This window comes from Podarcis tiliguerta (assembly GCF_965153285.1).
Source record: "Podarcis tiliguerta genome assembly, chromosome: 16".
NCBI lineage: Eukaryota > Metazoa > Chordata > Lepidosauria > Squamata > Lacertidae > Podarcis > Podarcis tiliguerta.
The window spans coordinates 10,368,843-10,439,599 of NC_139549.1; the positions used below are offsets into that span (position 1 = coordinate 10,368,843).

Here is a 70,757-nt window from a genome sequence, read left to right on the forward strand (position 1 = left end):
ACCAGGAATTGAACGGGGCGTTTTCTCTGCAACTGGTGTTGGATAGGTTGAACGCTCTCAGTTTCATCCAGAGAGCAGACCTGTTAATGCAGGGGTTAGCAATCTTTTTCAGCAGGGGGCCGGTCCACTGTCCATCAGACCTTATGGAGGGCCGGATTATACAGTGGTGCCTCGCAAGACGAAAAGAATCCGTTCCGCGAGTCTCTTCGTCTAGCAGTTTTTTCGTCTTGCGAAGCAACCCCATTAGCGGATTAGCGCTATTAGTGGTTTAGCGGCTATTAGCGGCTATTAAAGGCTTAAGGGATTAGCGGATTAGCTGCTAAAAGGCTATTAGCAGCTTAGTGCCTTAGAAAAAGGGGGTGGGGAGCGGAAAAACCCCCCCAGGAATCGCAAGACATTTTTGTCTTGCGAAGCAAGCCCATAGAGAAATTCGTCCTGTGAAGCACCTCCAAAACGAAAAACCCTTTCGTCTAGCGGGTTTTCCGTCTTGCGAGGCATTCGTCTTGCGGGGCACCACTGTATTTGGGGGGAGGGATGAATGAATTTCTGTGCCCCACAAATAACCCAGAGATGCATTTTAAATAAAAGGAATACATTCTACTCATGTAAAAACACGCCCGATTCCCGGACCGTCCGCGGGCCGATTTAGAAGGCTATTGGGTCGGATCCGGCCCCCGGGCCTTAGTTTGCCTACCCGTGTGTTAACGTTACTGGACCCAAGCTAGCCATGCCCATTACTTCCAGTGGGTCTACTCTGAGGAGGGCCAGCATCGGCTGCATAAAAATGCCATAAGATCTTTGACCCGGAAAATGTTCCCGAATGACCGCACCCATCCATGAGTGCGGCTGGTGGAAGGTAGATTTGAACCATGTTCCTGTCTCCCAGCTCCCAGCAGCCCCAGCAAGCATGCCCAAGGGATGGTGGGAGTTGTAGTTCAGCAACATCTCAAAACCCTGCACTGGCTATAAAACGCCGAGTTTTATAAGACACCTCTCCTTGCTATTTGAGTTGCCATTCATTCCATAGAGGGCTTTACCATGCCCACCTCACGGGGCTGATCGCTTCCTCCTATCTCAGATGTTTTCGTACAATAAACCAGTTTTTTTTCTTTTTCTAGAAACCCACCTGCTTCCTGGCTTTCTTTCATGGGCTCTCGGGCTGGGATGGGAGCGCAGAGGGGAAGGAGGAGGGCTGTGCTGGCGCTGCTTCCCATATTTTGTGAGCTCTTTCCCTGTCAGTGTTTCCCAATGTTATGGTAAAATCTGGGTGCGAGGCTGCTCTGCCACCCAGCTCGTCGGACTAAGTCCGCGGGTTCCTGCGGAGGAAAATGAGTTCAGCCGGAGACAGGAGCAAACTGCAGAAGATCCATGTTTATTGCGCAACAGGTTCAAGGCGAGACTGAACAGCGAGAAAGGGGTGACATGAACTTTTGAAACTTCCTCCATGTCCCAGAATACAGTGCAAAATACATCCCAGTTACATAATGAATACATTAAGAAGAGGTTGGGTTACACAGGATTAACATATGGAGGAGGGAGGTGGGAATATGCAGAGCTGGAGATATGCGCAGATAAGCACATCCTGAGTACCGGTGATGAGAAGACAATGGTCCATGTATGCATAGTCTGCCACCTGGCATTGCCCAGAGGAAAGACTTGGCAGAGTGATTTGACAGGATTAGGGTCTTGACACCTTGCTTGAGGGATTATGGAGGACAGGGAAGGTGTCATGGAGTCCTAGAGAAACTGAGCAAATTGGCACGTTGATTTTCTATGAATTTTATAGATTTTACTCCCTTTTGACATTGACAATTGGAAATAAATGGATATATTGTAGCGAAGAAGGAGGTAAAGAAGACACCCCCCCTTCCGTATCACTAAGAAGTGGAACGACAACTCCAGGGTTTCCCAAAGCCTGAGATGCCAAGAGCGGGAGGCTTGTGACATCGGGTGGGGTTTGGGCCTCTTGGTGCCACAGGCCTTTTATGTCTTAAACAAAGGGTTTAAGACAAAGGGAACCTGTGGCCTTTTGGGTGCTGCTGGGCTCCCAGCTCCCATCACCAGTCATGGTGGTTGGGGCTGCTGGGATCCAGGAATCCTACATCATCTCAACACTCCCCTTTAGCCTGGGGTTGTTATCAGGTTTAGCAGATCTCACTCCATCCATCTTGTGTGGCTCTGCTCAAATAAGGACCTTAAGGGGGGAGGAAATGTATTTTGGGTGAAATTAGTCTCCAAGGGGCAATACTCAAGAGGGAAAAGGAAGAAGAGGCAACCATTTGAATCAAATTCCGTCCCAAGTAGTTTCCAGCCAAAGGGCTGGAATATATACCGTATTTTTTGCTCTATAAGACTCACTTTTCCCCTCCTAAAAAGTAAGGGGAAATGTGTGTGCGCCTTATGGAGCGAATGCAGGCTGCGCAGCTATCCCAGAAGCCAGAACAGCAAGAGGGATTGCTGCTTTCACTGTGCAGCGATCCCTCTTGCTGTTCTGGCTTCTGAGATTCAGAATATTTTTTCCCTTGTTTTCCTCCTCCAAAAACTAGGTGCGTCTTGTGGTCTGGTGCGTCTTATAGAGCGAAAAATACGGTATTTTAAAAAACCACCTACAGAAATGTTCTTGGAGCTGAAATGTCAGTCCTATGGAAAGAGCTCTTGTATGTTCACTCTCCAACCAACCCCCCTGCAAAGCGAGTAAAACCTAGAATCCGTTTCCGCACTTTGTTGCCTAATGGAGTATATCTTCCTTTTTTTTTCTCGTGGTTGCATTTCGTGAAATCATTTGACGAGATTTTCATCTTAAAACTTTGCGCAAATAATCTTGGCTGGGTCTCTGGACATATGACTGTTTTTGTCAATTTCCACCCCCCTTTCATTTGGTTGGCCTGAGCAAGAGAAGAGCTGTTTGAAGCACAATAGTGCCTTCTGCAGCAATTGCCAAATAGCTGGCAGATTTCCTGTGAATAATTTTTTGGGAGGGGGTGGGGGGTTGTGTGTGGGGGTGCTAATTCTGTCCTGTAACTTGGGAGGTGGCGGAGGCAGCTGTGGTGATGGAGTTCAAGAGACTCCATCTGTCTTAGCGGCACCCAGGTGACCAAGAGCCAGTGTGGTGTAGTGGTTAAGAGTGGTAGACTCGTAGTCTGGTGAACCGGGTTCGATTCCCCGCTCCTCCACATGCAGCTGCTGGGCGACCTTGGGCTAGTCACACTTCTCTGAAGTCTCTCAGCCCCACTCACCTCATAGAGTGTTTGTTGTGGGGGAGGAAGAGAAAGGAGAATATTAGCCGCTTTGAGACTCCTTCGGGTAGTGATAAAGCGGGATATCAAATCCAAACTCTTCTTCTCTTCTTCTTGTAGGGGAAATACCACGTACACATTTTTAGCACTATGCAACAAACACTCTTTCTAAACCCAAAGACTAGCTCCTGTCTATCTCACCTGCCTACCTCATCTCTTCCGAAACACATGTAAAACTTTTAATGCCGTATTCTCTCGCTGTAACGCACCCTTAGGGAACCTCAGGGGTGAGAAGGGTGGGAAATAAGTAAATAATTCACTTCAAATGGGAGACTATTCCCAACCTCCTTTTCTGTTCTCTGGAAAACTCAAAATACCCAAGTTGATGGGAAAGGCTGCAGCTCAGGAATAGAGCACCAGCTTCGCATATTCCTAGTTCAATCTCTGGTGTCTCCAAGAAGGGATAGGAATGTCTCCTGCCTGAAATGATGGGGAGACGCTGCCAATCAGAGTTGCCAGTACTGAGCTGCATGGGCCAGTGGTTTGGCTCAGCTAAGGGGAAGTTTCCCTTGCGTCCGATGTTCTTTTGTTGTCCTTTATCCTAAGAACAAGCAATCTTCCATGCAAAACAAGGGGATTAATGCCTTCCTTTAAGATACAATATAGAAACATCATGATATGTAAAATAGCACAAGTACAAAAATTCTGAATACAGAAGGAGGGATGTCATGGAATTCTACTCAGTATTGATCCAGAGCAGATTCCAGCGTATAGATAGCAGAGTAAAAACTTAAACACGTTGCAGGATTCCCCAAATAATAGACCAGAGGCAATTGTTTTTCATCCAGCAGAGCTTTACTGCTACTGAAGGCAAATGAGCATAATGGTCACAAATCCAATACATTCAGGATTGGCACTGTCCGTAAGAAATCCAGTTGCAGCAGACTTAACTTAAAAATTCCAATAACTTATAATAAGACTGAACCTCAACACTATATACAGAATGCCACACCAGAAGGAAAAGAGATAGAATGAGAAAGTGAAACTGAGGCTCCTTCTGGCCTGTTTTTATAGTCAGCATGATCTTGACAGAAAGAGATAAGAGAACGAGTTTAAGCCAGCTGTACTCAGCTTCTCGGAAGGAATAACCCAAACATCAGGAACCTTCTACTTCTTTCTTTCACACAGAGAAGCTTCGAGAACCCTCTTGAATTAATTAGAATGAGAGAGATCTCTGCACATCAGATCAATACTTTCTGCAGTAAGAAATGCAAACTGCCACTCTCTACTTCAAGAATAAAGCCTCCAAGCTTTTAACCCAGCTATAAACTAAACCAATTCCTCCTCCCTCCCCTGGCACAAAACCCAAGAAGGACCACGCAAGTCCTGTCCTCGTTCTCTCTGCTTGGACCCCGTCAGCCAGACGAATGCAGAAAAACATATCTGCGTTAGGGAGGGTTCAAATCACATTTAAAAAGGTAAAGGTGCCCCTGCCCGTATGGGCCAGTCTTGACAGACTCTAGGGTTGTGCGCTCATCTCACTCTAGAGGCCGGGAGCCAGCGCTGTCCGCAGACACTTCCGGGTCACGTGGCCAGCATGACAAGCTGCATCTGGCGAGCCAGCGCAGCACACGGAACGCCGTTTACCTTCCCGCTGGTAAGCGGTCCCTATTTATCTACTTGCACCCAGGGGTGCTTTCGAACTGCTAGGTTGGCAGGCGCTGGGACCGAACGACGGGAGCGCACCCCGCTACGGGGATTCGTACCGCCGACCTTTCGATCGGCAAGTCCTAGGTGCTGAGGCTTTAACCCACAGCGCCACCCGCATTTAATGCTTGATAAATGAGTGTCTGATTATAGCCTTGGGAAAAAGGGAGAGAGTTTATGTATGCCTTTTGGTGGGGTGGCGGAAGGGATGCAGGAATCTGTAAGCAGGCATCTCCTAGCCTCCATTCTTCCTATTCCAGGTCTGGGCAGAGTCTCATCTCCTTTCCACATTGTCCCAACAATTGTCAGGGACTGGACTGAGGAGGATTGGTGGGAGCTGCTGCCCCCTTCTCCTGAAGCTTCCCAAGGGCAGGAGAACAGTATTGATTTAGAACAGTGGTTTGCAGAAGGGCATGGTCCAGAGCGGAAAAGCTGGGAAATACTGGATGAGGAACAGCTAGAAGAGGAAACACCAGGAGCGAGACAGCTGGCAGATTCAGTGTCCTTGGACAGCATTCCTGATGCCCCCCCCTTCCCCTAAGACTAGACGGGTTCCAAGAGTGATAAAACAGAGAGTGCAGCGGCAACAAGCTCAGCTTACCCAACGTAGGAGTGACGCAGATTAATGGGGACAGAGGAGGGGTGAACCTTTACTGGGAGCACCGCCATTTCTAGAGAAAGATGCATTCCTTTGTCTCTCGCTGTGATTATTAAAGAACTAACTGGTAAGAACACTCCTTTCGTTTGATCTGATTATTTACTGCCACCGGGGGAGGGATCTGATTCCCCAAAGCCTGACAATGTAGCCTTATGAGGCTTTGCCCTCGGGTGGGAAAAATATTGCGCCCGGGAAAGGGAAGTGGGAGTCAGCAGACACTCAAGGAATAGTTTCAGAGAAAAAGCTTTATTTCTACCATCCATGAACTGGTAGAAGGAGCAAGTGTGATAACTCACAAAAAGCATGCACGAGTTCACAGTCATGTGCACAAGCATATATACCCCTTTCTAGTTCCCTCCCCCTTTTCTCCTCCCTCAGGAGTCCTGCCCATGAGTTCCTCTGAGCATGAACAGAAAGCTGTCTTGGGAAAGGGGGGGTGAGAAGCCAAGGGGGTTCAGAGTGTTCAGATATGCTTCAATCTCTTGTTCTGGCATAGGTCCCGGAATGAAAGTTGCAAGTCAAATGTCCTGTTTGGCAAGGTCAACTATAGCCTGAGAAGCGACCTTTGTTACAGCAGAGTGAAATGTTTCTGATGCTTAGCTAATGCCTTTTAGCTGCTGAGAAAAATGATTTTGAAAAGCTTTGGGAAGCTTTGAGCCTGCTTTTGGGGGGGGGGTGACTTCGGGCCTAGGTGGGATCACCTGTCCTCACCTCCTACAACAACAATCAGGCTCTATCCATGATCTTGAGGTTTGCAGGGTGAGGCAGGGGGAAGATTGAGGCTGCTTCCATGCATCCGGGTCACCTTGTGGAGAGAAGGCATTTCCCTAGCCCCTTTCCTCCGAGGCAGGTAGTGGAAGTCTTCCACAGGTAAGTCTGGATGGAGTTGGCCGGAGCCACATCCTCAACGTAGCCATGCTGACCATCTGAGATGCTGAAAGGCACATTCCAGATACACCTGAGGGACAGAGGAAAGGTCTGGATCAGGGGTTGGGATGGCGCGGGGCACAGAACCACCCCTATCCCCACCAGAGTTGCCAGGAAAAGGTAGGGGCGCCCTTGAAATACTTCATATATTTTTTAATAATTTCTTTATTTATAACCCACCCATCTGGCTGGGTTGCCTCAGGCTTCCTGGTGGATTTTTGCACTACTGGGAAGTGGGCAGATTGGGCATGCAAGGGGTGCCCTAATTTAATCCCTGGCATCTCCATCTTTGAATGCCCTAGAAAGCCACTGCCAGTCCCTGCAGACAGTTCTGAGCTAGGTGAACCCATGGTCTATGCGCCAGGTGATGAGCGCAGGCAGGAAAAAAAAGTACCGTATTTTTCGCTCCATAAGACACACTTTTTTCCTCCTAAAAAGTTTGGGGAAATGTCTGTGCATCTTATGGAGCAAATGTGTGGTCGATCGCTGGCTCCCTTTCTGGCCCTGCTCCCTTGCCCAGGCCTCCATTGTTGAATGTTCTGCAGACAGAGGCTGTTTGTTTCCCCAGCCACATGTGACTGGCTGATTAGATTATCTGTCTGGAAACTGTAGAAACAGCTCCCTTTCCTAAAGAAGCTGCAGAACTGTGAGTTGAACCCCATAAAAACAGGATTTCCTCCCATTGCAAAGTAAGCTCAACAACTTTGAGCTGATCCTCAAAAAATGGGGTTTTTCCACTTTGCAAAAGAAGCTGCACAACTGTGAGCGGATCCCCCCCAAAAAACGGGGCTTTGCCCCTTTCCTCTAAAAACTAGGCGCGTCTTATGGAGCGAAAGATACGGTATATCTGAGTCCTAACAAGCCAGCAGTCAAAAGGGAGGCAGCTGATGGGGAGATGCAAACAAGAGGTAGGGTTGCCAGATCTCCAGGGCGGAACTGAAGCCTTCAAGTTTGTCTGCCCCGTTCTAGAGAACTGGGGCGAAGCTTGAGTCTCCATCTGGGTATGAGCGCCTTTAATATTTGTTTATCACTATTCAGAAGACTGTGCATGCAGCTTGAAAGCCGCAGCCCAGCAGCAGCTAGCCTCAAGCTGTAGAATGGGTTCCCCGGGTCTCCTAGGTCATAGATCACCATTGTAGAATTGTAGAGCGGGAAGGAACCACAAAGGTCATCCATCTCAACCCCCTACAATGCAGGAATCTTTTGCCCAACATGGGGCTCTGTGGGATGTATCATCCCTGTGGCAGTCAAATACAACATTTCCTGTTTCCTAGAGTGGACGCACAGGGGAATGTTGCTCCAGACAGGGAGGACTTCCTGTCATACCTGTTCTGGAGCCTCCTCCCCCTGTGTGTGACCAGGTAGACGGGCGTGACTCTGGGAGACCCTATAAAAGGGCTAATCACGCAGCCATCTTCCTCTTTTCTCCTTTTCCCATTTCCTCTTTTGCCATCTTCCTCTCTGCTGGCTCTTAGCTAGCAGCACAAGGCTCATCCTTACAGAGGATGGAAGACACAAGGTAGAAACGTAACTGGAACCACAAGATTAAAGCCTGCCTTCAGGACACTACTGTGAACTGAATGTAAGTAAACTTTACCATTACTTTTAAAGAAGACTGCCGTGTTGCGATTATTTTTAAGAAAGGGGAATTTACCAAGAACAATCCAATCTGGACAAGCCAGACTGCATTGCTCCACTTACCTCCTTACCGCTCTTGCCCTGACCTAGCCACTGTGATCCACGCGACGGTCACCTCCAGACTGGATTATTGTAACTCGCTCTACGTGGGGCTGCCCTTGAGACTGACCCGGAAACTCCAGCGGGTGCAGAATGCCGCGGTGAGACTCCTTACGGGGTCCTCACTGCGGGATCACATTCACCCGGTGCTATACCAGCTGCACTGGCTCCCGGTGGAGTACAGGATCAGGTTTAAGGTGCTGGTTTTAACCTTTAAAGCCCTATACGGCCTAGGACCCTCGTACCTACGGGACCGCCTCTCCTGGTATGTCCCACGGAGGACCTTACGGTCTTCAAACAAAAACATCCTGGAGGTCCCAGGCCACAGGGAGGTTAGGCTGACCTCAACCAGAGCCAGGGCTTTTTCAGCTGTGGCTCCAATCTGGTGGAACGCTCTGTCACAAGACACTAGGGCCCTGCGGGGCTTGACATCTTTGCGCAGGGCCTGCAAGACAGAGCTGTTCCACCAGGCCTTTGGCCAGGGCACAGCCTGACCCCCCTCCTTTGGTCCTCACAGAACTCTATCCCAATGGTTGCCATTAATTTGATTTAAACTGATTTTATAATGAATTGATATTAGAATGCTGTATTATTTTACTGTTGTTAGCCGCTCTGAGCCAGGCTTCGGCTGGGGAGGGCGGGATATAAATAAAATGTATTATTATTATTTTTATTATTTTTATTTTTATTCTAACAAATCCATCAACTTGCTTCTAACAATGTGCAAGGGAATGTGTTCTGCTTCTTGCTCACTAGCCGGAGTGAGGAGGGATAATATTTAATCAATATATCCTCGCCTACGTCCCTCAACATTCCCACAGGCTCGAACCCAAGACCCTGAGATTATAAGAGTCTCATGCTCTACCGACTGAGCAGTTTTGCTGCAATGTGCTGCGTGCTCCAGCCCCGAAGTTCTCCCGGGCCCCCCAAATACATGCTGACAGCCAGGCACCCTACTCTCCCTTCCCCAAGGCTGCACACTCACTTGTTAAGCACAACCACCACTGCCACGCCATCCGGGCGTAAGAAGCCCTCGGTCTGTAGTTGGCAATTGCCCAGGAGACTGTTGCAAGCCAGGTAGACTCGGACGGAGCCTTCTGGGATGAACTTGCTGGGGAGAGAAAAGAGAAATTAGGAGGAGGGTGCAGTGGCGTAGCGTGGGTTGTCAGCACCCGGGGCAAGGCAAGTAATTTGCGCCCCCTAACCCGGGACGTGGGTGGCGCTGTGGGTTAAAGCCTCAGTGCCTAGGGCTTGCCGATCGAAAGGTCGGCGGTTCGAATCCCCGCGGCGGGGTGTGCTCCCGCTGTTCGATCCCAGCGCCTGCCAACCTAGCAGTTCGAAAGCACCCCTGGGTGCAAGTAGATAAATAGGGACCGCTTACTAGCGGGAAGGTAAACGGCGTTTCCGTGTGCAGCTCTGGCTCGCCAGAGCAGCGATGTCACGCTGGCCACGTGACCCGGAAGTGTCTTCGGACAGCGCTGGCCCTTGGCCTCTTTGAGTGAGATGGGCGCACAACCCTAGAGTCTGTCAAGACTGGCCCATACGGGCAGGGGTACCTTTACCTTTAACCCGGAATAAGGCAAGTAATTTGCGCCCCCCCCCCCCGCTGCACTGTCCCTCCCCCAGATAGTCCCTCGCTCTCTCTCCGCACCGCACCGCACGCCTGGCACCCTCCCTTCCACAGTGGGCGGCGACCCGGCGGCTCGGATCAGATTCGCACAGCCAGCACTGCAGTGAGAGAGAGTGAGTGAGCCAGGTAGGGGCAGAGAGCTGCGAGTGCGAGCGCCCCCCCCCCAGATGTTGCGCCCTGTGCGGCCGGCCCCCCCTGCACCCCCCACGCTACGCCACTGGGAGGGTGGTGGGGAAAGAGGATTGATGCCGTGCTCTATACGGCAACCACGTGTCATCGGTATATCTTCACATCTGCATAAAAAAGTACATTTGGAGTGTGTGGGGTAGGGGGAGTCAAGGGGGTGGGTGAGGGGTGAAGGGAGGGGGTTGGTCAGGGGTAGGAGAAGGGCCAAGGGGTAGGCAGTAGTGACCAGGAGAGGCAACCCCCCAGTATATCTTGTCTTTGAAATACTACTCAGTATTGACGTATAGTTAGCAGAGTAGCAACTTAAGCATGTTGCAGGATTCCCCCAAAATAGGCCAGAGCAACTAATATTTCATCCAGCAGAGCTTTGCTGCTACTGAAGGCAAATGAGCATAATGGTCACAAATCCACTACGTTCAGGATTGGCACTGTCCGTAAGAAATCCAGTTGCAGCAGACTTAGGTGGCTTAAATTTACAATAACTTATAATAAGTCTAAACCTTGACATTATAGCATACTATGAACAGAACACCACACCGGAAGGAAAAGAGATGGAAAGTCAAACCCAGGCTCCTTGCGGTCTATTTTTATAGTCAGCATGATCTTGACAGAAAGAGGTAAGAGAACGAGTTTAAGCCAGCTGTACTCAGCTTCTCGGAAGGAATAACCCAAACATCAGGAACCTTCTGCTTGTTTCTTTCACATGGAGAAGCTTCCAGAACCCTCTTGAATTAAGTAGAATAGGAAAGGTCTCTGCACATCAGATCAATGTATTCTGCACCATGAAATGCAAACTGACCTTTCTGTCTGCATGAATGTGTACAGTGGTGCCTCGCAAGACGAAAAGAATCCGTTCCGCGAGTCTCTTCGTCTTGCGGTTTTTTTCGTCTTGCGAAGCAAGCCCATTAGCGGATTAGTGCTATTAGCACTATTAGCGGTTTAGCGGCTATTAAAGGCTTAAGGGATTAGCGGCTATTAAGGGATTAGCAGCTATTAAGGGATTAGAGGCTATTAAGGGATTAGCAGATTAGCTGCTAAAAGGCTATTAGCGGCTTAGTGGATCAGCTGATAAGCGGCTTAGATCAGCTGATAAGCGCTTTAGAGAACAGTTGTTAAGCGGCTTAGGGGCTGGGGAAAAAGGGGGGGAGGGAAAAAAAACCCACAGAACTCGCAATACATTTTCGTCTTGCGAACCAAGCCCATAGCAAATTCGTTTTGCGGAGCACCTCCAAAACAGAAAACCCTTTCGTCTAGCGGGTTTTCCGTCTTGCGAGGCATTCGTCTTGCGGGGCACCACTGTATATTGTTCCACGCTACCCCATTCTCTAAGGAGAGCACACCCAGGGTTTGTGTTTCTTTTTGGGAATGAGGGAGGCTGATATATGGTTTGTTTACACATCTATAGTTACCTGAGCCTACTGCGGAGCCGCGCACAGTACTGACAGCCCAAGATAATCATGACAATTAGCATTTTTAATTAAGCTTTAATTGTCGTGATTACCAGATAGCTACGTGAAAAGGTACATTATGCCGGTGCCATGGAGCTTCTTTGATTACCCTCAGGGGCATCCTTCGTGGGCGGTTACAGCCAAAGCCACCCTCTGAAGCCTTACCTGAAATGAGCTAAGTGGTAGAACATGGGCTGCTTGTAGAACTCGTCTTTTGCAGCATTCACGATGATTGGGCTGTCCACAAAGTTATCAACGAAGTTGGGTCCCCCACGCATATCCAGGGCCAAGTTCCAGTCGATCCAACCCACAACATGGTTCCTGATGTTCTGCAAGGGCTCAAAGGGCATAGGTCAGCCAGGGAGGTGGGAGGGAGGAGGGGGTGGCCCACCAAGGGGAAGGGGCAGGGGGCTCCACAGCAGAGCCTGCAAGAGGTCCCAAGGGTCCCATCTCTGGGGAAAGACTTCTGCTAGATTCCCCCCCAAAACCACTTCTATCCAGGGCTGGATCTACACTGACCTGTTTAGTGTTATTTCCCGCTATTATAATTATATTAGATACAGTGGAACCTCGGTTTTCAAGTGTCTTGGAAGCGGAATGGCCCAAACCCGGAAGTGATTGCTTCCGTTTTTGAATTTCCGCTGCATGTTTTTCTTTTTTTCTCTCAATGGCTTTTGCCGACCACACATCGCTCCTTGGTTTTCAAACGTTTCGGAAGTCGAACGGTCTTCCAGAACGGATTACGTTTGAAAACCGAGGTTCCACTGTATGTCGTTCTAAAACATCACAGAGCACACGTGTTCATTAAAATGTTTTTTACCTTGGCTTTTTCCCATCAAGGTAAAGATGTAGGATGTCGTATGTCCATCTATGTTTCCAAAACCATTCATTAACCCTCCCTTAACGTTAAAGAAGGGACGCGGGTGGCGCTGTGGGTTAAACCACAGAGCCTAGGACTTGCCGATCAGAAGGTCAGCGATTCGAATCCCCGCGACGGGGTGAGCTCCCGTTGCTCGGTCCCTGCTCCTGCCCACCTAGCAGTTCAAAAGCACACCAGCGCAAGTAAATAAGTAGGTACCGCTCCGGCGGGAAGGTAAACGGCGTTTCCGTGCGCTGCTCTGGTTTGCCAGAAGAGGCTTAGTCATGCTGGCCACATGACCCGGATGCTGTACGCCGGCTCCCTCGGCCAATAAAGCGAGATGAGCGCTGCAACCCCAGAGTCGGCCATGACTGGACCTAATGGTCAGGGGTCCCTTTACCTTTAACGTTAAAGAACATGAGTGTAGATCCAGCCCTAACCTGCGTGGGCACCGCAGCGCGTTCGCTCACCCCCACCCCTCAGATGAAGATCTTCTCAAGTTTCTGCCACAGTGGGCCCATGGGTAGCAGTACCTTACCTCCAAGATATTCTGGCTATACTTGACGCCCCGGTCCCAGCTCCCGAGGTCCACTCTCACGACAGTCGGCGGATAACCGTTACAAGATTCCGTGTAGAGCAGGAAGTAATTGGGGAAGAGGGAGTGGGTGGGATCCAAAGTCAGGCTCGGAAGGGTTATGGGATCGTAGTACCAGTGGATTCCAATGCCTGAAATGTACCTGGCGGAACTGCTGTTTCCAAGGATCTGCAAAGGAGGTGGGGAGGGGGCAAAGCTTTCATTCTTATTTGCACCAGGGAGGAAGGAATTTGAGTGTCCTTTGCCTATCCCTTGTGCAGTGGGCGGGGGCAATTTAAAAATATTGTCTCCCACCCCTCCTTAAAGTTCGCAGAGGCTAGGCAGGGTCTCCAAGGTAAATGCTTGCTTTTTAATGTTAGGTTAGGAATAAAAGGGGAAGCGGGTGGCGCTGTGGGCTAAACCACAGAGCCTAGGACTTGCTCCCATTGCTCAGTCCCTGCTCCTGCCAACCTAGCAGTTCGAAACCACGTCAAAGTGCAGGTAGATAAATAGGTACCACTCCGGCGGGAAGGTAAACGGCGCTTCCGTGCACTGCTCTGGTTCGCCAGAAGCAGCTTAGTCATGCTGGCCACATGACCCGGAAGCTGTACGCCGGCTCCCTCGGCCAATAAAGTGATATGAACGCCGCAACCCCAGAGTTGGCCACAACTGGACCTAATGGTCAGGGGTCCCCTTTACCCTTTACCTAGGAATAAAAGAGGGGGGGAGGGGAAATGGTGGGTGGGGTGGGGTGGTTATGTTTCTGTTCTTCTACTTAGTGTATGTATGGAGTTTTGTGTGTTACTTGTATGGGTTTTCTTACTATTCACTCGCCGTGTATCCTTGGTGGTGAGAGTGGTTGGGGTGGCCCAGGGTGTGGTTGGTTGTCTTTGGTTGCCTGTAGTGAGATTTGTTTATGTGTGTGAGTGGGGTGTGTGTGTATTTGAATCAGGTCAGCCAGATTGATTCATATGCTATTGGTGATTTTTGTTGGACTATGTATGTGATGAAGGAGAGGTGTCCTCTTCTATTTGGCCCCCTGTCTGTTTCAGTTTATCAGTTAGTTTTTCTAATAAGGCTGTTTCTCATACTATTTGATACCATTGGTCCATGATTACTCCTGACAGGTCTCTCCAATGTCTGGCTATGTTGTTTGCAGCTGCTGAGAATAGGTGGGTTATGAGCTCTTCATGAAGTGAGTGGGCATTATTATCTTGCAACATGTTTAGTAGGGCCAGTTCTGAGGTGACCTCTAATACTTGCTTGGTTATTTTGCATATTTCTTGTATGATTGCTGTCCATAGCTGTCAACTTACAGATTTGAAAATAAGGGACCAGCAGCCTCGAAAATAAGGGATCAGCAGCCAAAATAAGGGATTTTAGTCAACCAGCAGCCAAACAAAGCATCAAGCGGTGGTTCCCACAGCACAGCAACCCGGCAAAGGGGATGCAGCAAGGAAAACTACCGTCACCTCTCCGCTGGGAAGCGCTGAGCAAAGGCGAGTCCCCAGGCAACGCGGCCGATTTGATCAGCACAAGGCATGCAAGCTCCACCCCCCAGTCGTTCTTAGACTCCTTATTGGGTGAGCAACGCAGCCAAGCAACACAGTGGGAGCCTCCCTCCTCCCTGGCCAGCAGGGAGGGAGGGAGAGGAGCTGCTTCCTTTGAAACCCGGGAAATTTAAAGGACATCATCAGTAAGGGACAGCAGTGGGACACGGCGCTGGGATAAGGGACTTTCCCACCAAATAAGGGACGGTTGACAGCTATGTTGCTGTCCAGACGAGTTGGATTTTGGGACATTCCCACCACACGTGGAGGTATGTGCCTGTGGAGGTGCATCCTCTTCAGCAATTTGGTGAGGTTCCTGGGTGTATTAGCGCTCGTTTCCTTGGTAACAGCTGTAAGTGAGTTTCAGGGTGAGTTCTTTCCTTTTCGCTGATAAGGGTTTAAAGGGAGGTTTAGACCACATTCTAGGCCATTGGGTGGGGTTAATCCAATAGCCTATGTCGTCCTCCCATAGTTTTTTTATTACAGTGGGTTTGTGGGATTTTGGAGCAGCAAGGTAAGTGCTTGTGGCCCGGTCCACATGGATCCTGCCTCTCAGCCCCTCACAATATAGTTGCCCGCTCCAGACTGGGCAACGCAGCCTGATGATGTCATTTGCCAGGGCTCCGCTGTGAACCAGAGGCAGAGAGACAGAGTGATACAGAAGGGCATGGGCTTAAAAGGGCCATGGTGCAGATTGGAGCCAGCGGCCGTGGTGGGTGAGAGGAGGGCAGGAGGACAGGGAAGGAGGGTTGCTCCCCAGCACTTAGAGTCCTACCAGGTAACGTGCGAGGGAATGAAGAGGTGGCAGTAGCCCCTCTGAACATGTACAGAGTATTTCTGTGACCTTCGCTTTCCCCCAGCCAGTAACACCTTGAATTCCTCAGATTAAAATGTGAGCCACATTGGTGGGGTCAGTTTGCATGGCAAACTGGCATTTCAGATCGCCATGCGGCCTGCCTGCTCATTGGGATCTGGTGGAGGCAGACACCAGGGAGCCAAACAGCAGGCAGACCCAGAGCCAATTTCAGACGGACTCAACAATTGCAAGGCCACACCCCCACCATTCATTTCAGGCACTAGGGCACCGCTTTGATCGAGCGCCGCTTTAATGGGAGATAGTGAACTGGGGACCTACCAGTTTGGCCCAGTTGAGGATTTCGGACCTCTGGTCATCATACATGATGAGCAGGACATCTTTGTAGGAGCTGGCGGCCAGTTCAGGGCCCAGGTCTAGGATGATGAAGTCTCGCGCCTCTTCGGCCGTCTGGCGGTTGACGGGGAAGTCGCCACTGGGCGAGAGGACAGCACTGTTGGGCTCGTTCTGGGGTGTCACCGCCCAGAAGGTGATGTTGTGTCTGGCGTATTCATCCAGAAACCTGGACCCCAACAGATGGAGGAAAGAGGGGATATTAGCCCCGGCACTCAGTACATGAAAAGGGCCAGAGCTATGCTTTGGGAGGGGGCTGCGAGGGTCTCTGGGATTTTCTACCCCATCCCCAAATGTTCAGCTTTAAATTTAGATTAAAGTTTCTATTCCTTTTGCTTACAGAGAGGCAGTGGAGCAGTCGAGTAATCCTGGACTTTGGGGTTAAAACTCCTAATGCAAGCCTTCATCCTTTAGAATTTAAAGTTTTGTTGGTAATGGGCATAGAACCTTCTTTACTGCAGATTATTATTATTATTAGTATTACAGTGGTACCTCAGGTTACATACGCTTCAGGTTACAGACTCCACTAACCCAGAAATAGTGCTTCAGGTTAAGAACTTTGCTTCAGGATAAGAACAGAAATCGTGCTCTGGCGGCACAGCGGCAGCAGGAGGCCCCATTAGCTAAAGTGGTGCTTCAGGTTAAGAACAGTTTCAAGTTAAGAACAGACCTCCGGAACGAATTAAGTACTTAACCCGATGTACCACTGTATTAGTATTATTATTAGTTGTTCTTGTTGTTGTTGCTGTTGCTGCTGCTACTACTTTGTCCTCCATGAAGGGGGTTCTGGTAAAAGTGTTGGCAGGACCTGAGAAATTTCTGTCTGTTGACAACGGAGCTCTTAATATATGTCTTACATTCTGGACTTTTAAGTACCGCATTGCATTAATTCCTATGAATGGAACTGAAGTTGCCTTCAGCTAGGTAAAGGTAAAGGGACGCCTGACCATTAGGTCCAGTCGTGACCGACTCTGGGGTTGCGGCGCTCATCTCACTTTATTGGCCGAGGGAGCCGGCGTACAGCTTCCGGGTCATGTGGCCAGCATGACTAAGCTGCTTCTGGCGAACCAGAGCAGCACACGGAAATGCCGTTTACCTTCCCGCCGGAGCGGTACCTATTTATCTACTTGCACTTTGACGTGCTTTCGAACTGCTAGGTTGGCAGGAGCAGGGACCGAGCAACGGGAGCTCACCCCGTCGCGGGGATTCGAACCGCCGACCTTCTGATCAGCCAGTCCTAGGCTCTGTGGCTTAACCCACAGCGCCACCCGCGTCCCATTGCCTTCAGCTACAATGGACCTATTCCCCCTGCTGCTAACGTTACATCTTCCACTTTCCCAGGCACTTTTACAGTGTGGAAGCTGCTGAAATCGGAAATATGTCTATTACTCTGGTTCATTTCTTTTAACCAGATCTTGCTGTGCACTGATGATGCAAATGCACAAGTTGAACTTTTTCAGTGTTATTTACTTGGAAACTAATAGATGATGCCACTAGATGTCGTGATGTACATTTAAAGTGCAGTTTATTTGTGTATGTTTTTCCACCAGGAGGCTGAATGTTGCACTGTAATATGACCACTTGAATATTTCACATCAGCTAATATATCCCATCATCAAATATACACCATATAGTGCATATAATAACAACATTTTACTATGTTTTTATATATGCTGTAAGCCACCCAGAGTGGCTGGAGAAACCCAGTCAGATGGGGAGGGTATATTATTATTATTATTATTATTATTATTATTATTTTAACTACCCTTTGCCCTAAGTTCCCAGGGTGGGTTACAACACAATATTAAAAACAGTTTGAAAAAACTTGAAAAAAGGTGGGTCCTAAAAAATACGGTATACAGCTCAGGTCTCAAAAGCCAGGGCAAAGAGATGTGTCTTCAGCATTTGACAGAAGCTGCATAATGAAGGTGCCAGTTGGATCTTTGTGGGCAGGAACTTCCACAATTTAGGGGCTGCCACAGAGAAGGCCCTCTCCCAGGCTGCCACCTGCGAGGGTTGCCATATTCCCAACAGTGAAAATCCGGCTCTCTTTTTTTGGCAAAGCTGTTGAGCTATTTTAAACGAAAATCGCCTCCCACGGCACTGCCTCCGACTGTGTTTGTTCAGGGCTTTAAACTGTGCGAACGGCGCATCCAAAATACTGCGCAAAGGGTTAATTCTGTAGCATAAGGATGTCTCGCCACAGAAGGCAGTTTTGTCAGTTAGCTCAGCTATCGATCGCTGAGTGAGTTTTAACTGTGAGAGCAGCAGGCGTGCGGTTTGCATGCGGCCGTGTGCCTCAGAGTCAGTCTGCAAATATTAGCCAGTCTCAGATACGAATTGAAGTAAACAGGTTTCAGACACAAGTTATTATCTACCTGCCTTGTACATTCAATCTGACAAGGACAAGTATGCCGAGTCAAAGCCGTGTGTTCTTTTAAACTCTAAACCAGTGGTTCCCAACCTTTTTTTTCTTCTTTTTTTTTTGGCCATGCCCCACCTAAGCAGATGTTAAGGAAATAAACAACTATCTAACCTTTATAAGGTATCTGAAGTCAGCCCAGTTTAGGGAAGTTTTTAATGTTTGATGTTTTATTGTGTTTTTAATATCCTGTTGGGAGCCACCCAGAGAGGCTGGGAAAACCTAGCTAGATGAGTGGTGTACTATTAATAATAATAATAATAATAATAATAATAATAATAATAATATCCTGACACACACACACCCGTGACATATAATTTTTATTATTAAAAAAGTGAACTATTCATGTGGAGGAAGCCTAAAACGCCATTCACTGTTAATAACTCATTCTCAAATTGCCCCCTCCCCAAATCAAATTGCCCTCCTGTGGGGCCTGTACCCCACGTTGGGAACCACGGCTCTAAGCCAAGTGCCTCGCACAGCCTTTTCCCCGAGAGAAAAACAGTACGACTAAACAGGGTCAAGCGAATTCCACACAACTCTGTAAAGTAGAATTACCACATAAACAAGAGCATGAGATGCTCAAATTGCAATAAGCCAGCCTTGTTATTCTGGGGGGACCTCTCCTTCTGCTGAGTGGAGCATTTGCCCTCCCGCCCCCCAACTTCTTGTTGGGGTAATTTGGGGTTGCATGTGAAATTGCATTAATCGCTTGGCCTGCGTCTCAGGTACCCCCACGTCTCAATTCAGGGTCAGGGCGCCAGCAGCGTTGGGCTGTTTGAGGCAGCTCCAAGCCACGGGTCTCTGTGGCACGACTCATCCCACCCTCCCTTTCTCCAAAGAACGTGTGTGCGCATGTGCGCTGGCGGACCAGCGGGTGTTACCTGACGAAGTAGCGGGCCCACGTTTTGTGGTACCTGTCTCCGGCTTTCCCCTTCAGCTTCGATTTGCCCTCCACCTTGCCGTTGACTCTCATCCAACTTGGGCTAGACCATGGACTGGCAATAAGGGAGAGGGGTCGCTTAGATAAGGCCAAGATGCGTTGAAGGAGAGGGATCTACGGGGAGAGGTGATGGGGATCCAGTGAGCAGATCCAGGAGCATCCCAGAGATATTGAAGCAAGAAAAGGGGGGCTACCCTTATGCTATTCATATCATCAGTTATCAGTAATCAATATATTCATATATGCCCACACATAACAGGGCTTACAGTGATTTTATAATCAGTGGCGTAGCGTGGGTTGTCAGCACCCGGGGCAAGGCAAGTAATTTGCGCCCCCTAACCCGGGGCAAGGCAAGTAATTTGCGCCCCCCCCCCCCGCTGCACTGTCTCTCCCCCAGATAGTCCCTCGCTCTCTCTCCGCACCGCACCGCACGCCTGGCACCCTCCCCTCCACAGTGGGCGACGACCCGGCGGCTCGGATCGGATTCGCACAGCCAGCACTGCAGTGAGAGAGAGTGAGTGAGCCAGGTAGGGGCAGAGAGCTGCGAGTGCGAGCGCCCCCCCAGATGTTGCGCCCGGTGTGGCCGGCCCCCCCTGCACCCCCCACGCTACGCCACTGTTTATAATCCATTTGAATCAAGAAAAGCTTTTGCCTAAGCTAACTGCAAACTGCTTGGGAACCGCAAGTCCAGAACCGACCTTTTACCTTGAAACATCCTTGCACCCTAGAGGAAAGGGGAAGCCATGAATCAGAAGACACTGGTACAAACTCCCCCTCAAATCCAGGCTAAAATAGTCCACAAAAACTACATGAGGCAGAATGCATAGGGGGAGGTAGCCCAGGAGATTCCCTCCCTGAGTCTCATTTCCCCGTACTGTCAGAACTAGGGAAAAGGTCAGACCGTGCATTATTGTGCAGACAATGGAAAGCAGAAGTTGGGAGTGAACTCTGTGCATGGCCAGGGGCATGGCAAGAGGCGCTAATTGGTTATTTTTCGCTGGCGTGCGTGACTGTCTCATGATTGTCTCATGATCTGTGATTTGCTCAGGTATATAACCTCAGGATTTGTATGCTTCAGGGTCCCAGTCTTTTGGAAAAGATTCCAACTGGGTCCATTACTGCCCAGCAATAAACCCTCACCTTCTTTTCCTCCAAAGCTGTGTCTGTCTGGTCCTTGTTCCGCCCTAAGTGGGTACCACTATATTTCCACGTGCTTCAATATTAGGGCCCATACCTGAGGCCTAGGGGGCCAGCCCCAGGGACGTCATCGAGCGGGGCAGGTTAAGCATGGAGCACAGTCCCTGGGGGCATGGCATTCAAATTTAAAACACAGTGTCTAACCCAGGCTTCCTCAACTTCGGCCCTCCAGATGTTTTGAGACTACAGTTCCCATCATCCCTGACCACCGGTCCTGCTAGCTAGGGATCATGGGAGTTGTAGGCCAGAAACATCTGGAGGGCCGAGGTTGAGGAAGCCTGGTCTAAACAAACGAGGAATTTACATTGCTGGATGGAAATGGAGGCAAACCTTTGCTAAAGGTCCAGCGAAGGGAGGGGATCCTTTCTTCTTAACCTGCTTAGGGAGGCCGGGTGGAGATTGTGCTCTCATCCACCGGGGAGGGGGAGCAGGAAAATCCCTATAGACTTCCAAGTTGGGTTTGGGGGTCTGGCGACATCCACAGCCCCACAAAAAGTCACCCCATTGGCCAGGCTCTCCTCTCCTGAGTAGCCTTTGGAGGAATTGCATAAGCACCTGGGGACTGAGGGGATTTGTAGTTTTAGGGTGTGGGTAGGGATGGAGGCGAAATCCAGTTTGGTTTTTGTCTTTCAGCGCAACACGCACTAATACGCATGGGCTGAGGAAGAGAAATATCCATCGGAATTGGCACCTCTATTAAATTTGCAATAAACCAAATAACGTTTATCAAAACGTGTCTATTAGGGGGAAATGTTGGGGTGGTAAATGCATATTGTATACATATGTATATACAGTGGGTGCTCGGGTTGTGAACATGATCTGTGCGGGATGCATGTTCGCAACCTGCATCTCTGCACGTGTGGGTTGTGATTTGGTGTTTCTGCGCATGTGCCAAAACCCAGAAGTAACCAGTTCCTGTACTTCCGGGTTTTGGAGGTCCGTAACCCGAAAAAACGCAGCCTGAAGCGGCTGTAACCTAAGGTACTGTATATACATATATATATATACAGTGGTGCCTCGCAAGACGAAATTAATTCGTTCTGCGAGTCTCTTCGTCTAGCGGTTTTTTCGTCTTGCGAAGCAACCCTATTAGCGGATTAGCGCTATTAGCGGTTTAGCGGCTATTAGCGGCTATTAAAGGCTTAAGGGATTAGCGGATTAGCTGCTAAAAGGCTATTAGCGGTTTAGCGGCTTAGAAAAAGGGGGTGGGGAGCGAAAAAAATCTCAAGACTCGCAAGACATTTTCGTCTTGCGAAGCAAGCCCATAGGAAATTCGTTTTGCGAAGCACCTCCAAAACGGAAAACCCTTTCGTCTAGCGGGTTTTCCTTCTTGCGAGGCATTCGTCTTGCGGGGCACCACTGTATATATATGTACATATGCATATGTATATTATATGAATACATTCATGAAAATAAGATACAGAAATGCATTATGTTAGGGAAATCTACTTGCAGAAATGTGTACAGTGGTACCTCGGAAGTCAAACAGATTCCATTCCGGAGGTACGTTCGACTTCCAAAACGTTTGGAAGCCGCGAAAGCCAAATCGGGCATTCGGCTTCCAAAAGAGCTTTCGCAAACCAAAACACTCACTTCCAGATGTGCGGCGTCTGGGAGCCGAAAACGTTCGACTCGCAAGGAGTTCAGGATCCAAGATACGACTGTACTTTAGGGGGAAAGTGCATCTTAAAACCCTGGTGAATTTTCACGAACTGTCCTGTGGCTACATTTCAGTTTTTAAAACAGAATTTCTTGTTGTAACTTTAGCTCTTCATTGTTGTAAAACAACCCTGAGCTGCAGTTTTGTTAAGGGTGCTGAGAGTCCTTAGGGGCAGACAGAAGCCTTTCATGGCTGTTGAAAGCATCAGCATAAAGCTTTCATTTTTGCGGTGTGAATGTGACCTCAGGTTGGCCCCTGGAGAAGGGAGTCTGCTATTGATATCTGGGAGAACCACAGGAGGGGAGCACTCACTTTTAACCTGGTGTCCTCCTGCACTAGGCTGAAACATTTCAGCTCAAAGTCGTAGGGGCAGTTGTCGTCGTAAGAGTACGGGCGAGTGGAGAAGTCCGAACAGCCAATGGGCAAGCGCAAAAGGTTGTACTCAATGCCTGGCAGCGAGATGGGGAGGGAAACAGGGGACTTTAAGTGAATCGATTTATGGATGAAATAAATACAAAATACAAACCTCTGGATTTGCTTACCGTCTTCGGAGAAGTAGGACCGGAGGAGGTGCTCTTGGGCTGGTGGAGACAACTGCAGGGTATTAATTGAGGATGAGTCTGTGTGGGAGCCACCGAAACCTTTAATACACTGGTAGTGAACGCAGGGATTGTAGGAATACAGGAGCCCTTCAGAGGAGGTAGAGATGGAGGACGTGAGTTAGGTCTGGGAGAAGAAGAGGTTACTAGAGCTGCTCACACTGTGAGCCAGTGTGGTGTAGTGGTTAAGAGCGGTGGACTCGTAATCTGGGGAACTGGGTTCGATTCCCCACTCCTCCACATGCAGCTGCTGGGAGACCTTGGGCCAGTCACACTTCTCTGAAGTCTCTCAGCCCCACTCACCTCACAGAGTGTCTGCTGTGGGGGAGGAAGGGAAAGGAGAATGTTAGCCGCTTTGAGACTCCTGAAGGGGAGTGAAAGGCGGGATATCAAATCCAAACTCCTCTTCTTCTTCTTCTTCTTCTTCTTCTTCTTCTTCTTCTTCTTCTTCTTCATAGCCTCCTTCCCAATCTCAGCCCCCAATTGCCTCTAGCCCAGCCCAGAATTACCCCGAGTCCATTGCGGTGGGGTGAGGTAAGAAAGAGATGCTACTTCTTTTTCCTCCGTCCTGACTGAGAGCAGGAGGGTTGACTCCCAGGGCCGTCTTTACCAGGGGGTGCAAGGGGTGCGGGGCATCTGGGCACCGAAATCTGGGGGGCGCCCAGCAGCAGCAGCAGTGGTGTCAGCTGCACCTTTGACACGACTGATCTCACACTGCCGAGATCAGTCGTGCCAAAAGTGCCGCTGACCCCGAGTGAAACATTGCAAACTGTGTTTTAATTTCATCACTTACAGTTCAAATTCGTTTACAGAATTCGTTAAAAAAATGATTATTTTCGCTAATTGTCAGCATTTTCTTTGACTAACTACTTAGTACTTAGGGCTCTACTTCACATGCGTTTCAGCAATCGATTTTAGTTTTCAATTTCTGCAAAAACGCACCTAGAGCACACACACACCATGAATTCCGCGAGCTGCATTTTTTCTTCATTTTGCAACAAATGCTAAGCGAGAAACACATTTTGGAGTAATTAGAAATTCATGGGGGCTAAACTAAATTTGGGGGCGCTGGGCAGATCTCTGCACCCCGGCGGCGCTTATGCTAAAGACGGCTCTGTTGACTCCTGCCAGGTTTTGTTTCGCCAGCATGTTAGGGATTGACATAGGAGGCCCGCCCTGACGCAGGTATTCTGGGATCAACGTGGAATCAATCGTCCTTGCCCCGCAAATTGGCCTGATGTGGCTCAGGATTTGGCCAAATGTGGCACACAGTCCTTTATTGTGCTATTAAAATTCTAAAGCGTCATGAATAAAATCAATGTTCCTCAGTGCACAAGGTAAACATGCATACTTATGCTCATAAACCGCATGTCTGAGGTATTGCAGGAGAGCAATCCCAAAGCAGGTGGCACTGTGGGTTAAACCACACAGCCTAGGACTTGCCAATTAGAAGGCCGGCGGTTCGAATCCCCACGACAGGGTGAGCTCCCGTTACTCAGTCCCAGCTCCTGCCAACCTGGCAGTTCAAAAGCACCTCAAAGTGCAAGTAGATAAATAGGTACCGCTCCGGCGGGAAGGTAAAGGGCATTTCTGTGTGCTGCTCTGGTTCGCCAGAAGCAGTTTAGTTATGCTGGCCACATGACCTGGAAGCTGTATGCCGGCTCCCTTGGCCAATAAAGCGAAATGAGCGCCGCAACCCCAGAATCGGTCACGACTAGACCTAATGGTCAGGGGTCCCTTTACCTTTTAATCCCAAAGCCATCTTGGCTCTCTTAAAAAATGACCCCAGATTATTTTCTTTGCAGTAGAAGGAAAAACATTTCCTAGTGGTTCTTTTCACTTGCAATATCCTTCCAAGTTCTTGAACGTGGATAGACTTCTCACATGAATATAGGAGCTCTGGGACAATTCAAGAACTAAGCTGTAGTTACCATTTCAAAACAGTGGCCCAAACTCACCAAGATGGGACAGTCAGAAAGAATTATCAGGTATCTTGACAAACAGGAAACAAGCCACATTCTCTCTGTTGTAGACGTGCTTGTAGGTGGTCTTTGGCTAAGGGGCTGGGCAATTTCTGAAGCCCTTAAAAATGGTCACACATCTTTGTTCTGGCTCCCCTCACCCTCTTGCAAGGTGGGGGCGACTCTGTTGCAACAGAAAAATAAGCATCTTCCTCGCTTTGACTGGTTCTTGCCTCCACTCATTCTCCTCTGACCAATAATGAACTTAAAGAGTTTGTCTGTCAAAGCCAACTCCAAATTCTTCTTATATCGATCTATATTTATTGAGAGCGTTTGTACCCTGCTCAAAAAAAAAAAGGCGTAAAGGTAAAGGGACCCCTGACCATTAGGTCCAGTTGTGGCCGACTCTGGGGTTGCGGCGCTCATCTCGCTTTACTGGCCGAGGGAGCCGGCGTACAGCTTCCGGGTCATGTGGCCAGCATGACTAAGCCGCTTCTGGCGAACCAGAGCAGCGCATGGAAACACTATTTACCTTCCTGCCAGAGCGGTACCTATTTATCTACTTGCACTGGCGTCCTTTCAAACTGCTAGGTTGGCAGGAGCAGGGACCGAGCAACTGGAGCTCACCCCATCGCAGGGATTCAAACCACAGGCGTTTTGATCGGCAAGCCTTAGGCTCTGTGGTTTAACCCACAGTGCCACCCGCGTCCCTATGCATGAAGAAATTGAATGCAATTTAAATAAAAACATGCAAGAAATTAAAGCATTGCAGTCCTTGTCTGCAGGGTTACAGTCTAAGAAAACATGACATGCAAGGGAGACGGGACAAGAAGGGAAGAAAGTAGGAAATTAAATCGGGCACCAGTTATTAGGCAGTTATAATGACCAGCTGGCACAGCTCAGGGACAAGAAGTACCGTATTTTTCGCTCTATAAGGCACCAGACCACAAGACGCACTTAGTTTTTGGAGGAGGAAAACAAGAAAAAAAATATTCTGAATCTCAGAAGCCAGAACAGCAAGAAGGATTGCTGTGCAGTGAAAGCAGCAATCCCTCTTGCTGTTCTGGCTTCTGGGATAACTGTGCAGCCTGCATTCGCTCCATAAGACGCACACACATTTCCCCTTACTTTTTAGGAGGGAAAAAGTGAGTCTTATAGAGCAAAAAATACAGTACCTGATGGAGCTGGGCTTTGGGGATGGCTGATGAGCCTCACTTCCCATCTCTCTCGCTGAGGCAGTCTGGTGGCACAGCTACTCCCAGGCAACAGCGGAGGAAGGGAAAGCCCGATGGAGCGGCATGTTTCTTCCTCCAACCCACCTGTTTAGAGAAGGCCCTGCTTACCTGAGCGTTTCCTGTTTGCCAAAAGCTTCCCTTCGCTTCGCTCCAGGCGCTTGCCAGCCTTGCTGCTCAGGTACTTGACGAAGGTGCCCTCGGGCGGGAGGGTGAGGGGGCCCATCATGTCGCAGTAAGTTGCGTTGCAGACGCACACCATGGCACCAGGGCCGACCTGCTTGGGCGCACAAGGAGAGCTCCCTAGGTGAGAGATGGAAAAGACACAAAGCTGAGCAGCAGGAGGAAAATGGCTCCTTTCAGAGGGGGTGCTCTGCACATGGACTGAGGTGGCCTTCCCTAATGTTGAATAGTGGGTAGACATGGCAGACGACACAGCGATTTCTCCAAAGCAGCTCTTTATTTTGTAAGCTGGAACAGAACTGAACAGCAAACAGCTCAGTCGGCCTGCTTTTATAGGCAGCCGGCTGTCAACATTGTAGCAACAACAACCCAGGATTTCCCGCCTAAATTAACTGACGTGGACCTGAGTGAAGACTACATACACAATACTCCTGGTGGCCAGGGCGAGAACTTCAGTACATAACACCTAACATATTTATTGTTGCTGTTGTTCAAATTTAACAACCAATAACTTTTTTCAGACCCTCCAAGTGTCCCTATTTTCCAGGGACAGACCTGTATGTACAGAAGCCGTCCAATTCTGTTTTGATCCCGGAATGTCCCCCTTTTCCTTAGGTAAAGAGACCCCTGACCATTAGGTCCAGTCGCGGACGACTCTGGGGTTGCGGCCCTCATCTCACTTTACTGGCCGAGGGAGCTGGCGTACAGCTTCCGGGTCATGTGGCCAGCATGACTAAGCCGCTTCTGGCAAACCAGAGCAGCGTACAGAAACGCCGTTTACCTTCCTGCCGGAGGGGTACCTATTTATCTACTTGCACTTTGACATGCTTTCGAACTGCTGGGTTGGCAGGAGCAGGGACCGAGGAACGGGAGCTCACCCCGTCGCGGGGATTCAAACCGCCGACCTTCTGATCAGCAAGCCAAAACCCGCGTCCCCTTGGACGTCCCTATTTTCATGGGAGAAATGTTGGAGGTTATGTGTTTAGCCAGGGCATTTGCTGACTGAAGGCTACTGTTCCAGGCAACTCAAGATACCTGGATGGAAGACTGCTTTTAGCTATAACTGCTTTTAGAATGTTTGTATTTTATTTTATTTTAACATAAATTGCTTTTGGGATGTTTTAACTGTTTTAAGATGCTTCTGTTGTGTTTAAATTGTTTGTGCTTTTAAATTGTGCCCTGGGCTCCCTTGGGGAGGAAAGGCGAGGTATTATTTCAACAAATTACAAAATAATAATTGCGGTTTCTCTTTTTTCCAATCTTAAGTTCAGCTCATCACATCTGGGTTTGGGAAGGGTGCAGCTAATCATAAATTAGTTAATTGCTATTGCAGTTAATTGCTGTAACTGCTGTAGGGACGCCCACAGAGCCCTCAACATTAGTATAAAAACAAAAAAAAAGGAGAAATTCTGGTTGTACACACTGGAAACATTAACACTACATGCCTCAACCTTGAGGACAGCACCAGTGTCCCTTAGCTTGCACCCCCTCCAACATTTCTCCGATGAAAATAGGGACATCGTTCAAAAACGACAAGCGTAACAGTCTGGGATCAAATCACTTACCTGTGGCATCTGCGACCACCTGAAGGAGGAAGAAGAGGAGGAAAAGGCTGGCCCCCACAGTCCTCATGATGCTTCCAGCAAATCTTGAGAGAAGTCGCACCTATGTGCAGAAAGGTTGAGACCTGCTTATCAGGAAATCACACACACACACGCTACACACACTTTGACGTAACCCAACAACTGCCTTGCAATGTGACAAGACCCAGCGCAAGATAGGGAGCGTTTCCCAACCTATGTGCCACATTGCCTTCTGCAAAACCTTCCAGGGGCCGTGTGCCAGTGGTGTGCGGTGCCAAAGGAAAAGTTGGCGGGATAATAATAATAATAATAATAATTTTTTTATATACCCCGCCCTCCCCAGCCAAGGCCGGGCTCAGAGTGGCTTACAAGCAATAATAAAAACAAGATGAATGATTACAACTTAAAAACAAAAGTAAAATACAACATTAAAATAATGGAACATTAAAATATTAAAATGTAGCCTCATCGCAGGAGGAGAAGGAAAAGAAAAAAGAAAGAGAGGGAGGGAGGGAATCAAATTGGCTCCAAGCCAAAGGCCAGGCTTATAATAATTACAATAATCTTTATTGTAATAATGCCAGTCTTACCTTAGTACAGTCATACCTCAGGTTGAAGACATATACGATATCCGATATCTTTATTGTCATTGTCCCATGCATGCAAAACAATGAAATTGAAAAAAAGATGCTTCAGGGTTGAGCGTTTTCGGGTTGCGCTCTGTGGCGACCCGGAAGTAACGGAACGTGTTAGCTCTGGGTTTCGCCACTTGCGCATGCGCAGATGCTCAAAATGGCACCACGCGCATGCGCAGAAGCGGCGAAAGACGACCTGCGCACATGCAGATGCTCAGACGCGGGTTGCGTTCTGCTCTGGATGCGAACGGGGCTCCGGAACGGATCCCGTTCGCATCCAGAGGTACCACTGTACAGTGGTACCTCAGGTTACAGATGCTTCAGGTTACAGACGCTTCAGGTTACAGACTCCACTAACCCAGAAATAGTACCTCAGGTTAAGAACTTTACCTCAGGATGAGAACAGAAATCGCGCAGCAGCAGTGGGAGGCACCATTAGCTAAAGTGGTACCTCAGGTTAAGAACAGTTTCAGGTTAAGAAGAGACCTCCAGAACGAATTAAGTTCTTAGCCAGAGGTACCACTGTATACTGAAGGGTAGTTTCGAGACGCACATTCAGACACCCGATTCTCTATCCCCTATCTGCGAGGCATCGTGAGAGGTCAACAGAACCGTAGAGTTGGAAGGGACCCTGAGGGTCATCTAGTCCAACCCCTTGAATGCAGGAATCTCAGCTAAAGCATCCATGACAGACGGCCATCTAACCTCCTCCAAGGGAGGAGAATCCACCACCTCCTAAGGAAGACCGTTCCACTGTTGAACAGCTCTTCCTGTCAGAAAGTTCTTCCTGATATTGAGTCGGAATCTCCTCTCTTGAAACTTGAAGTCATTGGTTTGAGTGCTACTCTTCTGAGCAGGAGAAAACAAGCCTCCTTAATCTTTCACGTGACAGCCCTTTTGATATTTGAAGATGGCTATCCGATCTACTCTCTGGACTCAGCTCCATTAGTCAAGAAACAATGCTTTGAATGTGTTATAAACATGCAACAGCAGATGGCACCAGAGAGCAAAAAAAATTCTATGTGATTTTTACATAGGGTTTTTCTTTTTCTTTTGTTATAACTACTTAATTTCTAATTTATTGATGGCATTCCCCCCCACATCCCTCGTGTGTACATCCACTCTCAGTCTCCTCTTTTCCAGGCTAAACATACGCAGTTCCCCCAACTGTTCCTCATAAGGCTTGGTTTCCAGACCCTCAATCATCTTGGTTGCCCTCCTCTGCACATGTTCTGGCTTGTCAACACCCTTCTTAAACTGTGGTGCCCAGAACGGGAGACAATATTCTGGGTCAAGGACATGTTCCGTCCAGGGAAAACAGGACTGGTTAGGGGTATATATGTTGTGATGAGAGGGGTCATGGCTAGTAGGGAGAGAGTCCTAGAGGATTGCATTTGGCCTCCCGGCCCGAGGTTCCCCATCCCTGTGCTGGACTATGATCTGGGAGAGCAGGGTTCGAATTCCCACTCAGCCACGAAGCTCACTGGGTGACCTTTGGCTCAGTCACCATCTGTTAGCCTAACCTACCTTGAGATGCTTGGAAGATACAGGTAGTATATACATGTAATATACAGATAAATAAATAATATATTGTTTTGATTTTTTTCCCCTGGTTTTTACATTTTTTGTTACCTCTATGTATTTTACAAGAAATTTTCAGGGGTTTTTTGTTTCTGGTGTGTGTGTGTGTGTGTGTGTGTGCGCGCGCGCACTAATGCAGTTGGGAGGCTCCTGATCCCCAGCTGAGCCAGCTACACACACACACACATACACTACACCAGTGTGGTGTAGTGGTTAAGAGCGGTAGACTCGTAATCTGGGGAACCGGGTTCGCGTCTCCGCTCCTCCACATGCAGCTGCTGGGTGACCTTGGGCCAGTCACACTTCTCTGAAGTCTCTCAGCCTCACTCACCTCACAGAGTGTTTGTTGTGGGGGAGGAAGGGAAAGGAAAGTGTTAGCTGCTTTGAGACTCCTTAGGGTAGTGATAAAGCGGGATATCAAATCCAAACTCTTCTCTTTTTTGCTCTTCTAAATATGGCAACCCTAAGTAACGGAGTGGAGGGGAGCTCTACTCTGTGCAACGTCAGATTGAGAGTAAGATGCTTTTTCTGAGTCTTATTGTACAGTGGTACCCCGCAGGACGAATGCCTCGCAAGACGAAAAACTCGCAAGACAAAAGAGTTTTTTGTTTTCTGAGTTGCTTCGCAAGACGGATTTCCCTATGGGCTTGCTTCGCAAGACGAAAACGTCTTGCGCCTTTTTCTTAAAACCGCCAATGCATTCCTATGGGAAACCGTCAATGCACAGTGGTGCTTCGCAAGACGAAAAAATTCACAAGACGAAAAAACTCGCAGAACGAATTAATTTCGTCTTGCGAGGCACCACTGTATTCCAGTTGAAATAAAAGAACTGAAAGGTGCTCTCTCTCTCTCTCTCTCTCTGCGTTTCTGATTTCCTGGGCCAGGAGCCATCGACAACATGACATGCTGCCATCCTCTGGGCCAAAGCTGCAGCTCAAACATCGACCTGGGATGAAGCTATTGTATTTGTACTTTGTACAATTTATTAAGTACAATCAAACCTCAGTTCCTGGATGGCTCCGTTTTGAAACATTTCGGCTCCCAAACGCCGAAAGCCCAGAAGTAAATGCTCTGGTTTTCGAACGTTTTTCAGAAGTCGAACGTCTGACGCGACTTCCACTTGAGTGCAGGAAGCTCTTGCAACCAAACGGAAGCTGTGCCTCGGTTGTCAAACATTTCGGAAGCCAAACTGGCTTCTGCAATGGATTACATTCAACAACCGAGGTTTGAAGTACAGTGGTGCCTCGCAAGACGAAAAGAATCCATTCCGCGAGTCTCTTCGTCTAGCGGTTTTTTTGTCTTGCGAAGCAACCCTATTAGCACATTAGCGCTATTAGCGGTTTAGCGGCTATTAGCGGCTATTAAAGGCTTAAGGGATTAGCAGATTAGCTGCTAAAAGGCTATTAGCAGCTTAGTGCCTTAGAAAAAGGGGGTGGGGAGCGAAAAAAATCGCAGGAACTCGCAAGACATTTTCGTCTTGCGAAGCAAGCCCATAGGAAATTTGTTTTGCGAAGCACCTCCAAAACGGAAAACCCTTTCGTCTAGCGGGTTTTCCATCTTGCGAGGCATTCGTCTTGCAGGGCACCACTGTAGAACACTTCTGGCAGGCAGAAATGATGGAATGGATTTCAAGCGCTTTAGGCAGTCCCCTTCTTCTTCTTCCCATTGTAATAGGAATTTTATGGTCTTAGATACCGGTATATAGTAATGTTCATAAGTGTACCAACCAAGCACATACATAGATCAGCACAGGAAGGCCAACCTGGAACCATTTTGATTCCTAAACTGACCAAATCTTTTCTCTGCAAGGTCAAAATGGAAAAGCCTCCCCATTGTCTTTTCCTTCACAAATCCTGTCTGTGTTTGAATAGGGTGTGAGCCTGTGACCTGGCCCAGGAACTAAGTATTTATCATTACAAAAGACTGGCCAGGCTACCCAGGCAATCCAATCAAGTAACCTGCCAGACAGGTGATAAACAAGGACAAGAGATAAACAACATTTAAATTTCTGCTTAGACCGCCTTTTCTGTGATGTAGGTATGATGTATCTGAGGGGTGGTCTTAGGTTACACCCCTTCTGTCATGTATGTATGATGTTTCTGGGGGTGGTCTTGATCTACAGGGTGGCAATTTCAAAAGTCTTTATAAGGCCTTGCACGCCATTTTTCTAGGTTCCTCCTCTCTCCTGCGGGTGAGGGGAGCACCCTGTTGCAATAGATCAATAAAGATCAAACTTACTAGCTGCTTTGCTTCTCAATATTCTCTGGTTGGCCTGTTATTCTCTCCTACCAATAGGGAATCTATGTAAGGACTCTATATGGGCTCTTGGATACCCCATAAGGGAAAAGGGCAATTTTTGTTTACAACACCATGATCGTTCAACTGCCTGGAATTTTAGAGGCCCAAACTAGCTTCCTTCCTGATTCCAGTGGCAACTCAGCCTGCCCTGCCTTTTGCACCAGACTTGGCTAGACCTTTGCATTAACTCTGTTTCTCATTTTCCCAGTTCCCCATATTTTTCATTTTTGGGATAAGAAAAGGCGAAGGGGTAAACCCTACACGAATCTGGAGTGGAGTCTCTAAGACCTGGTCAGACCTGGAGTCTCTAAGCTCCGGTCAGACCTCACCTGGAGTACTGTGTCCAGTTCTGGGCACCACAGTTCAAGAAGGACACTGACAAACTGGAACGTGTCTAGAGGAGGGCAACCAAAATGGTCAAAGGCCTGGAAATGATGCCTTATGAGGAACGGCTAAGGGAGCTGGGCATGTTTAGCCTGGAGAAGAGGAGGTTAAGGGGTGATACGATAGCCATGTTCAAATATATAAAAGGATGTCACATAGAGGAGGGAGAAAGGTTGTTTTCTGCTGTTCCAGAGAAGCGGACATGGAGCAATGGATCCAAACTACAAGAAAGAAGATTCCACCTAAACATTAGGAAGAACTTCCTGACAGTAAGAGCTGTTTGACAGTGGAATTTGCTGCCAAGGAGTGTGGTGGAGTCTCCTTCTTTGGAGGTCTTTAAGCAGAGGCTTGACAACCATATGTCAGGAGTGCTCTAATGGTGTTTCCTGCTTGGCAGGGGGTTGGACTCGATGGCCCTTGTGGTCTCTTCCAACTCTATGATTCTATGATTCTAATCCAGATGGTTGGATGGTGCCTTGTACGCCTCCTCCTGGCGACTCCTGCAGCCTAGCTGGTACCAAACTTATTGACTGCTTTCCTTTGGACCACATAAGCAAGGTCAAGAGGGGGATATTGCCATCTGGGCAGCCCAGGACCTCCATACACACTGGCCAGGACTGCTCCCTGGAGAGGTTATTTTGGTTCTGCTAACGCAGCAAAAACAGCACAGGAGGCAGCAGTTATGAGTTACCAGTCTCTGCAGCCGCAGCAGGCGCCGCGATTCTCCAGCAGTTTGACTTCACCCCCAAAGGCACATTCCATGATTTTTCGATACAGACAGATGCCAGCAACACACATTCTGCAGCCATTTGCAACTTTTATATTTAAAAAAATCCTCATGGAAATCTATCAGCATTTCGGAGCCTGTTGGATTGTGCCATCATGGTCCAACACATATTTAGCCATTCTCAATGTTAAACCTTCATTCCACTACACAGCCATTCAATTTCAGTGTCCATTAAACCAATTATACTTAACAATTCTGAAATTGTGTACACTGAAATGTGTACAGTGGTACCTCGGGTTACATATGCTTCAGGTTACAGACGCTTCAGGTTACAGACTCCGCTAACCCAGAAATAGTGCTTCAGGTTAAGAACTTTGCTTCAGGATGAGAACAGAAATTGTGCTCCGGCGGTGCGGCAGCAACAGGAGGACCCATTAACTAAAGTGGTGCTTCAGGTTAAGAACAGTTTCAGGTTAAGTACGGACCTCCGGAACGAATTAAGTACTTAACCCGAGGTACCACTGTATTGCTAACATGGGTTTTCCCCCCCTACACTAGTTTTCTCAGGGACTCTAAGCTCCTAAATGATTACCTGTTGATGGTTTCCTGTTACTCTAAACTGAATGTAACCTTTGATCATGTGACTAAGGCAAGGAGTTGCAAATCCTCATCTTGAAAGGGTGGTGGCTGTTTGTCATTCTCTGAAAGCCACAGAGAACAAAAGGATGTGATAATAATGGCTCTCCAAAAGGGACATAGCCTTAGGCAGCCTAAAGCAGATTGGAATGAGAGAAAGACTGTTTTGATTTCTGGAACGATCTTTTATTTCTAAGATGCTGAGCCTGTGCTGGAAATTGCACAAGACCTTATCATATTTGGGATGTACACTGTATTTTGCATTTGCTGCATTTACTGTTTTTTGAAGGGTTCTGCAAGTAGACTTTGAATAAAACTTTTATGGGTCTGGACAATGATGACTTCCAAAAGGAGCCAGTTCTTATGCACCACCCAGTCGCTTCAAACCATACAATATTAATATCCGCACTAGGCCTTCGGTCTGTCACTTCAGAGGTACACAGCCTTCAAACATGAAAGGTCCACTGAGCTATAGGTAAAGGGTAAAGGGACCCCTGACCATTAGGTCCAGTCATGAGCGACTCTGGGGTTGCAGTGCTCATCTCGCTTTATTGACTGAGGGAGTCGGCGTACAGCTTCCGGGTCATGCGGCCAGCATGACTAAGCCGCTTCTGGTGAACCAGAGCAGTGCACGGAAACGCTGGAGCGGTACCTATTTATCTACTTGCACTTTGACGTGGTTTCAAACTGCTAGGTTGGCAGGAGCAGGGACCAAGCAACGGGAGCTCACCCCGTCACAGGGACCTTCTGATTGGCAAGTCCTAGGCTCTGTGGTTTAACCCATAGCGCCACCCACGTCCCTTCCACTGAGCTATACCTCATGGCTACTACCTGTTGGTAGATTATCCTGCTGTTTAGTCATTTAGTTGTGTCCGACTCTTCGTGACCCCATGGACCAGAGCACGCCAGGCCTCACTCTACCTCCCGCAGTTTGGTCAAACTCATGTTTATAGCTTCGAGAACACTGTCCAACCATCTCGTTCTCTGTCGTCCCCTTCTTCTTGTGCCCTCCATCTTTCCCAACATCAGGGTCTTTTCCAGGGTGTCTTCTCTTCTCATGAGGTGGCCAAAGTACTGGAGCCTCAGCTTCACGATCTGTCCTTCCAGTGAGCACTCAGGGCTGATTTCCTTCAGAATGGATAGGTTTGATCTTCTTACAGTCCATGGGACTCTCAAGAGTCTCCTCCAGGTAGATTATTCCACCTCCACATTTTTGTCTCGTCCTCCGCCCCACACCCCTTAAACCCATCTACCTGAGGGGCTATCATAAGCATCTTGTGATCATCATGTTGACATTGGCCACAGGACAAAGCCACATATCTGAGACGAAAACAAGCAGGGAAGCTGCCCGTACGTGGTGAGAACAAGCCTTTCTAGACCTTCATATAGTTTTGATTCTGTTAAAGAGGCCTCTTCTTGAGGAATCTGCCGTCCCAGATAAGTTTCGATCTAAGAACACATACACTAAAAGTTACTATCCCTCATGAGTGCATGTGTGTGTGTGGAAATCTTTCAACCCTGTGCCATGCGTTGAAGAGTGAGACAGCTGCAATTATGGTTTTCTGGAAGCCCCACAACCATCTTGAGAGATACTTGGTGACAAGCTGTTCCCTGGGTATAGAAGAGTTCCACTGTTTCCTGTTGTGGGATCCTTCTGTCTCCGAGCTTGAGAGATAAGCTGCTGATTCACTTGATTCCTCTTGGCCTCAACCAGGAGGTTAGACTTCCTAAACTAGTTCTGTTTGGTGCCCGAGGCTTGTTTCTGTGCTGTTACTAATTTGTACATTATTCATAAGATTAGATATGAAGAGGGAACGCACAAGCTGGCCATGGAAGGGTGGGGTGTAATTTTAAAATGCGCTGTTGCGCATTAACCATAATTGCTGCCTTTGGAACTGCTCATGTGTGATGCTTCCCCCAAAGAAGCCTGGGAGGTGTAGTTTGTTGTTGTTGTTTAGACGTTTAGTTGTGTCCGACTCTTCATGACCCCATGGACCAGAGCACGCCAGGCACTCCTGTCTTCCACTGCCTCCTTTAAAGGTAAAGGTAAAGGACCCCTGACGGTTAAGTCCAGTCGCAAACGACTCTGGGGTTGAGGTGCTTGTCTCGCTTTACTGGCCAAGGGAGCCGACGTTTGCCCACAGACAGTTTTTCTGGGTCATGTAGCCAGCATGACTAAGCCGATTCTGGCGAAACCAGAGTAGCGCATGGAAACGCCGTTTACCTTCCCGCTGGAGCGGTACCTATTTATCAAATTGCACTGGCATCCTTTCCAACTGCTAGGTTGGCAGGAGCAGGGACCGAGCAACAGGAGCTCACACCATCACGGGGTATCGAACCGCTGAACTTCTGATTGGCAAGTCCAAGAGACTCAGTGGTTTAGACCACAGTGCCACGCGCATCCCTACTGCCTCCTTTAAGGTAAAGGTAAAGGGACCCTTGACCATTAGGTACAGTCATGACCGACTCTGGGGTTGCGGCGCTCATCTCGCTTTATTGGCCGAGGGAGCCGGCCTACAGCTTCCGGGTCATGTGGCCAGCATGACTAAGCCTCTTCTGGCGAACCAGAGCAGCGCACGGAAACGCCGTTTACCTTCCCACCGGAGCGGTACCTATTTATCTACTTGCACTTTGACGTGCTTTCGAACTGCTAGGTTGGCAGGAGCAGGGACCAAGCAATGGGAGCTCACCCCGTTGTGGGGATTCGAACCGCCGACCTTCTGATTGGCAAGTCCTAGGCTCTGTGGTTTAACCCACAGCGCCACCCGCGTCCCACCTACAATTCCTTCTTTGAGTACTCAGACCAGGTATGGGAGGTGCTTGGAGAAGGGAACTCTGCACGGAAGGGTGAGGCGAAGGAGCGATTATTATTATTATTATTCACCCCACCCATCCGACTGGGTAGCCCAGTCTGGGCGATTCCTGGGCTGCCTTACGCAAACCTGGCTGGCTGGCTGAGGGAAGGCAGAGCTGCTAGCATTATGATAGAGAGCCATCAAGGGTTGCCCACAACTTCTTATCCCAGGTGTGACCAAAGACTGGAGATTTGAAAGGTCAAGAGGCCCATTGGTTTAGACCACAGCGCCACCCGCGACAGACCCCAGGAGCGTGTCTGGAACCTCCCTGGACTTGCAGAGAGGGAGGGCAGAACATGACTTTTATAACAGTAGCATTGCAGAGTTGGAGATGACACACAGAGAAGATAACCTGCATTCCATTCTTCTGCCGTTCTTCTGGGCCCGAAACCAAAAATGTCGGGATCTCCGCTCGGCCAAGCTGATAAAGCTCATTTTCCTCCAGCCGAGTCCTTCGGAATCGCCTCCCGACGATAATTAATGACCTGAGCCTTTCATGATGCCTCAGGCACATTCCTGTTCAGATAAGTTTCCAGAGCCAGTGTGGTGTAGTGGTTAAGAGCGGTAGTGTCGTAATCTGGGGAACCGGGTTTGCATCTCTGCTCCTCCACATGCAGCTGCTGGGTGACCTTGGGCCAGTCACAGTCTCTCAGCCCCACTCACCTCACAGAGTGTTTGTTGTGGGGGAGGAAGGGAAAGGAGAATGTTAGCCGCTTTGAGACTCCTTAAAGGGAGTGAAAGGCGGGATATCAAATCCAAACTCTTCTTCTTCTCTTCTTCACAGGGAAGTGATGAAATTTATGGCTACATGGCTAAAGAGTTTTATTTCTCGGTACGCAGACAGCAAAGAAAAATACATCCTCTCTCTATGAAAGCAGAGAGCAACTGAACAACAAAGGAACAGGAAACCAGTACATCACATCCGTCTCCCGTGAGACTTCCAACAGTATGGAATATGTGGAATGTAAACAGAGCCTTGTGACTCAGCTCTTCAGTGGCAAAACAGAAACTAACAGACCCTGAGGGTCCAGGAGTTGCTCTTATGCTCAGATACTGCTTGCTGCCACCAGGCAGGCCACTGTGAGAGCAAGGTGCGTGACTAAGATGGACCATTTGACTGATCCAGCAGCCTTCGCTCATTTTCATCTCCATGATCTGCTCCTGATGCCGCATGGAATGGCTACATCACAACCACCACCACAACAACACACTAACACACCCAGAGGTTGTGCATCTCCTCATCTCTCCGTCTTCCCCTGTTCTAGCCATTGCCTGCCTGTGAGGCGTTCTCAAAGTAAAGGAAAGATTGAACTCTGATTACCGGTAATAAGAATACACACAGAGGCTTGAACCAGCAAGACTCTGGGAAGGGTGCGTATAATAATCTCTCTCTCTCTCTCTCTCTCTCTCTCTCTCTCTCTCTCTCCCCCCCCCCTCGGCCCAGGTCGTTTTATTCACAAAAGAACTTTTTACAGGGTGTTTGTAGGAACCAATCAGATTTCTTCTGAGCATTTCCACAAAACCCACGTGGGAACAAAGTTAAACTACCAAAACTAATTAAGCACGGGGTAAACAAAGAACAGAACTTCAAAGGAGAGCATTTGGTAACCCTGGAGGTGATAAACAAACAATATACATGATAAGAAGGGTGGCCAGGAGGACAGCGATCATTATCACCTTCATGTGAGATCTGTTTCCCCGCCCTAAGATTAACATCCTGGGATTAACGTATCAGAAAGCTACATCAAAGAAACTTGCCCACTATCTTTGATGACCCAGGAGCTTGCCTGGTGAAGCAACTGGGCTGTGTACGTGACTTATGAAGAGAGAGATGGGCAGTAGAGGAAATGGCCAGAGATGCAGAGGGTTGTGGGATTTGATCAGAAATTATTGTCAATGTATCAAACCCAGTCAACACAATGCATTCATCGTGGACACAATGGCTTGATGCATATTTTATAATTCCTCAGAGTAATCCCACCTGACCCCACACTCTGAATATTTGCACTCTCTACAGCCTGCCTTAGGGGGAGTTTGAGGACAGCCACTCCTTGCTTTTGGGGCCAGGGAGTCTGAATCAAACTTTGAAATGAGCCTGGGTCATGCTTTCCTCAGGCTTGCCTCGGCAATTCCTGTTCCTCCTTTCCTAGGTTCAAAAGGCAGGCTGCCTCCCACATGGAGCGTTTGGTGTGGGTGTGGAAATGGAACGGAGTATCTTGGGAAAGGGCATGGCCGGCTGGAATCCAGAACATGAGCTCGGCAGTCCATTAGGACTAATGGGGCTCTTGCTCCACCAACCCTTCTTGCTTGCAACCAGTTCAGAGGCACTGCCTCTCCTGCTGAACTCAGGAAGAAGAGGGCAAACGGGGACAAAACAATGGGTTATCTGCCTTCTGACTCAGCAGCCGCAACAGGCATTAACTAATCACCTCTCCACATTGCGATGTTTTGCAGCAGGCCAGATTGCTTAATTCAGTGATGGCCAAACTTGGCCCTCCAGCTGTTTTCGGACTACGACTCCCATCATCCCTAGCTAACAGGACCAGGGGTCAGGGATGATGGGAACTGTAGTCCCAAAACAGCTGGAGGGGTGAGTTTGGCCATCACTGGCTTAATTAATCACTTTGTTTGCACAGAAATGGGGGCTTTGCGGGGGCCGTGTGGTGCTTCCATTTACCCCAAGTGCCAGAGAGCAGGTGGGTGGCATAGAAGACCCAAAGGGGTCTCCATCAAGTACAGAGGGTCCCAAACTTATTTGGCCTACAGCCCCCTTTTCAGAAAAAAAATTACCCAGCCTCTGTCCGCCCCCCCCCCAGATATCTCCTTTCTTTAAGCAAACAAACAGAAAGATGCAGTGACAAATTTGCATTGTATTTTTGTCAGTAGCATTCTTAAGTCACCGCAATTAGCTATTTACAATCGGTGTACACACACACACACAGTGGTACCTCAGGTTACAGACGCTTCAGGTTGCAGACGCTTCAGGTTACAGACTCCGCTAACCCAGAAATAATACCTCGGGTTAAGAACTTTACCTCAGGATGAGAACAGAAATCATGTGGTGGCGGCGCAGTGGCAGGCCCCATTAGCTAAAGTGGTACCTCAGGTTAAGAACAGTTTCAGGTTAAGAACGGACCTCTGGAACGAATTAAATTCCTAACCCAAGGTACCACTGTGTGTGCCTGTACACACACACACACACATACACACACATAGTTAGCTTGCATTTTGAGTATCTATGTGGAAAATAATCACTACGACTTTGACTCCATGTTACATTGGGCGCCATTACGCAACACATCAAACACGTACAAACCCTTCTCAAATTATTCTTCCCTTCTTTCTCTATGCTTTTGCCACCCCCTTATTTTTATTTAATGCCCCCCCCCCATTGAACCCAAGGCTACTACCCCCCCCGATCATTTCAGTGCCCCCCAGGGGAGGTATATGCTTTTGGGAAAGCCCCATAAATAGAGCACAGGAGCCAACAGACCTTCACTCGCTTGTGTCCCTCAGCACCAGGCACTCAGAGGTAGGCTGCCACTGAGCATGGATGTTCTTTCTCTAAGAAGATCCCATTTTCCCCCCTCATGGCAGCCTGGTAAATGTCTGGTAGCCCGGCAATACACCCCACAAGCCTCCCACCCTCTACAACCAAGCATATATTTAAAAAGGAAAGAAACTTGGGATCTGAGGAATCAGAATATGCAGTCTGACTAGTGAACCGGCCACTATTAGTATTTCTGCTACCGGAAGATGTCTGGTTAAAGGCTTAAGATGCACTTCCAACTTGCCTGCCCCATAAGATTTATGTACCGTATTTTTCGCTCTATAAGACGCACCAGACCACAAGACGCACCTAGTTTTTGGAGGAGGAAAACAAGAAAAAAAATATTCTGAATCTCAGAGGCCAGAACAGCAAGAGGGATCTCTGCGCAGCGAAAGCAGCAATCCCTCTTGCTGTTCTGGCTTCTGGGATAGCTGCGCAGCCTGCATTCGCTCCATAAGACGCACACACATTTCCCCTTACTTTTTGGGAGGGAAAAAGTGAGTCTTATAGAGCAAAAAATACGGTATTCTCTGTCCTGGAAGTATGCCAACTTCAGAGAAAACTGAACCCACAAAATGCCTTCCTTAAACACTTTTCAAGCTGAGCTGCTGGGTGTGACCCGCTTGCAGGGAATTTGGATGTGGTTTCTAATAAAAGAAAGGTATAATCAATCCATTTCTGCAGCTGCCCCTCCCTGCCCCCCCAACTAAGTACACCTATGGCCCCAAGCAAGCATTTCCTACACTCCCCATGCTGTGAAGATTTGGGCTCAGCTTCCAGGGGAATAATAGCATCTTTCCTGTTGGTTCCTCCAAGTCTTAAAAGTTCAGTCCTATTCATTCCGGTCCGGGATTCTTTAATAGTCTGGGATGAAGCAGCGACAGGCTATCGTTTAAGGGTTCAGCCAAACTTACCTATTGCCCTGCGCTTTCTAAACACAGGCTAGATGGCTCGGTTGGTTAAAGTGTGGTGCTGATCACGCCAAGGTTGCAGGTTCGATCCCCGTAAGAGACAGCTGCATATTCCTGGGGTTGGACTAGATTGTCCTCAGGGTCCTTCACAACTCTATGATTCTAGGTCTGTGCTTTAAAGCTCCCTGTCCAAGCTCTCTTCTTCTTCTTCTTCTTCTTCTTCTTCTTCTTCTTCTTCTTCTTCTTCTTCTTCTTCTTCGTCTTCTTCTTCTTCGTCTTCTTCTTCTTCTTCTTCTTCGTCTTCTTCTTCTTCGTCTTCTTCTTCTTCGTCTTCTTCTTCTTCTTCTTCTTCGTCTTCTTCTTCTTCGTCTTCTTCTTCTTCTTCTTCTTTTCTCTCTCTCTCTCTCTCTCTCTGCGGCTTTCTCCTGGAAAACCTGTTCTTTAATGCTGAATCAAGACAAACAGCAACTTGGAGCTTCCATGAGTTGTCGTTTGCTCTGATTCAGCTGTAAAGAATGAGTTTTGTGAGGGAAGCACGAGGGCAAAAACAAAATACATTGTGTCAGAGCTTTAAAGCTCAGGCCCGGCCCAGAAACATGACACAAAAGGAAGCCATTAATCTTTATGACGGAACTTTAAACCTCCATGACAGAACTTTAATAGGCGCTCTAAATATTTCAGTTTTATTGGACAGTGTTGTGCTGCCACAACCTGCTCTGCTCGGGCCAAGCCCACAGATGGATAACATACCGTATTTTGCGCACCATAGGACGCACTGGCCCATAGGACGCACCTAGTTTTTTTGGGGGGGAAATAAAGAAAAAATATTTTATTTCCCCCCCCCCAGGTGCGGGGCTGGAAGAACCAGGTCTGGGAACAGCGGGAAGGCGTGCTCCGCCTCCCCGCTGTCCCCCGAGCTTGTGGGGCTGGCGATGGGGAGAAGTGCGCTGAGCCCGGGACTGGAGGCAGCTCTGCGCAACCCTCGGAGCCGGTCTCCCGAGGGTTGCGCAGAGCTTCCTGAAGCCTGCATTCGCCCCATAGGACGCACACACATTTCCCCTTCATTTTTGGAGGGGGAAAAGTGCGTCCTATAGGGCGAAAAATACGGTATACAGTCATACCTCGGTTTGAAGTAGCTTCACGTTACTTCTGGGTTTCGCCCCTTGCGCATGCGCAGATGCTCAAAATGATGTCACGCGCATGCACAGAAGCAGCGAATCGCGACCCCGCACACGCGCAGACGCAGGTTGTGTTCGCTTCAGGATGCGAACGGGGCTCCGGAATGGATCCCGTTCGCATGCAGAGGTACCACTGTACTCTGGAAGCTTTTAGAGCAAATGAAGCGCAGAGACCGTGATCGGTGTGTGGATACTATATTTCTCCATGTATAAGATGCCCCCATGTTGAAGACGACCCCCTTTTTCAAAAACCCAAAATTAAGAAATTAAGTCGTTTACCTTTTTGGGAGGGTGGGGGAGGACACTTCCACCAATCGCTCACCCACCTGCCCGCCAGTGCCGATTGCTTGCCACAGCCACTGCCAATTGCACACCTTGCCGCAGCCGCCAATTGTCTGCCCATTCGCCGCCACAAAATACCCGCCCGCCCACTTGCCACAGCCACCAATTGCCTGCCCAATTGCTGCAGCCACAGCCAATCTCCAGCACGCCTTGCCGCAGCCACCAATCACCCGCCCAATTGCCGCTGCCATTCTCCTGCTTGCTGCTGCCATTAATCGCACGTCCCCCCTCTGCATTCACTACCCGCTTCTTGCCTTTACGTACTTCTGAGAAGCCCAAAACAAAGATCTTGAGTCAAAATGGAAGCTGGCCAGCATGTGTGAGTCTGCACTTGTTTACTATGACTCGACCTAGGTCCTAGCTGTTCCTACCCACAATTGAGCTATGGACTGAGGCCAATTATTATTTCTTCAGTCCATCTCCCGTACAGCAGCAGTAGGCTTTAAGCTTTGCAGCCAGGCGTCTAGCGTTGCACGTGGACATGTTTCCACGAGAGTCCTTCTGAGATGCCCTAGCCATCTACCGGAATCTCAGAGAATGAGGGAGGCGGGGTGCATTTATTTGACCGGTACCAGAACCAGGGCCGGCCCCGAAACCAGCTAGGGAGACAGCTTGTGCCTCCGTGGGCGATGGATGCGGCTGTTGCCAAACCGGCCTCTGTTCAGGGCTGCCCGGAGTCGCCCGGCAACTAATGGTAACAACTTCGTGGTGAGTTCCGGCACCTATTTTCCTTGATAAAAAGCACCAGCTAGCAGTACCGGGTTGGTTTCTGCAGGCCTGGGCAAATCTCAGGACCCAACAAGGCCTTTCCTATGTTCATGATGTTAAGGCTACTAGCCACAATTGCTCAGCCAACAGCCACAATAGCCTCCGCCCAGAAAAGCAACCATTGCCAGCTGCTACAGGGCTTCTCAGGAGAACCACTGGAGACCAGGCCAGAGGGGGCTGTGGTCCGGTCCTGGAGGACTCGCCTTCTCTTTCCAAACAGCCAGGAGGGGAACCTCCATTTATAAAGGCGGTGACTATTTACTTACTCACAGCAGCTTCACTCAACCTGGTGTTTTCCACATATGTGGTTGAACTGCAGCTCACGTCATTCCTGACCAGACAGAAAACATCACCCATTGTTATGTATTGAAGTTCTCACCCTGGCCACCAGGGGTATTGTGCATATAGTTTTCACTCAGGTCCACGTCAGCTGATTTAGGTGGGAAACCCTGGGTTGTTGTTGTTACAATGTTCACCGGACAAACTGCACATGTAAAGCTGTATGGTGAATAGGGTCAATTCATATGTGATGGTGAGTCTTACGGGAGATATTGCTAACAGTGAAAAAGCTATGCCTGCGAATTGGAATCAATATGCTTATGTGCCTTGTTGTTGTTTAGTCGTTTAGTCATGTCCGACTCTTCATGACCCCATGGACCAGAGCACACCAGGCACTCCTGTCTTCCACTGCCTCCCGCAGTTTGGTCAAACTCATGCTGGTAGCTTTGAGAACACTGTCCAACCATCTCCTCCTCTGTCCTCCCCTTCTCCTTGTGCCCTCCATCTTTCCCAACATCAGGGTCTTTTCCAGGGAGTCTTCTCTTCTCATGAGGTGGCCAAAGTATTGGAGCCTCAGCTTCAGGATCTGTCCTTCCAGTGAGCACTCAGGGCTGATTTCCTTCAGAATGGATAGGTTTGATCTTCTTGCAGTCCATGGGACTCTCAAGAGTCTCCTCCAGCACCATAATTCAAAAGCATCAATTCTTCGGCGATCAGCCTTCTTTATGGTCCAGCTCTCACTTCCATACATCACTACTGGGAAAACCATAACTTTAAATATATGGACCTTTGTTGGCAAGTGATGTCTCTGCTTTTTAAGATGCTGTTATGCACCTTACTGAAACCGAAAAGGATTTTGCTGTATGTAATGGAACTAATATGATTGTAACTAATGCCTTATCTCGGTGGGGAGGGGTGTTATGTATTGAAGTTCTCACCCTGGCCACCAGGGGTATTGTGCCTATAGTTTTCACTCGGGTCCACATCAGTTAATTTAGGCAGGAAACCCTGGGGTGTTGTTGTTACAATGTTGACAGCCGGCTGCCTATAAAAGCAGACCGGCTGAGCTGCTCAGTTCAGTTCAGTTCCAGCATACTTTTAAAGAACTACTTGGAGAAATCTCTGTGTTGTCTGCTATGTCCACTCACTACTTAATATCTATGGAGAGCAGCCCATTTGGGAAAGGCTAACTGGTGGTACTGTGGGTTAAACCACAGAGCCTAGGACTTGCTGATCAGAAGGTCGGCGGTTCGAATCCCCGCGACGGGGTCCCGTTGCTCGGTCCCTGCTCCTGCCAACCTAGCAGTTTGAAAGCATGTCAAAGTGCAAGTAGATAAATAGGTACCACTCCGGCGGGAAGGTAAACGGTGTTTCTGTGCGCTGCTCTGGTTTGCCAGAAGCGGCTTAGTCATGCTGGCCACATGAGCCTCGGCCAATAAAGCGAGATGAGTGCCGGAACTCCAGAGTCGGCCACGACTGGACCTAATGGTCCGGGGTTCCTTTACCTTTACCTTAACTGGTGGTATTATTATTAGATCTGTATTCCACCTTTCCTGCAAGGAGTTCAAGGTGGCATGCATTGTTATCTTTCTCCCTGTTTTATTCCCCCCCCCCCCAAAAAAAAGCTGCGAGACTGCCGAGACTGCCGAGACTGTAAGCTGCGAGACTGCCGAAAGTCACCAACTGAGTTTTATGGCTGAGTGGGGATTTGAACTCACGTCCCAGTCCAACATTCTAGAAACAGCGCCACATTGGCTCTCACATTCCTTGCTCTATCCATCACAAGGTCCTGTCTGCAAGGACAAATCTGGCACAGGTAAATATGACCTCCATGCAAGACAATCTTCCCTTCCATTCACTCCTCTCCCTACTTACCGTATTTTTTGCTCTATAAAACGCACCAGACCCCAAGACGCACCTAGTTTTTGGAGGAGGAAAACAAGAAAAAAAATATTCTGAATCTCAGAAGCCAGAACAGCAAGAGGGATAGTTGCGCAGTGAAAGCAGCAATCCTTCTTGCTGTTCTGGCTTCTGTGATAGCTGCGCAGCCTGCATTCACTCCATAAGACGCACACACATTTCCCCTTACTTTTAAGGAGGGAAAAAGTGAGTCTTATAGAGCAAAACATACGGTATATCAGCTGTAGTTGAGAAACATAAAATGCTAAAATGCAATACAGTGGTACCTCGGGTTACATACGCTTCAGGTTACATACACTTCAGGTTACAGACTCCAATAACCCAGAAATAGTGCTTCAGATTAAGAACTTTGCTTCAGGATGATAACAGAAATCGTGCTCTGGCGGCACGGCAGCAGCAGGAGGCCCCATTAGCTAAAGTGGTTCTTCAGGTTAAGAACAGTTTCAGGATAAGAACAGACCTCCAGATCGAATTAAGTACTTAACCTGAGGTACCACTGTACTTAACCCGAGGTACCACTGTACTTAACCCGAGGTACCACTGTATGTTTAAAAATAAACGCTAAAATACAATATGTTTAAGATCGTTGAAACAACAACATTGCAGCATTAAATAATATTTTTTAAAAAACCACCCTTCACTATCCAACCTGCTAGGGATTTCTGACCTAGCAAGGTCATTTGCACTCTTCATTTCATTCATAAGTTATTGTATTTTTATCCCAGCAGTAGGCTCAGGGCAGCCTGCGCAAGTCTCTTTCCCCTTTCTGCGTTTTAGCTTCACAACAACCCTGCGAGGAAGGGTGAGCTGAGCGGAGCATCGTGACCAAATAGGGATCAAAAGCCAAGTTTCCTGCTCTCCCTGTCCCGACCCATTCTCCAAAGTGTGACCATTTTGCAGTTGGCAGGTGTATTGCATCTCATGGTGTTCTAGGATATCGAAACAACCTGTACTCTGTCTGGAAGCCTGTCCAATTCTCCTAGACATGGCTTCTGGTTCCGGTCTGCCTTAATGGAGGCAGCTCCCATGACAGTGGTAGATCCTTGGCAAAGAAAAAACAAGGATGATTGAGGATAATTATCCTTGCAAGTTCCCCCCCAGGACCGGGGGATGGGCTTCACTTGCAGTTTGTCTCGTTACCTGCCTCTCACTCTGGCATGGAATGGGTGGGGCAAGGAGGCACTGATTGCAAAAGCACTTTGCCTGCCAAAAACCCTCCAACGCCGCCATTAAGAAGCAGAGGTTCTCCTGTTAATTGGAGCTTAATTTGGACTAAAGTACGGGCATGTGCTAGAAGAGATGAGATCCTAAAATGCGGAACAGAACCAACTGCAAGGACTTTAAGGTTCGAACTTGAGATCAGACTTCATTAGGTGCAAAAGACTGTGTCCAGGGAGGGGAGGCTACAGTTTCTTTATATTAAGTTTTCTTCTCTTCGTTTATGATTCGGCAACCCTCCTTTGAACATTAGTTCAAATTATATTTGTACAGTGGTACCTTGGTTCTTGAACGGCTTAGTCGTCGAACAAATCAGCTCCCAAACACTGCAAACCCAGAAGCAAGTGTTCCAGATTGCAAACATTTTTCAGAAGCTGAACATCCGACACGGCTTCCGCTTGAGTGCAGGAAGCTCCTGCAGCCAATCAGAAGCTGCACCTTGGTTTTTGAATGGTTTCGGGAGTTGAATGGACTCCTGGAATGGATTAAGTTCGAGAACCAAGGTACCACTGTACAAGCGAGGAGGGAAGTAATTGGATTATAGATATGTAATATAAAATTAAACGAAACTTTGTGTGTAAAAAAAAAAAAGGAAAAGGAGAGGGAAACTTGATTTTGCAAAAAGTTTACGATGGAAACTTAGAGCCGACTATTCCCCATCCTTTATTATTTATGGAGTGAACTGAATAACACTAAGTGGACTTAGAATTTAATTCAGTTGGACGGAAGGATGACAGGAGTCTGTAAACTTGCCAAGGAACTGAGTCATCTGCAGTTTGACAGTTATTAAGTCATCTGCAGTTTGACAAACCACTCTTTTTCCTAGACTGAGAGGAAAAATTGCAAAAACAGGATATTCATTGGGACAGAGTGATTTTTGCAGCTGTTGTTAAAGTTTCAAAACAACGAAGTATGGGACAGAGGGAGGGAGAAATTTCTGGAACAACAATGGGATATCAGCTCCACCCAAGGCATGATGGATAACAACAACAACCAGGGGGAAAACAGACATTTTACAAGGACACAAAGAATAATTGCCACACACAGGAAGAACAAGGATATAGTTTGAGTGCCTCACTTGTAGTTTCATAAATCATTTCATGTGTCAACACAAATAGTTTTTATATTATATATTATATTTTATATTATATTATATTGCAGTTGTTGTATAAGGCATTATTAGTTTGACAGGAATGTAATAGAAATTAATAAGATTTTGGAATGCAGAAATAAAGAAAATAATCAAACCATCAGTTCTAGCATGCGGGGGGGGGCACTTTATCTAAATTATATAATCCGGCATTTGAACGATTGGTATTAGTAATTGTATTATAAATTGGTATTGTTATAATGAGGCTATTATTGGATTGTAACTGAAAATTAATAATAAAAAAATACTGTATTGGCCCGAATATAAGCCGCACCCACAAATAAGCCGCACCATTAAAATTCAGGGAGGGGAACCCCCCCCCCCGAATATAACCCGCTCCCTTAAAATCCCACAGGCACTCACACCCGTTCCGTTTTACCGTCTGTCTGTTTCAGCAGCAACATCGTAAATGCCATTTTTTTTGTAAAGTCACAAATTTAAGCTGCTCTTTTAACTTTTCATGGTCAGAATGGGGGATGGGAGGAGTGTGGCTTATATATGGGAAAATACATATGGCTTCATTGTATTTATTTGAAGCCATATGTATTGAAGCCATATGGTTTTAGCAGAAATGTAATAAAGAATTAAGTAAAAGCTGACTGATAACGGGACAAAATGAAAAATTTAAGGTTAGACCGTTAAGATAAATTATAGAACAAAAATTGAGAAAGATGGAAAGAATTTGCTGAAATAGTTAACCGAAATAGAATACAAAAAAGGGAGGTGTGAGGAGGTCGATGAAACAAGTTAATGAAAGGTAAAGATATGGAATATTGGATATGTGTGTTTAGTGTTTTGGGGGTTTTTTGTGTGTTTTTCCCCCCTCTGCATTGTTGTATTGCCTTTTTATGTTTCTATATTCCTTTTTTTGTTTGTTTTTTTATGTATTGTAATTGTAATTGTAATGTATGTTTTGTTAAACTTTTTATTGTTTTTCCTTTTTCCTTTTTCTTTTTTCTGTAATTTTTAAACTTCTAATAAATATCATTTATATATATATATATATATATATATATGTGAGATATTTATTAGAAGTTTAAAAATTACAGAATATATATATATATATATATATATATGGGAAAATACAGTATTATCAATTCTTGTTTGCACCTTGTTTCAGTTCCAGAAACCCCAGTGTACTCACCCCAGAGCTGTTCCGCCCGAAAATTCTTCCCTGCGACGATTCAGAAGGAAGCTTGTCCCTGGGGCTCTTGTGGCCATGCGAGAAGGTCAAATTGAGAAGGTGCTGTTTTGGGGTGGCAGGTGCTGCTCACAGCTCTTGGCTCACGGAAGACCAAAGGCTCTGAAGGCTGTATCTTTATAGGGATGTCTTTGGAGCCAGTAGGAACTGAGATGGAAATTCAGGCTCTTCAAGCCAGGGGGCATCTACAGTTAAAAAGGAGGATCCCCAGAACTGAATTAATGTGAGACAGAGCAACGAGATGATTCCAGGAATGTTTCATAACCTTCTAATTGCAATTTTGTTGTTGTCATCCATGGTCCCTGTGGCTCAGACACGTCACATGTAATATGGGTGACACCATCTGTTAATAATAATAATAATATTTTATTAATATCCCACCCTCCCCAGCCAAAGCCGGGCTCAGAGCGGATAACAACAGTAAAATAAAACAGCATTCTAAAATCAGTTCATTCTAAAATCAATTCAAAATCATATTCATGGCAACTATTGGGCTAGAGTTCTGTGAGGATTGCCAAAGGAGGGGGTCAGACTGTGTCTTGGCCAAAGGCCTGGTGGAACAGCTCTGTCTTGCAGGCCCTGTGGAAAGATGTCAGGTCCCGCAGGGCCCTAGTCTCTTGTGACAGAGTGTTCCACCACATCGGGGCCACAGTGGAAAAGGCCCTGGCTCTGGTTGAGCCCTCCTAACCTCTCTGTGGCCTGGGACCTCCAGGATGTTTTTGTTTGAAGACCGTAAGGTCCTCCGTGGGACATACCAGGAGAGGCGGTCCCATAGGTACGAGGGTCCTAGGTCGTATAGGGCTTTAAAGGTTAAAACCAGACCTTAAACCTGATCCTGTACTCCACCGGGAGCCAGGATCAATTCCCCACTTGGCCATGTAGCTTGCAGGATGTGACTTTGAGCAAGCCACTATGTCTCAACCTAAACTACCCCGCAAGGTGGTTGTGGAGATTAAAGGAGGAGGGAGAGAACATTTAGGCCACCTAGAGCTCCTGGGAGGAAAATGGCAAGACATGGATGCAATAAATAAAGGGATAAATATTCCCCATATGGTTTATGAGGAAAACTGGAGGTTATCATTTAGGGTTTTTTTATTCCTAAAAAGGTACAGTGGTACCTCTGGATGCGAACAGGATCCATTCGGGAGCCCCGTTGGCATCCAGAAGCGAACACAATCCGCATTTTTCCAGGTCATGTGGCCAGCATGACTAAACCGCTTCTGGCGGAGCAGTGCATGGAAACGCCGTTTACCTTCCCGCCGGAGCGGTACCTATTTATCTACTTGCACTTTGACGTGCTTTCGAACTGCTAGGTTGGCAGAAGCAATGGGAGCTCACCCCATCGCGGGGATTCGAACCGCCGACCTTCTGATCAGCCAGCCCAAGAGGCTCAGTGGTTTAGACCACAGTGCCACGGCCCCAAATAACCCCACACACATTAGCGCTTCCATCCAATTAAATAATTTAATCCGATTAAATATGGATGTTTATGGTGATCATGGATTAATCTGCAGCTCACAGGTAGATACATTTGCACATTAGGTAATATTCTAAAACCGGAAGCCAATTTCCATTCTGTGATGCTTTTGTGTATTCTTAGGTCTACTCTGCTTTACACTGTGGACAGAATAATTGTCACACAGGAAGAACAAGGATATAATTTGAGTGCCTTACGTGTAGCTTTATAAATCATTTAATGTGTCAACACAAATAAGAGTTATTAATACTGCAGTTGTTGTATGAGGGAGTATTATTGTGATGGAATGTAATTGAAATTAATAAGATTTTGGAACACAGAAATAAAATCATCAAACCATTCATTCTAGAATGCGGGGCGGGGGGGGGGGCGGGGGCGGGACCAAAATTGTATAACTCAGTATTTGAATGATTGGTATTCGTAATTGTATTATAAATTGGTATTGTTATAATGAGGCTATTTGTTGTTGTTGTTTAGTTTTTAGTCGTGTCCGACTCTTCGTGACCTCATGGACCAGAGCACACCAGGCACTCCTGTCTTCAATGAGGCTATTATTAGATTGTAATTGAAAACTAATAAAAATTAATTTTTTTATTAAAAAAATTCTGTTTCGCCCTGCTTTATATGAGTTTTTAAAAAACCGCAAACACACACTTGCAAGTAAATTTTATACATTTTGTTTACAGTCTTTCCCTAATACAGTGGTACCTTGGTACTTGAATGGCTTGGCTCCTGCAGCCAATCAGAAGCTGTGCCTTGGTTTTCAAACTGTTTTGGGAGTCGAACGGACTCCCGGAATGGATTAAGTTCAAGAACCAAGGTACCACTGTATAGTATATACATTCTTTGTATGCATCTCATTATGCATTGCCCATTAAGTATCGATTTTTGTGCAATTTTCTGGCATCAAATTTGCACCGTTAAAATTCAGAGAAATGTACCATCTGAGCGATTAGCTGCATTCCAGCCGCCTATAAGACCAGGGACGGAAAGTTAGTTAGGTTCTTTTCAAAATGTAGATGCCAACAACAAGAATTGGGGGTGATTGGTTTGGGGTTGTTCTTATTTTTATTATGTGTTTTGTGTTTTTTTTTATATTGTCATTTTGCGTTGTGAGCCGCCCTGAAATCTACAGATGGTGAGCAGTATACAAATTTAATAAATAATAACAACAAAACAAAACGAAGAAGAGGAAGCAGACTAAACAAATCTTTGCTTGCTCCCTCCAGAAGGATATGAATCTTCGTTGTGGATCAAGAATGAAAACACATGGGAGGAATTTTAATTGTGTGGTCTGAGCAGTTTTACATCCGTGGCTTCATTAATTCAAGTGGTATCATTAGTTTGCCTGCCTTGAGGGCAGATTTGTGTACCTTTGAGGTGGCAAAATGTCGGGGTCCTTTTCAACTCCAAGCCCGTAATTCTATGATTCTATATTAAGGGAATGTAGGAAGGAACTAATAAATTAAATGCATGCATAGCAACTTGTGTGCTCCTGCAATGACTCTTGTCTTTCCTTTCCGCAGGGCCTGTAAGACAGAGTTGTTCCGCCTGGCCTTTGGCTTGGAGCCAATTTGATTCCCTCCCTCCCTCCCTCTCTTTCTTTTTTCTTTTCCTTCTCCTCCTGCGATGAGGCTACATTTTAATATTTTAATGTTCCATTATTTTAATGTTGTATTTTACTTTTGTTTTTAAGTTGTAATCATTCATCTTGTTTTTAATTATTGCTTGTAAGCAGGTCTGAGCCTGAGCTCTGAGCTCCCCTTGACTGGGGAGGGCGGGGTATAAATAAAAAAATATTATTATTATTATTATTATTATTATTATTATTAACAGGTGCATGAAAAGAAAACAAACCAACAGGTGAAGCTTTCTCCCTCCAACACAGAGGAAAGCTGCACCTGCTGAATTTCTGCCCATCCTCGAGTTGTCATACACACAAAAAACCCTCCTAGGGAGAAAGGATTATTATTATTATTAAACAAAGGAACAGGAAACCAGTAAACATCACATCCGTCTCCTGTCTTCCGTGAGACTTCCAACAGCCTGGACTGTATCTGGAATGTAAACAGAGCCTTGTGACTCTAAGCAGCTGCACAGTGGCAAAACAGAAACTAACAGACACATCCATGAGAATGAAAAATACTCTGGAACAGTGCTCATGCGATTATGTAGTCACTGTTCCAGAGTATTTTTCATTCTCATGGCTATTATATCAATTCGAAAAAAGATTGGTCAATGAAGAAATTACACATCTTTCTACTTATGAGTGTTTGTTGAACTAATTGGCTGATGAAGAACTGAACGAAACAGTAGTTGCTATCCGGAAACACTGTTCATCAGAGTTCAGAGTTGGACATCAGAATTGGACATTTGCTGATTATACAAACCTTTACAAGCTTGATCTCTGCAGGGTAAAGTCTGGCACCGTGACTTATTCAAGGACTTTCAGAGACTTCAGTTTGATAGTTTTGATGTTTTGCATTATTCCATAAAGTTTTCTACACTGTAATTGTTTCTGGCCATCGTGTTGCTTTCGATTTTGCTGAGGCATCATGTCTTCACCTGGCACTTTGTTTAGTTTTAAACTCTCTATCAGATATTTTATTTCTACAGGAGTCACCGCTTGCCACTCTGGTAAGGTCGATCATCACCTCTGCATCGGGCGATTGCCCTGTCTGCTCTCCAAAATGTTCAGCGTAGTAATCCACCCAACATTGTACTGATATGGTGGCGTCTAGTGTTTATCTTGATTCATTCATGCCCTGAGATACCAGAAGCCAAAACTTGTCCTCTCTTTGCTCAGCCACTGCCAGCTGGGGTGGGTGCCCTTGAGGTCATCGCCTCGGACCCTCTGGTGACCGGCGGAAGGGTGAAGGAAGGCATGCCCCCCCTTCAGTATCAAGCTAAAGAAACTAAAAGCGGGAAATGGTCGCTTTCGGTTCTTACCAACATGTCTACTGTTTTCACCAGGCTGAAAAGTGATGGTGAAACTATAAAGTAGTCTATGACACTCCCTCCCCTACTGTGTAAAAAGGTAAGTTGCCCCTTAGAGGTGTCAGCTGGGCATCCAATTAATATTAGAAACTCACGCAGAAAAGCCCATTCTAGAAGTTTCAGTCCTTGAGGGTTAACTTTCTTATCCCTGGAAGTGCGAGTAAAGTGGAAAATGTCATTCAGATCTATTCCTTGTGATGTTAGGCTTCCTTCTGAGCCATCCCCAATGCAGGCGTTGAAGTCCCCGCATAGTAGAATTCGGGCAGCTGGACATTTAATATTTATTTGCTCTATAAGACTTGTTCAGTTTTATAGTCACAACAAGGCTGTGAGGTCGACTAGGCTGAGAGGCTGCATGAATCATTTGCTACCTGACAAACATTTATTGCTTGTAGCCAGAGGCCATTGCAAATAGGGCAGAATGCCTATTAGCACAGACATAGAACCATGCATAAACATACTCTCTGTTTAAAATGCAATCAAAATTAAAATGAACCTTAAAACCTCCTGGGTTTTACTCTTTAAGATGTTGTTGTTGTTTAGTCGTGTCCGACTCTTCGTGACCCCATGGACCAGAGCATGCCAGGCACTCCTATCTTCCACTGCCTCCCGCAGTTTGGTCAGACTCATGTTTGTAGCTTCGAGAACGCTGTCCAACCATCTTGTCCTCTGTCGTCCCCTTCTTCTTGTGCCCTCAAATCTTGTGCCCTCGGATGTAGCTTGCTCAAATCAATGAGTCAGCTTTTCAAACTGAGATTCTCATTGCAGTTGCCAACAGCACAACTTGACACTCTATATACTCATGACTGTTGGATGACTCTGAAAATTGCTGTGTATTTTGAAACTAGCTTCCCACATCCAAATCCTGACACACTGAGTACTCACAGGCTATGGCATTGGTAGGCAAACTAAGGCCCGGGGGCTGGATCCGGCCCAATCACCTTCTAAATCCGGCCAGCGGACGGTCCGGGAATCAGCGTGTTTTTACATGAGTAGAATGTGTGCTTTTATTTAAAATGCATCTCTGGGTTATGTGTGGGGCATAGGAGTTCGTTCATATATATTTTTCAAAATATAGTCCGGCCCCTCACAAGGTCTGAGAAACAGCAGACCGGCCCCTGCTGAAAAAGTTTGCTGACTCCTGGGCTACGGTTTCCAGTGCAGTTTCAAACTCTGCAGCTTTAAAGCTCTGGCTCCAGCTCTCCGACAAAGCCTGAACAGTCTCCCAGGGCAAGTGTAATGGCGGACGGGATTGCTGTTTCCCCACTCTCTGGCAACCTTCTGTTGTTTTCCTACCACGTCATTTTTTAAATTCCCACCACATTTTCCCAGTTTGTTTGTTGTCCGCCTGCATAAGGTTGCTGATTGCGTAGGAAAAGCGAGTGGAAGTGGCGGTCTCACTGCATCTGCATCATATGTGATGTATTAAAATAGGGCTGGGTAAGAGATTGCAGTTGTGTTTTCCAAAACTACAGTGCAGTGCAATTCACCTGGGTTTGACTTCCTGGCCGGTTTCCCAGTTTCCCCTCTGTTCTGCCTTCCTGCCTGATGGGCAGGGAGGAAACTGGAGACAATTTTCCTCCATCGCCCAGCCAATGTGAATATTATTAGGAAGTAAACAAACAAAACTTCCTCAGTGCAGCAGTTTCAGTGTTTGTGAAGATTCCATGACATCACAGCTGATCAGGAAATAGCTGAGTTTTAGTTGGTTTAGCTGTGTGTGTACGTCACAATTCCATGGGTGCAAAGACACAAAATGTGCTATTGGTGGAGAAGTCAGGTTGCTTTTCTTTCCTTCTTTTAAAAAAAGTTTCTAGTCATTATGGTTGCAAGGGAATGCTTAAAAGGCAGTGCTTTTTTTCTTTGAAAAAATGTTTAGGGGTACTCTCATTTTGACTCAAGGAAAATCACCATTTTATAGTTTAAATCAGGAAAGATAAATACAGTAAATGGACAAAAGTACAAAGATTCACACAACCTTTAGGGGTATGCGTACCCCTGGGTACCCCCAGAAAAAAAGCACTGCTTAAAGGTTTTGGGGCAAGGTTTGCTGTAATCTCTGTAGGGTGACTGCATGCCTCCTTCCAATGAGCAGAACCAGAAGAAAATTGAACTAATTAAAATTACAGAGTACAGTGGAACCTTGGTTTTCGAATGTACAGTGGTGCCCCGCAAGACGAATGCCTCGCAAGACGGAAAACCCGCTAGACGAAAGGGTTTTCCATTTTTCAATGCGCTTCGCAGGATGAATTTCCCTATGGGCTTGCTTCGCAAGACGAAAATGTCTTGCGAGTCTTGAGATTTTTTTCCGCTCCCCAACCCCTTTTTCTAAGCCGCTAAACCGCTAATAGCCTTTTAGCAGCTAATCTGCTAATCCCTTAAGCCTTTAATAGCCGCTAATAGCTGCTAAACCGCTAATAGCGCTAATCCGCTAAGCTGCTAATAGGGTTGCTTCGCAAGACGAAAAAACCGCTAGACGAAGAGACTCGCAGAACGAATTAATTTCGTCTTGCGAGGCACCACTGTAATCCGTTCTAGAAGTCCGTTTGACTTCCGAAACGCTCGAAAACTGAGGATCAAAGGGCTGGCTGCAAAGTGAATGGGAAAATAATGAAAAACGTGCCTTAGAAGCCATTCGACTTCCAAGGTGCATTCAAAAACGTAAGCATTCACTTCTTTTAAACAAAGACATGTGCATTTGTTCTTTTATTTTCTGGTGATGAACTGGTTAAATGCTACATCCTGATTAAAGTAATGCCTGTCAAGTTCTCTTGTTGTAAAATAAAAATAAAAAAGTAAGCATTCACTTCTGGGTTTTCAGCATTTGGCTTCCAGAACGTTTGGCAACCGAGAGGTTTGAATGTTTTGCTTGTTTGTTTTTTAATGCAGGCCAAAGATGCAAAATGAGAGATGGAAATGTGGGATGTTATGAAAGGCTTAGAGTACAGTGGTACCTCGGGTTACAGACACTTCAGGTTACAGACTCCACTACCCAGAAATAGTACCTCGGGTTAAGAACTCTGCTTCAAGATGAGAACAGAAATCACGTGGCGGCAGCGCAGCACCAGTGGGAGGCCCCATTAGCTAAAGTGGTACCTCAGGTTAAGAACAGTTTCAGGTTAAGAACGGACCTCCAGAACGAATTAAGTTCTTAACCCGAGGTACCACTGTACATGTCTGTCCAGAGGCAAAGCAAGACTTAATTGTCTCTATCCAGCAAGACAGGTACAGAGAGAAAAACTCCCAGCGCTATGACAAATTCCAGCCCCACCTAGTGAGTAAACTAGGCAATTTTTATATTTTGGAAAGATGAGGGAGACTGCTTCCACACTGGGCAATTATTGTGGAGTCATACTTTGATCATATTATTATTTTTTATTATTACTCTGTGACTTTAACCCCTTCCAAAACAGCATTGTCGTTATATCCATTTCTTCTCTTAAAGGTAAAGGACGGTTAAGTCCAGTCGTGAACGACTCTGGGGTTGCGGCGCTCATCTTGCTTTACAGGCTGAGGGAGCCGGCGTTTGTCCGCAGACAGTTTTTCCGGAACATGTGGCCAGCATGACTAAGCCGCTTCTGGCGAACCAGAGCAGCGCACGGAAATGCCGTTTACCTTCCCGCCGGAGCGGTACCTATTTTTCTACTTGCACTGGCATGCTTTCAAACTGCTAGGTTGGCAGGAGCAGGGACCAAGCAACGGGAGCTCACCCTGTTGCAGGGATTCGAACCGCCAACCTTCTGGTCAGCAACCCCAAGAGGCTGAGTGGTTTAGACCACAGCGCCACCCCCTCTAAACTGCAGTGGAGGGGCAGGAATAATGACTGAGAGTTCACCAAGTGAGGAGAAGTATTTCATAGAATCATAGGCGTGGATGGGAACCCAAGGGTCATCTAGTCCAACCCCTGCAATGCACAAATCACAGCTGAAGAAGCCCTGACAGTTGGCCATCCGACCTCTGCTTAAAGCCATCAAATAATGTCCAGCCACTTTTGATTGATGGGGTCTGTGTGGAGAGGGTAACAACGTTCAGATTTTTGGGCATTGAATTACAAGAGGATCTGTCCTGGAGTGTCAACACAAGGGGGCTTGTGAAGAAGGCGCAGCAGAGACTGTATTTTTTGAGAATACTAAGGAAAAACCATCTTCCGCAGAAACTGCTGCTTGCCTTCTATCATTGTGCCATTGAGAGCGTGCTCACTTATGGCTTATGTGTGTGGTACGGAAGCTGTACTACCCAGGACAGGATGGGGTTGCGCAGGGTTGTTAAGGCAGCAGAGAGCATTGTTGGCTGCCCACTCTCCACCTTAGAGCAGATTTATGCCACAAGGTGCCATAGGAAGGCACTGGACATAGTAAAAGATCCATCGCATTCTGGTCACTGTCTCTTCGAGCTCTTGCCGTCGGGACGGAGATACAGGACGATGAAGACAAGAACGAGCCGTCTTAAGAACAGCTTCTTCTCCAGAGCGATCTCGGCCCTGAATGGGAAGCCCGGACTTTGAAAGTCATCTAATCTCCCTTGCTGTATTTTACTATATTTTTTAATTAGTGTTTTTATGGAGCAGCAAAGTAATTTCGTTGTCCCCGAAGGGGGCAATGACAATAAAGATATATTATTATTATTATTATTATTATTATTATTATTATTGAGAGTCCACCACCTTCCACCTTAAACATGGCCACTAATAACAACAACAACAACAACAATAATAATAATAATATTTACTTATACCCCACCCTCCCTGGCCAGAGCCGGGCTCAGGGCGGCTAACACCGGTAAAATTACAGTAAAAGCATAATAGGGGGGAAAAACAATTTAAAATACAAATTAAAATGCAATTTAAAATGTAGCCTCATTTTAGTAGTAGCTCATAGATCAAAACCATAAGGGGAGGGAAACATAAGGGTCAGACTGAGTCCAAACCAAAGGCCAGGCAGAACAGCTCTGTCTTGCAGGCCCTGTGGAAAGATGTCAAGTCCCGCAGGGCCCTAGTCTCATGGTACAGAGCATTCCACCAAGTCGGGGCCAGTGCTGAAAAGGCCCTGGCCCTAGTTGAGACCAATCTAACCACCTTGCGACTTGGGACCTCCAAAATGTTGTCGTTTGTGGACCTTAAGGTCCTCCGTGGGGCATACCAGGAGAAGCGGTCCCGTAGGTACGTGGGTCCTAGGCCGCATATGGTCCCAGTGAAAATCATGCCCCCTTATGTCAATGGTGGGGTCTGAGGAAAAGGCTGGGGCACATCTTCACCATATATTTAAAGCACATTTATAGCCATGGATTCCCTGAAAGGATCCTGGGAGTTGTAGTCCCCCCCCCCACAGAAAGGGGTGGGGTGGGGAGTGTTGTGCTTTAAATGCACGGGTGTGGAAGTGACCAGAAACTTAACCTGGGATTTCAGAAACCCGAAAGCAGAGTTGCGATTCCACTTGTGGTCAAAGCAGAACAGCAATGGCTGAGTGCTGCCGAACTGTCTAAAGCCTGGAAGTACCCACAGAGGGTAAAATACAGTGGTACTGCAGGTTACATATGCTTCAGGTTACATACGCTTCAGGTTACAGACTCCGCTAACCCAGAAATAAGTGCTTCAGGTTAAGAACTTTGCTTTGGGATGAGAACAGAAATCGTACTCCAGCGGCGTGGTGGCAGCAGGAGGACCCATTAGCTAAAGTAGTGCTTCAGGTTAAGAACAGTTTCAGGTTTAGAACGGACCTCCGGAACGAATTAAGTACATAACCTGAGGTACCACTGTAGACCAAAAGTGGTGCAGCACTAAAACTGCCATTACATTTTCAAAGCTAAGCAGGGTCTGGTATGGTTTCCAATTGGATGGGGGACCGTGTGTCGCGATAGGGTGGGGTTGGGCTAGATGACCCTCAGGATCCCTTCCAATGATCCCTTTTCAACTGGGAGATCCCCGAGGATATAGGCACGCTTGGGGGTGCGTGTGTGGAGGAGCCACACAGCTCTTGCGGATATGAGGAGGAAACACAGAGAGCAGGGAACGTGGCCAAGTGGGATCTTTTTTAATGCCAGAAGTCCGATGAGAAAAAGAATCACACATAACAACAACAACAACAACAGGCTCCTAAGCAGCAGGCAAAGAGAACACATAGTTTCCCTTTCAAATCTGGGCACCCATCCAGCAGGGCCTTCTTCATTTTATTTCATTTTATTTCGTTCAATCTGGGCGCTCTCATGCTCAGAGTGGTTTCCCTTCTTGCGCTGAGCAAGAGAACAAATTTCCGGTCGTTTCCTTCAGGTCTCGCTGCAGTCTGGCTCATTTCAAATGTGCGGCAGAAACAAAAGCGTCGCCACTTAAATCCGCTTTAAGTGCAAGTTCATGAGGTAGATCCCAAACCAGGCCCGGTCAGTAGTAGATTCACCAAGTAAGGCCCACTTGGATCTGAGAGGAAGCGAAGCAGGCCTCAAACCAGGCCTGGGTATCGTTGTGCATCGTGCTGAAGAAGCTCACAGTTTTCCGAGTGTGTGGGGTGAAATCCTGAGCGCTGGGCTCACTGGCGCTTCCACAGATAAGTCTGGATGGAGTTGGCGGGGATCTCGGTCAGAATAAGGCCATTCAGGTCGGAAATGGCAAAGGGGACGTTGAACCCGGAGCTGAGAAGGGGAAGGAGGCAAATTAAGAACGTGAGAGGAGGAATAAACAATACTTCGTAGCAGGACTGCATGGGTTGGTGTTCAACAATGACAGGGCTTTCTAGGTGGTGGCTCCCTCTAACTGGAATCTCCCTGGTGAGATGGGTCTCCCTCCCTCTCATTAACATTGAGGAGGATATTTTTTTAAAAAAAACAACAACAACACATTCCCCTGAACATTTCATGGCTGAAATAGACTGCTCTCAGAAGCCTTGAAATTAGCTTAAGAGGATTTGACTGGTTTTTTAAAAAATGTTTTTACTTTTCTGCATTATCTAATCTCTATTTTTTGGGGGGGGGCAGGGGGGAAACAGTCTCTGTACTGCTCCTATGTTTTGTAACTTTGATTACGTTTCTTCTCCCTGCATACAGATCAGAATGAGTGCTCATTAGTAGCACGTGCTGAAAAATAAAGACTGCTCTGGAAGAATAAGGCTGACCTATCTTTTAAAAAAAGGTTGGATTGACATGATATGGTCAACTGTGCTTTCTGAAGAGCTCACCTATCAGGCTAGACTGCCCCGCGGTGCCGAACTGTTACACCAATGCGCCGTTTCTCTCTTTGCTTTTATAGTGGACGCTCGGGTTGCAAAAGTGATCCGTGTGGGATGCTTTTTCGCAACCCGCAGCGTTCTGCGCACGACTGGGTTGTGATTCGGCACTTCTGCGCATGCGCAAATTCCACTGTCGAACAGCTCTTACTGTCAGGAAGTTCTTCCTAATGTTTAGGTGGAATCTTCTTTCTTATAGTTTGGATCCATTGCTCCGTGTCCGCTTCTCTGGAGCAGCAGAAAACAACCTTTCTCCCTCCTCTATATGACATCCTTTTATATATTTGAACATGGCTATCATATCACCCCTTAACCTCCTCTTCTCCAGGCTAAACATGCCCAGCTAAACATGAATGACTGCCGAAACCCGGAAGTAGTCCGTTCCGGTATTTCCGGATTTTGGCGGTCCGCAACCCAAAAAAACGCAACCTGAAGCGGCTGTAACCCGAGGTATGACTGTACTCTGCTTGCCACTGGCTTGTCTCCCTCTCTCAGTTCCCTGCTTGCAAGATCTGCCCTGTGCCTTCGACCCAAGTGCCCAACACTCACCGGTTAAGAACAACGACCACGGCAGCTCCGTCGGGGCGAAGTACAGCCACGTGCTCCAGGCTGCACCCGATGCCTTTTTGCACCACGCTCAGCCCAATGCGCTGGGAGCCTTCTGGAATAAATTTGCTGCGAGGAGAAAGAGAGAGGAGACAGAGAGTCTGATAACTGCCAGGTTTCAGCCAGGGAGTTCCTCATCAGAAGACGACCAGGAAAGCCTGGCCTTGTGGTAAGTGCTTGGGGACTTATTATTATTATTTTGGTAATTTTTTTTTTAAAAAATATTTTATTAAACCTTCCAAATTATGTAATAATTCATAATTCCAATCATACATACCATCTTGGCCCGAATATAAGCCGCACTTTCCCCCCAAAAAAATTCCGACCGTGAAAATTTAAAGTGTGGCTTAAATTCGCGACCTTACAAAAATTGGCTTTTACGATATGGCTGCTAAAACAGACATAAAGTCATACGGAACAAAGAAATGTTTTATTGCCAATTTGCGAGCTTGAGACTGTTGTGCAATCAATTCTAATGTCATCCATCGCTTTCCCCGTATTTTACAGTGCAGTACTGATTTTTTTATATGAATTTACGGTGCTACGAACAGGTGTTTAACCCACTGGTCAGTCCTCTCTAGCACCCGTAGGATTCTCTTCTACATATGCCATTTGCAGGTGTGAGTGCCTGCGGAATAGCAATCTGCGGTTTTAGCTACTGTTTTCCAAATACAGTGGTACCTCGGGTTAAGTACTTAATTCGTTCCGGAGGTCCGTACGTAACCTGAAACTGTTCTTAACCTGAAGCACCACTTTAGCTACTGGGGCCTCCCGCTGCCACTGTGCCTCCAGAGCACGATTTCTGTTCTCATCCTGAAGCAAAGTTCTTAATCTGAAGCACTATTTCTGGGTTAGTGGAGTCTGTAACCTGAAGCGTATGTAACCTGAAGCATATGTAACCCGAGGTACCACTGTACTAGATATATGGAATATGGTAAAATAAAACCACTATTTTATTCCTTGAATTTAATTTTCTTTTCTTTTCCTCTCCAATTTTAAGGGAGCAGCTTATATTCAGGCATTGTCGTTTTCTCTCCCCCCCCCCCTTGAATTTTAAAGATGCGGCTTCTTTGCGGGTGTGGCTTATATTCAGGCCAATACGGTATCATTTTGTTGTTGTTACACATTTTCTTCTTGACTTCCTGTCACCCCTTCCCTCGTGCTTTTATTATTATTACATCTATATTTATTTTCTAAGCTCCCAAAGTCCATTCTCTACGTTCTTCCGTTGCTCCTATCTCAAAGCCTGCGCGTGATTTCGTATAAGAATGATAGTCTGATAGGTAATCCAGTAAGCGCTGGTTGGGTGATTTGAACCCAGGACCCAGGCCAGGCCTCTATCCAGTACACCACAAGGGCAGCAAACATGCCAGCTCCAGGCATCAGCGTCTCACCTGAAGTGACCCATGTGGTAGAACATCGGCTGCTTATAGAAAATATCGTTGCCCGCATCCACGATGATGGGGCTGTCCACAAAGTTCTTGACCCAGTTGGGTCCGCCTTCCAGATCCAAGGCCAGGTTCCAGTCGATCCAGCCCGTGACGTGTTGGTTAAGGTTCTGTAAGGAGAAGCTGCTAGGTTTTAACTGCAAAGAGTCAGAAGGGTCATCTGTGGCTCCGATCTGGTGGAACGCTCTGTCACAAGAGACTAGGGCCCTGCGGGACTTGACGTCTTTCTGCAGGGCCTGCAAGACAGAGCTGTTCCACCAGGCCTTTGGCCAGGGCACAGCCTGACTCCCTCCTTTGGCAATCTTCACAGAACTCTAGCCCAATGGTTACCATAAATTTGATTTGAATTAGTTTTATAATGAAATGATTTTAGAATGTTGGTTTTTTTATTGTTGTTAGCCGCCCTGAGCCCGGCTTCAGCTGGGGAAGGCGGGATATAAATACAAATTTTTATTATTATTAATTATTATTATTATTATTATTATTATTATTATTTAATCCAAACCCCTGCAATGCAGGAATCTTTTGCCCCACGTGAGGCTCGAACTCATAACTCTTGAGATCAAGAGTCTTGCTGGAGGGGAGAGGAGAGAAGGAGCCAGGGCGGCCCAAACCACCTCCCCACCCCGGCCACCACAGGTCCTACCGCCAAAATGTTGCGGCTGTACTGGTTCCCCCGATCCCAGGAGCCGAGGACTACGTCCCTCTCCCAAAAGTGTGACCCAGCGCAGTTTTCGGTGGAGATAATGAAGTAATCCGGGAAGAGCTGATGGGTGATTCCTACTGTGCTGGCGATGGGGGCAATGAAGTCCAGGTACCAGTGGACGCCAATGCCGTGGACGTAACGGTGAGCCGGGCTGTCTCCGCTCAGCACCTAGCAGAAGAAGAGAAGGAAGCGTCAGTTGATCATCGAGCCAGGGGGAAGAAATGCACACGGACAGAGAAAGAGCAGCAAGAATACTTATTGCACAGTATTGGAAGACACAAGAGCTACCCACGCTGGAAGAATGGCAGATGAAAGTGATGAACTATATGGAACTGGCCGAGATGACTGGCAGAATCAGAGACCAGGCAGAAGAGACGGTGAAAGAAGATTGGAAGAAATTTAAAGATTATCTACAAAAATATTATAAGATCAATGAATGTTAAAATGACATCAGATTGAATTTAAAAGGTTATTAGTATAAAAGCCTTAAAGTGTAAAGATTTAAGGATTTAATATTTTAAAGAGATCAAGTTATATAAAAATGTTAAAACTATGACAAGGACTAATTGAGACAGAGGATAGGGATTTGCTGATCGAATAAGTGATTTGGAATACAGGGAGGGAGGTTTGGGGAAGTCGTGAAATAAGTAAATGAAAGAACTATTATAAAGATGGAATTGTTTTTATTAACGTTTTTTCTTTTCTGATTCGTTTTGTATTATGTTGTTGTTTTATGTGTTCTTGTATTGTGTAACTTTTGTTTTTTGTTTTCTTTTTTAGTTTAGTTTTGTTTTATATTTTGTGTAAAAAACTTAATAAAAAAATATTATAAAAAAAAAAGAGAAAGAAAGGGAACAGCAACGTCAGGACGTCGCATCTGGCAACCCACAATTTTCGTTGGCGCCTCTGATTACTGCCAACCTCTGTAGGGGAGGAAGGGGGGCATATTAATTCAAAAAAACAAAAAACCTGCAGGGGGAAAAATCATTTAAAAACATACACATTATTATTATTATTATTATTATTATTATTATTATTATTATTCAGGGGGGAATCATATTCAAAACATGTTCAAGTACCGTATTGGCCCAAATATAAGCCGCACCCACAAATAAGCCGCACTTTCAAAATTGAAGGGGAGAAAAGAAAAAGAAAATAATACCCGGGCTGCTTCCTGGGGGAGCTTTGCTGGCAACATAAGGTCGCGAATATAAGCCACACTTTAACTTTTCACAGTCAGAATTTGGGAGGGAGGGTGGGGAAAACGTGGCTTATATTCAGGCCAATATGGTACATATCTTTCCCCCCCCCTTTCCTTAACGTGTGGGCCGCTCTAGCCCCGCCACATTGTGGTAGAGGAGGACTGCTTTGCTCTACCACAAAGTGGCACGGCTAGAGCAGCTAGCTCTTCTTTTTCTTCCTTTGCTTGACGTGTCAGCCGCTCTAACCGTGCTGCTTTGTGGTCGAGCAAAGCTGTTCATCTCTAACACAAGGTGGCGCTTTGGTGTGATGCACCAATGCAGGTCTACAACAAAGTGGCCCGGCTAGAGCGGCTCACACGGCAAGGAAATAAGGGAAAACAACAACAATTTATTATTATTATTATTATTATTATTATTATTATTATTATTATTATTATATTTATACCCCGCCCTTCCCGGTTTAAAAACCGGGCTCAGGGCAGCTAACAGCAAATATAAAACAATGATTAAAATGCGACTTAAAAACAACATAAAAACACATAATGCAGTATCAATGTCAATAAAATTCAAAAATTCAGGGTCTTTTTTTTGTGGGGGGGGGGGCAACCCAGTCAGGAAACATCAAATGATCACCAGGGCTAACTGGCCAAGTTTGTCCTACTAGGGCCAGCAAGGAGACCAGGGAAGAGTATAAATGTGGGGTCCCAGAAGGGTATCTTCATAAAAAAAGGAAAGGGAAAAGGGAACGGAGAATCATGCTAATTCAAATTGAAGGCCAGGTGGAATAGCTCTGTCTTACAGGCCCTGAGGAAGGAGATCAAGTACTTCAGCTCTAGCAGTGCTACTTTCACACCAAAACGCCTCCAGTGGGCCGAAAGCAGCAGTGGCGGGGGGGGGGGGCAGGCAGGGGAGGGCATAGCTGTCAAGCGTCCCTTATATAGCGGGACAGTCCCTTATCCCAGCGCCATGTCCCGCTGCTGTCCCTTATTGATGATGTCCCTTAAATTTTCCGGGTTTCAAAGGACGCAGCCCCTCTCCCTCCCTGCCGGTCAGGGAGGAGAGAGGCTCCAACTGTGTTGCTTGGCTGCGTTGCTCACCCAATAAGGAGTCTAAGAACGACTGGGGGGTGGAGCTTGCATGCCTTGTGCCGATCAAATCGGCCGCGTTGCCTGGGGACTCGCCTTTGCTCAGCGCTTCCCAGCGGAGAGGGGACGGTGGTTTCCCTTGCTGCATCCCCTTTGCCGGGTTGCTGCGCTGTGGGAACCACCGCTTGAGGCTTTGTTTGGCTGCTGGCTGGGCTTTCTGCCTTTGGCTTGGAGGGGCTCAGAAGTCGAGCATACCTGTGCTCTGAAAATCCCTTATTTTGGCTGCTGAGCACTTATTTTCGAGGCTGCTGGTCCTTTATTTTCAAATCCGCTATGGGGGAGGGAGCTTACTGGGACCTCCTTTTTTCAAATAAAACACCGTGCGGTACTCACCACTTTGGCCCAGCTAGGCAAATGTATGCGGTTGTCATCCAGGATTATGAGCCGGGTATCCTTGTAGGAGCTGTTTGCCAGGGCAGGGCCCAGATCCAGAGCAATAAAGTCCCGCTGCTGCTCAGCTGTGAAGCCCAGACACTGGAAAGGGTAGTTTTCCAGAAGTCCCGCGCTAGGTTCATTTTCCGCCGTCACCGCCCAGAAGGTCACATTCCGCTTGGCGTATTCATCCAGGAACCTGGCAGAGGGACGGGGGGAATATACCTGTTGCTTTAAGTGAGACTGCCTCGAAACCTTCGATTCTAAGCAACCATACTAAGGTATAAATCTGTGGTGCGGCTGCCTTTCGAATGCCGTGTTCGGTTCTGGTCGCTTCAGAAACAATACTGTAGGGTTGGAAAAGGTTCAGGGGAAAAGGGTAACGGAAATGAGGAAGAAGCAATTGTCTGGGACCTTTTAGTTTGGAGAAAAGACAGAAGTTTATGAAATTTACACCTGGCATGGGGTAAGTGGGCAGAGCAAAGCTTTTCTCCCTCCTTCCTATCAGAAGAACTTGTGGACGTTCAATGAAGGTTAAAAGCTGGAAGTTTGAGGTGAGGACAGATCAAAAAAAGGACTTATTCATGCAGGGCTAATGATGGAGCTTGCTCCTACACCAGGCAGTGACCGGCCACCAACCTAGATGGCTTTAAAAGAAGATTAGGCCAATTCAAGGAGAAGGTTGCAAATGGCTAGCAGCCACAATGGCTAAGATTGCTGACAGGAGGCAACAGCCAGGCTGGCCCAAGTCAAAAAAACTACGTAGATGGGTAAGGTAAAGGTAAAGGGATCCCTGACTATTAGGTCCAGTCGTGGCTGACTCTGGGGTTGCGGCGCTCATCTTGCTTAACTGGCCAAGGGAGCCGGCGTTTGTCCGCAGACAGTTTTTCCAGGTCATGTGGCCAGCATGACTAAGCCACTTCTGGCAAAACCAGAGCAGCACACGAAACGCCGCTTACCTTCCCGCCAGAGCGGTCCCTATTTATCTACTTGCACTTTGACGTGCTTTCGAACTGCTAGGTGGGCAGGAGCAGGGACTGAGCAACGGGAGCTCACCCCGTCACGGGGATTCGAACCACCAACTTTCTGATCAGCAAGTCCTAGGCTCTGTGGTTTAACCCACAGCGCCACCCGCGTCCACGTAGATGGGTAGTACGTGGCTGTTTTCTTTCTTTCTACCAGGCCTAGAGACTACTCTGTGTGTGTGTGTGTGTGTGTTTAAATGAAAGCTCACAGCCCCTGGCCAATGAAGGCCCTCGCACACATGCCATGGCTGGCAGCCTCTGGACTAGATAGCCAAGGGCTTTGGCTTAGCACGAGGCAGCTTCGTACGTCCATCATCACAACAAGGTCGGTCAGACTGAGAGACTCAGCGACTGGGCCAAGCCTTCCCAGTGGGGATGTGAATCCTGGTCTCCCAGAGTCCCAGAGCACCATTAATCCACGCTCAGTGGTGGAGGAAGGGGGAGGTGCGGTCTGCCCCAGGTGTCATCACTGGAGGGGGGTCCAACAACATGAGTTTTTTAGAGAGCCAGTGTGGTGTAGTGGTTAAGAGCGGTAGTCTCGTAATCTGGGGAACCGGGTTCGATTCCCCGCTCCTCCACATGCAGCTGCTGGGTGACCTTGGGCCAGTCACACTTCTCTGAAGTCTCTCAGCCCCACTCACCTCACAGAGTGTTTGTTGTGGGGGAGGAAGGGAAAGGAGAATGTTAGCCGCTTTGAGACTCCTGAAGGGGAGTGAAAGGCGGGATATCAAATCCAAACTATTCTTTTTAAAAAATTGGGCTCATGAAACTTTTTAGGAGTGACGTGGTGGCTCCTGAAAAGGCAGCGTGGGACTTGCGCCTGCCTACCGCCTCCCTATAGCTGAGGTGGAGGCGTCGGAGAGGCTCGCCCTGTCCGCATGGGCACGGATCGCCCTGCCACCGGCGGCAGGACACACCCCCGCACCAGGCACCCAAGCGGCTAGCTAGGCCGCTGTCCACGCTCTCTCTCTCATCTTCGGTCCCTTCCCTCCGCTAATACCGATTTTACCTGACAAAATAGTTGGCCCACGCCTTGTGGTAGCGGTCTCCCGCCTGCCCTTTGAGGGACCCCTTCCCTTTCCACGCATTGCTGGTTTTCATCCAAAGCGGAGAGGACCATGGGCTGGCCATAAGGGATAAGGGTTTCTTAGACATAGCCTTGGCACGGTGAACGAGGGGGATCTGTGGGTAGAAAGAGAGCAAGGAGCCGGTGAGGAAGATTTCAGACAAAAGGAGCTGAAGCTCCGGTTATTCCTTCAAAAAGTGCAACTAGTTTGATTACAGCTCAAGGCCGGTGAGGAGATTTCACCCCTCGCATATCCAAGAATCTCCTGAGGAGTCTGCTGATTCTGCAGAGAGGAGGAGGTGTGTTCTGCTCTCTACTTATTCTGCTTCAGCACCACGTCAGTCGGCCAGTGAGTCGGTCAGTCAGTCAGTGTGTCGGAGAGAGATAGTTCCAGAGAGAGATTGTGTGTTTAGATAAGGTTGCTGCTAAGAGCAGCTGCAGACACTCAGTGCGGTTTAGCATTCATTTATGCTTAGGCTCATTTAGCTCTGTATATAGTTGTATAATAGTTGTAGTTATAAAGAGAATATTCTACAGAGCTGCTCTCCGAGTTGTTTATATACTCTGCTGTACTCTGCTGTGCGACGACTGTCTACCTGCGGAAGTGAATCTGGTGCTCACAACTCTAAGCTGTGAGTCCACAGCACTTTGACCTGTTCCTGTGCAGAAGGTGGTCTCTGGAAGTGCTACCCAGCTCGCCTAGCCCAGTCGGGGCTGAAGTGGATGAGTCCAGTTAGTGGCACTGGCTCAAGGGCGATGCTGACAGCCGGAAGGACGCCTCTGCATATTCTAGAGCAAATCCTTTTAAAACCATTTTTGGGGGTGTTGCCATATCATCATAATCATCATCAGGTTCTACTGGTCAAACCAAATACAGGTTACAGCGCAAAACAAAGAAAGAAACAAACAACGGGTCTCACAAACATAATATAGCTCATATGATGAAAACATTATAATCCACAAATGGCAGAAAACTTAGGGCACCAGACAGGACTCTTGGGCTTTCCTGAGTTGAGAAGCTTTTATTGCAAACTTTGCTGTGTTAAACATAACCAGTTTGTTCGAACTGAAGGCAGCAGGGAATTGATTTTATCGACATTGGCTGCCGTATCTGAAAAATAAAGTCCCGCTGCAGGTCATCCAGGGAGAGGGTGGCCCAGGGACAACAAGAGTTGAATTTCAGCAACATCTGGAAGACCAAAGATGTACCCCGCACCTGATATAAATTAAATAAACACCGACAACTGGGAAATACTGGCCTGCGAGCGCTCCAATTGGAGAACAGCCTTTACCAAAGGTGCCATGGGCTTTAAAGACGCTCAAACTCAGGACGCAAGGGAGAAACGTGCTAAGAGGAAGGCACGCTTGGCAAACCCTCACCGTGATCAACTCCTGCCTGGAAACCTATGTCCCCACTGTGGAAGGACATGTGGGTCCAGAACTGGCCTCCACAGTCACTTGCGGACTCACTGTTAAAACCGTGTTTATGGAAGACAATCTTACTTGGCTACGAGGGATTGCCAAAGAAGAATATAAATTAAGCAAGATAAACGAAGAAGAGAAGAAGAGTTTGGATTTGATATCCCGCCTTTCACTCCCCTTCAGGAGTCTCAAAGCGGCTAACATTCTCCTTTCCCTTCCTCCCTCACAACAAACACTCTGTGAGGTGAGTGGGGCTGAGAGACTTCAGAGAAGTGTGACTGGCCCAAGGTCACCCAGCAGCTGCATGTGGAGGAGCGGAGACGCGAACCCAGTTCACCAGATTACGTGACTACCGCTCTTAACCACTACACCACACTGGTTCTCTGCCTCTGCCCACAAGGGAGGAAGGCTGCAGCCGCCACCCCCTGCCTGCCAACCCTCCGCCACCTCCGTGGCCGCCCCACTCACTTTCAGTTTGATGTCCTCGTGAACCAAGCTGAAGTTCTTCAGCTCAAAGTCGTACGGCGAGTCGGCATAAGAGTACGGGCGCACGGAGAAGTCACAGCTTGCCATGGGCATGCGCAAGAGGTTGTACTCGATTCCTGCAGGTGTGGAGGGAGAGAAGACCACCTTATGCCAAATCAGAGCACCGATCCATCGAGCTGAGTGCTGCATCAAGCTACAGGTAAAACTCGGAAAATTAGAATATCGTGGAAAAGTTCATTTATTTCAGTTATTGTTGTTGTTTAGTCGTGTCCGACTCTTCGTGACCCCCTGGACCAGAGCACGCCAGGCACTCCTGTCTTCCACTGCCTCCCGCAGTTTGGTCAAACTCATGCTGGTCGCTTTGAGAACACTGTCCCACCATCTCGTCCTCTGTCGTCCCCTTCTCCTTGTGCCCTCCATCTTTCCCAACATCAGGGTCTTTCCCAGGGAGTCTTCTCTTCT

At 47.4% G+C, this 70,757-nt stretch overlaps 3 protein-coding genes across 11 annotated transcripts in view; 1 reads left to right on the top strand and 2 right to left on the bottom strand.

The window, feature by feature from the left end:
* Positions 1-134, top strand: part of LOC310666979 (lysosomal acid glucosylceramidase-like) — a 106,077-nt gene extending 105,943 nt beyond the window's left edge. The window contains exon 12 of the mRNA XM_083418553.1: positions 1-134. This exon is cut by the window's left edge and continues 248 nt beyond it. The gene's annotated coding sequence lies outside the window, so the exon portion shown is untranslated.
* A 6,192-nt stretch (positions 135-6,326) lies between these two features.
* LOC310666968 (lysosomal acid glucosylceramidase-like) lies at positions 6,327-49,328 on the bottom strand. 8 transcript variants are annotated; one of them, XM_083418521.1, is made up of 11 exons: positions 49,076-49,328; positions 27,482-27,581; positions 25,845-26,036; positions 22,484-22,630; positions 22,254-22,390; positions 19,026-19,198; positions 15,648-15,888; positions 12,927-13,151; positions 11,695-11,858; positions 9,251-9,376; positions 6,327-6,559 (listed from the first exon to the last, which is right to left on the bottom strand). In XM_083418521.1, exons 2-11 carry the CDS (start codon positions 27,546-27,548, stop codon positions 6,403-6,405), a joined length of 1,629 nt encoding a protein of 542 aa, XP_083274647.1. In that variant the 5' UTR covers positions 27,549-27,581; positions 49,076-49,328; the 3' UTR covers positions 6,327-6,402. The 8 variants fall into 8 exon arrangements, with proteins under 8 accessions (XP_083274647.1, XP_083274650.1, XP_083274649.1 ...); XM_083418524.1 differs by lacking the exon at positions 49,076-49,328 and adding an exon at positions 43,631-43,649; XM_083418523.1 differs by lacking the exon at positions 49,076-49,328 and adding an exon at positions 43,215-43,591.
* Positions 49,329-59,618: 10,290 nt separating this feature from the next.
* Positions 59,619-70,757, bottom strand: part of LOC310666982 (lysosomal acid glucosylceramidase-like) — a 38,137-nt gene continuing 26,998 nt past the window's right edge. For both annotated transcript variants that reach the window (XM_083418566.1, XM_083418567.1), the window contains 7 exons: positions 70,278-70,411; positions 68,331-68,503; positions 66,258-66,495; positions 63,518-63,745; positions 62,818-62,981; positions 61,367-61,492; positions 59,619-60,227 (listed from right to left, as the gene is read on the bottom strand). In XM_083418566.1, coding sequence (XP_083274692.1) covers positions 60,125-60,227; positions 61,367-61,492; positions 62,818-62,981; positions 63,518-63,745; positions 66,258-66,495; positions 68,331-68,503; positions 70,278-70,411 — 1,166 coding nt within the window. In that variant the 3' untranslated portion in view covers positions 59,619-60,124. The remainder of the gene's footprint in view (positions 60,228-61,366; positions 61,493-62,817; positions 62,982-63,517; positions 63,746-66,257; positions 66,496-68,330; positions 68,504-70,277; positions 70,412-70,757) is intronic.

Excerpts from the sequence above, each read along its gene's own strand:
- LOC310666968 (XM_083418519.1), bottom strand. The coding sequence starts at position 42,832 with ATGCAGAGGGGGGACGTGCGATTAATGGCAGCAGCAAGCAGGAGAATG. Across the intron at positions 19,199-22,253 it reads AGGAGGACACCAGGTTAAAA|ATCCCTCTCCTTCAACGCAT; the intron begins GTGAGTGCTCCC and ends CTCTCCCCGTAG. Across the intron at positions 13,152-15,647 it reads TCCTCAACTGGGCCAAACTG|ATCCTTGGAAACAGCAGTTC; the intron begins GTAGGTCCCCAG and ends CCTCCTTTGCAG.